Source organism: Mchenga conophoros, linkage group LG17, assembly GCF_057382185.1.
Source record: "Mchenga conophoros isolate Kocher_MC1m ecotype Shallow Benthic linkage group LG17, M_conophoros_male_GT1.1, whole genome shotgun sequence".
NCBI lineage: Eukaryota > Metazoa > Chordata > Actinopteri > Cichliformes > Cichlidae > Mchenga > Mchenga conophoros.
This window is the reverse complement of record NC_140542.1, coordinates 34,575,004-34,647,092: the sequence shown is the minus strand read 5'-3', so window position 1 is coordinate 34,647,092 and position 72,089 is coordinate 34,575,004.

Here is a 72,089-nt window from a genome sequence, read left to right as displayed (position 1 = left end):
TGATTCTCCTTATGCTGCTGAGAATATAGCCCAGAAGAAGCGGATAGTATAGCTTTTATTTTGGAAAGAGACATTTCTCTGTAATAAACTCTCTTTTCCAAAGATGAGTGATTCCTCAATCAGATACAGGGCTTGCAATATCGCTAGCCCGATGTCCTGGGGCTAGCGATTTTTTTCAGTCGGGCTACCAAAATCTATCTCTTCCCTGCCCGTCGGGCTATTGTAGGAAGAAAAAATATATGTCAATGCTTTTGCATTCTTTCAGAAATGTAGCTGGGTAATTATGTCATTGGCATCGGTGAGCCACTGTCAATATGTGACATATTGAAATCGCGTTTGAATTTGCGCTTGTTTTTTTGCTTTCACTTTGCAATCGCGCGAACTGTGTATAGAGAGCAACAGCACTGATCTGTGAGTGATGATAATTTGTGCACCAATTCCTCTGACATCGTCTTATTAATCGTTAGCTCACTATGCAAACATGACAAGTGAAATCTCCCGCAGCAAGCTTAAACATGTGAGAGGTTGATCGCGCAGAAAATCACTGAGCTTATGTGAGTGTGTAAAAGCAGGAGGATATATATTTCATTTCTTCTGAGCCAAATAAGACAGGTCAGGGTGAAGAAGTGACAGCCAAAGAAAAGCTTACCACAAAACGGAGAAGTTATGACAAATCAGACTATAAGGCAAAAAGAAAGTGCAGCTTCATGGTTTCATGGACAAAAGAATTTCTGTGGCTGCAATATGACGAGCTAAATAACCAGGGCTGCACATAAGTGGTCCGCAGGTGCGCATTCGCTGTCAAAATAAAAAACACGCACAAGGGTTAGGGTTAAATTTAAAAACTGTACTTTTGAGTTAAAATATATATTTATAATTTTAATAAATGACAAATTAAAAAGGCATGAACATTTATTTTGTATCGAAAAAATATCGAACCGTGACACCAAAGTATCGAACCGAACCGAACCGTGAATTTTGTGTATCGTTGCACCCCTAATATAAACCCAGCACGCCCCTGCGGGCGGTTTATCCTTCAAGCTCGGGTCCTCTACCAGAGGCCTGGGAGCTTGAGGGTCCTGCGCAGTATCTTAGCTGTTCCCAGGACTGCGCTCTTCTGGACAGAGATCTCCGATGTTATTCCCGGGATCTGCTGGAGCCACTCGCCTAGCTTGGGAGTCACCGCACCTAGTGCTCCGATTACCACGGGGACCACCGTTACCTTCACCCTCCACATCCTCTCGAGCTCTTCTCTGAGCCCTTGGTATTTCTCCAGCTTCTCGTGTTCCTTCTTCCTGATATTGCTGTCATTCGGAACCGCTACATCGATCACTACGGCCGTCTTCTTCTGTTTGTCTACCACCACTATGTCCGGTTGGTTAGCCACCACCATTTTGTCCGTCTGTATCTGGAAGTCCCACAGGATCTTAGCTCGATCATTCTCCACCACCCTTGGGGGCATCTCCCATTTATCCCCATACCGGCCTCCAATAGCATAGTGGTTAGACTACACGCCTTTGGAACAGAGGATCGCAAGTTCGATTCCTGCCTGGGGCGTCTGTATCCAGTAAGGGTCCTAAGGCTAGACCCCCTATGCTAAACAAGCCTACCGCAGACATGAGCGAGACAGATAAATATGAAGGCATGCGGACGTGGCCTGATGACTTAAGTGCACAGAAAAAGCCTGTTCAGTGGCATCACATCAACATGGCGATTTGTGCTGATCAAGCATTAGCCATAGAAATAGGTCTGAAATGTGGATGAAACTCAAAAGTGTTTTAAACCTGAATTATTTTAATTATTTTATTGGCCCACACGCCTGTAAAGACAGCCGTCTCATGACACTTTGTGATATATTCTATTCAAATGTACACTTTTATATATCTAGCGCCAATAACAACAGTCGCCTCAAGGCACTACATATGGTAATGTATTACAAAGAAACCACAATGATCTCAAATCCCCTATGAACATGCACTTGGTGACAGTGGGAAAGAAAAACTCAATTTTAACAGGAAGAAACTGCCAGCTAAATCAGGCTCATGGAGGGGCAGCCACCCACCACACCTGCTTGGGAGTGAATGGGAAATAATCACCAGTCCACACGTACTTTGGTATTTGTAGGAGTTTTAGAAAACAGGGAATCTTTGACTTCTTTTTTGATGTCAGACTGTGTGCCTTGTTATTGTTGAATGTCTATTAATTGGCCGACATTTCTTTATGGTTAGGGTTATAACGCCACATGTTGCTTTACCATGCTCTCTCCAAACCCCCAGTAGCACATACCCCTAGCTGTTGCTTCTCATTTTTGTGTTCCTTGGCTCAATATTACAACTTTTTATTCCAACTTTTCATCAGTCTGCTCTCATATTTACTGATTAAAAGACAAAAAACGTCTGCATTTGGAGGTCAGAAGTGTAACGGAGGCATAAGTAGTGTTCCTATCAGGGACCCATGTCATAGACACCAGTTTTTCACACATCAGATAAAGTGCAAATATTCCAAATTTATAAATTTGTGCTCAGTGACACAAAATAACATTACAATTTGTGTTTATAAACACAAAAATAATCGATTCAGTTCTCATAGCTTTTTCACAGACCTCTGAAAGGCTGAGCTGATATAGAGGAAAAATGACCCTCAGGCTCTCTTGGTCTGTGACCTGAGTAAAAACTTTCTTGTCGACTTTCTGGGCTCAAGCATTTGTTTCAGGCCATGCTGAATAAAACATGAACATTTTGTAAATTTAATTCATACACTAACTGTGATTTCACTATTCGCTGTATATCATCTAATTAAAAACACATAAAAGTTGAACGAACTTGCCAGAAATTAGGGCTTAAAAATCTTTTTTTCATAACCGGCAGGTTATACTATACTTTGCATGCGAAAGGATTAATCACATTACAGTTCAATAATGGCCCAGTCAAGAGTTCTGACACAATCAACATCATCTTTCACCTCAACAGAAGCCCTAAGTAATTCTCTAAAAGGTCGATGCAACAGGGCCAGAGCTCCAAACATTTGAACTTTCTCTGTTTGTCTGTGGGGGGCAAACTCTTGCAGCATGTGAAAAACTACTTCATTCACAATAGGAGAGGAGGCTAAAAATGTTTTTGTACAACATTGTTGGCACTCCTGTTTTATGGTATGTCTTATATCTATCACCTGTAATGTTTATTGCAACCACTGCTCTCCTCTTAATGCAACTTAAAGTGATATAGTGCTATTTTTTTTTGTATAAAAATGGCTTCCAGTCCTGCAGAGAACTCAATAAAAAGGATGAATTAATTGGAACATGTTCCATGTCTCATAACTCTGCAAGCTCCTCTTATTTGGATAATATCCAGCACCTTCAGTGTCTTGCCGTTACTGCATAAAAAAAAAGCCAGAGAACCAGGGAGATTAAAAGTCAATAATTTTGGGCGTAATCAGCCAATGCCACAACCCCAATCCAAAACGTACCCCCTTTATACCTACCGCCAAAGACAAACACTCACTGTCAAAGTGCTTACAGTCAGGTGGTTCAGTCGTAAAGTCTCATAATTGTTTAATGGTGCGTTTTATGAGGCCACACTGTGAGTCAGTGCAGCCTGAGGGCCCCGAATTCCAGATGATAACACGTTGGGTTAGGTAATGCAGGGTTAATCACAGGTGGATATTAGTTCACTGTGGGCTTTGCACAGCTGCTCAAAGTGTGTGCAGCCTTGGGGGAAGAGGTGCATCTAAAGCTTTCTGCCTGTCTGTCTAAGCCAGGCCGACCTTGCCGTCTGAGCACAAACAGACATCAGAGAAGATGGGGACACGCTGTTCCCCTGCAAATACAGCACACAGCGGCTCACGAGCGCCTGAAAACCCACACCTTTTTGTGCGTGCACACCGAGACACTGAAATGTAACGTGCAAACACACACACACAAAAGATTTGCTGAGGTAGGAATCCACAAGCTTTGTTCCGTGATCAAAAATAACTGTTCCACAGCTGTCTGAGTGCAGTGATGCAGGGTAACCTGATACTGTCCCACAGTGCTGTTCCGCACGAGCTGAACAGGCCCCTGTAGACTGTCCCCATAACGCATGCCAAGTAACACATACACAGACACATCACTACATAAAATGAAGGACTGCATACACACTTGTGTACACACCCACACACACCCACACCCACACAAACCCATAAGCAGTGAAAAAAGTAATACATTTCCACACCAATATGCATACAAAGGTGTTTTCGGAGAGGAAAGTTCTCATAACTTTTGAAAGAAGTACCCCCGTTTTTTGCATGTTCACCCTACTGGAAATAGGAAGTTTCTTCAAAAGTTCAAAGTTCTTTGAATCCTTTTTTCAGAGGTCGTTTTTAACCCCTACCTCAGGTTAGGCACTCTCACAGACTGTATAACAAATGGTGGCAGCCACCTGGAAGTCAAGCCTAGACGTAAGCAGCAGCATATTAGAGAAAACGAGTGAAACGTGAGCAGAGACATTACAGCAGGTCTTTAACACTAGTAGCAAATTTTGACACGTCACAGTTAGGTGTGTGAAGAATTTCTGCTCATTTTGCTTCCAGCATCCACACAATGGGAAGCACTGCAGAGAGAGAAAATGATGACGATGAAATTGTATTAAAAGAAAATAAAAGGCCACAAAAACCTTAGTACAGACCTGCAATTGGTGGTTGTGTGGGTACAAAGGATTCAATAGCTTTTGAAGGCTATCGTTAGCGATAGCCTTCAAAAGCTTTCCTCTGGCAGACTGGCAGCTCCCAGTCTGCCAGAGGAAGCCTCTCTCTAAGGTTTGTGGCTCCTTGTATTCTAAACTACATTAAAGAAAAGGATCACTTATAGTTTTACGTAATATGACTTTAAAGAGTAAAATATGGGTGCTTCTAACACTACATCTTTTTTCTGATCCTAGCATCCTCCAGCTTAGTGTGCTGGTTGTAGCCTACTTGCTGATATGCTACTTTCAGTTCAATTCAATTTTATTTATATAGCGCCAAATCACAACAAAAGTCACCTCAAGGCGCTTCATAGGTACAGAGAAAAACCCAACAATCATATGACCCCCTATGAGCAAGCACTTTGGCGACAGTGGGAAGGAAAAACTCCCTTTTAACAGGAAGAAACCTCCAGCAGAACCAGGCTCAGGGAGGGGCGGCCATCTGCTGCGACCAGTTGGGGTGAGAGAAGGAAAACAGGATGAAAGACATGCTGTGGAAGAGAGACAGAGATTAATAACAGATATGATTCAATGCAGAGAGGTCTGTTAACACATATTGAGTGAGAAAGGTGACTGGAAAGGAAAAACTCAATGCATCATGGGAATCCCCGGCAGCCTACGTCTATTGCAGCATAACTAAGGGAGGTTTCAGGGTCACCTGGTTCAGCCCTAACTATATGCTTTAGCAAAAAGGAAAGTTTTAAGCCTAATCTTGAAGGTAGAGAAAGTGTCTGTCTCCCGAATCCAAACTGGAAGCTGGTTCCACAGAAGAGGGGCCTGATAACTGAAGGCTCTGCCTCCCATTCTACTTTTAAATACTCTAGGAACAACAAGTAGGCCTGCAGTGCGAGAGCGAAGTGCTCTAATAGGGTGATATGGTACTACAAATCATGCTTTTTATTTGTTCTTGTTTCTAATGTCTCTGTAAAGCACTTTGAATCACCTTGTTGTTGAATTGTGCTATACAAATAAACTTGCCTTGCCTTGCCTTGCCTACAAGGTCATTAAGATAAGATGGGGCCTGATTATTTAAGACCTTGTATGTGAGGAGCAGGATTTTGAATTCTGGATTTAACAGGAAGCCAATGAAGGGAAGCCAAAACAGGAGAAATCTGCTCTCTCTTTCTAGTCCCTGTCAGGACTCTTGCTGTAGCATTTTGGATTAGCTGAAGGCTTTTCAGGGAGTTTTTAGGACTTCCTGATAGGGCTGCTCAATTAATCGAATTTTAATCACGATTACGATCTGGGCTTTCAACGATCATTAAAAATGACTGAGCCGATTATTAGCCCCTCCCTCGTTTATCCGCGACACCTTAAAGGCCGGTCCATGAAAATATTGTCGGGCATAAACCGGTCCGTGGTGCAAAAAAGGGTGGAGACCGCTGATTAAGAGGACCCGAGGGAAGCTCGGAAAGCTAAGCAGAAGTTATTTGGAGAGGAGAGTGACTGCCGTTGGTTGAAAAGAGAGGTAAAAAAAAAAAAAAAAAAACTTCAGTGGTGTTGCACACTATTTTATATTATTTTTTAAAGTCATTGTTAACCCTTTAAAGCCGTCAGAGCAGCACGCTCCGTTTTGTGTAACTATTTTTAAATCCCTGTAGAACCTGAACCGTGTAAGCTAGCGCAATAATTTGTTTTGCATGTGAAACCGGAGGAGTTGTACTTACATCTCATACCATCAGCTTGTCCTCGGTCACGGTTTCCTTCCACATAAAGCTTTGCAAAAATTGCATAAAAAGCGCTTGCAGGAACAAAAACATAATATTCCAGAAACACGCTTCGCTGATCCGATCAGCTGTTCGTAACACTTCCCACAGTGAAACAGGCGTCAGCGCGAACTATCACATATCCGCCATTTCCTGGCCGAAACCGGAAGTGACGTCATTTTCGCGGAAATGTAGTTTTTTTTACTTGTAGGCCTTAAAGGCCTATACTGGTCATGTTTGACTTTTCTGAATAGTTTCTGGGATGCTTAGAACTCGAATTGCACTGCTGGAAATAGTTTATTTTGATGCACATGCTGTTTTCTTTGAAAATTTGCATCATAGGATTGTTTTTTTGTTTTTCCTGCAGTATATAAAAATTGGTGTATCTCCAAAATAAAACTATGAACACACTCAAAATAAGTTTCCTGTTGTTGTAAACTATTTTTTGCAACTTTTTTGTATTTAAAGTTTTGAAGGATAAGCCTCTTAAATTTCTCCAAGTAGAAATATATGTAAAAAAACAAACAAAAACGATTTTCAATTTTTTTTTGTAGTTTATTGCACTTTTTTGCAATTAATGTAGTTACTATGGACTTAATTCATACATATTATTAAAATATGGGCTATAACAGTTGTATAGCAACTTGAAATGCTCCCATAAATGGCACTACAACATGTAAAAAAATAATATAAGCTCTGGCGGACTTGGTTCTATAGTAGGTCTTAAAGGGTTAAATAAATATCGTCAAATAATCGAGATCTCAATTTCAGTGAAAATAATCGTGATTATCATTTTTGCCATAATCGAGCAGCCCTACTTCCTGATAATAATGAATTACAGTCGTCCAGCCTCAAAGTAATAAATACATGAACTAGTTTTTCAGCGTCACTCTGAGGATATTTCTAATTTTAGAGATGTTGCGCAAATGGAAGAACGCAGTCTTACATATTTGTTTAATATGTGTGTTGAAGGACATGTCCTGGTGAAAAATGACTCCAAGGTTCCTCACAGTGTTACTGGAGGCCAAGGTAATGCCATCCAGAGTAAGAATCTGGTTAGACACCATATTTCTAAGATTTTCAGGGCCGAGTACAATAACCTCAGTTTGATCTGAATTAAGAAGCAGAAAGTTAGCAGCCATCCAGGTCTTTATGTCTTTAAGACATTCCTGCAGTTTAACTCATTGGTGTGTGTTATCTGGCTTCATGGACAGATAGAGCTGGGTGTCATCTGCATAGCAGTGTAAATGTATGCTATGTCTTCTAATGATGCTGCCTAAGGGAAGCATGTATAATGTAAACAGAATTGGTCCTAGCACTGAACCCTGTGGAACTCTATAATTAACCTTAGTGTGTGAAGGCGATGCAGCACAGTACCTGTAATACCTACAGCATCTTCTAGTCGCTCTAATAGGATATTATGGTCGACAGTATCGAACGCTGCACTGAGGTCTAGCAGGACAAGCACAGAGATGAGTCCACTGTCAGAGGCCATAAGAAGATTGATTGATTGGTAATTTATTTCAACATGTGAACAATATACAAGTACATTTAGAAAAGAAATAAGAGAGAAAAAAAATACTATACAAATTACATATCAAGATCACTTATAACCTTCACTAAAGCTGTTTCTGTGCTGTGATGAGCTCTGAAACCTGACTGAAACTCTTCCAATAAGCCATTCCTCTGCAGATGATCTGTTAGCTGTTTGACAACTACTCTTTCAAGGATTTTTGATATGAAATGAAGGTTGGAGATTGGCCTGTAATTAGCTAAGACTGCTGGGTCTAGAGATGGCTTTTTGAGTAAAGGTTTAACTACAGCCAGCTTGAAGGCCTGTGGTACATAGCCGATTATTAGAGATAGGTTGATCATATTTAAGATCGAAGAATTAATTAATGGCAGGACTTCTTTGAGCAGTTTTGTAGGAATGGGGTCTAAAAGACACGTTGATGGTTTGGAGGGAGTAATTATTAAAGTTAACTCTTTTAGCATTCTCCTGTTGGTGGAATGCTAAAAGAAGGGCCTTTAAAGGTGTGCGGTTTTCAGGTGATCACCCTAAATACTGCACCAGACTGCTTTCTTTACATTTTTTACACTATCAAAAGCGAGCATTCAGTCTCTTCCACATCCACTCTGAACATGCTGATTAAATGTTCAATCAAAGTGGAAGCCTGTATGATGTATGTAACCACACACGTATTTTCGAGCACTACAAATAGCCTTTAACCATCACTTCAGATTATGCTGCAGGGGTTCGGGAGTTCAAAGGAAAATGAAATGGTAACACTCCTCAGAAGGCTCTTACACCACTTTAAAGATTTAGATGTACTGACATCAATCAGTTTCCCAACATCACTTTCTTTATTTACTAGATGAGAAATCTAAATATGCACTGAAGCACACATTTAAATATGCATCAAAGAGTCACTCATCAGAGTATTCTTTTGTGAAACCTCTAATAAATATTCATAAATTCTGTTTCTTTTGCTTAATATCCTCAATGACCTCTTTAGAATGAATTCACTAATCTACAGACTGTGACTGTACTGAGTACTTCGCAAACTTTTCTATCATTTCAGATGCTAAAACTCTACCCAATGCGTGTACTGATTGAGCCACTTAGTGAAATTGTCAAAGGTGTGCTTTTTATGTTGGTTTCTGCTTAACTGCCTTTTACAGAAAAGAAAAGAAAAACAATCTTTGAGTGACACAGCACAAGATAAGCTTCCTTATATTCCAATATTTTGCTAATTTAGGGCTCAGTCACACAAGCCTGGAGTCTGGTTGGAGAACGCCAGTTCTTAGGGAAAGGGTGTATTCTCGGCCTGGTTAGCGTGCAGTTGGCTTTTGCCGGGTGAAATAGGATGCGAAGCTCCCTGCCGGTAACTGATGCCCTCAGGGGTCAGTGCATTGGTTGTTCTTGGTGTCCGGGGCTGGGCGCTCAGGTATGTACCAGCTCACTCCCGGTGACTACTTGGTGGGGCCTGGTGCCTGTTGCTCGGTCAAGCCTCTTCCGAGGCAAAGGGGGCCCTCGGGCTGCACAGCTGAAGCGCGTTGATCCACACAGGTGTTCACTGTTCATAGACATAAACTACACCTTTATTGGCTGCTATTTCCAAGCACATTGTGCGCTGTCGGTCCTGCTTGCTACACAACAACATTCAATATTTAGTATTTACTGCTGTTTACACTTAGCTAGATTAACGTGATGGTGTTGTGTTTAGTATGTTGCTCTGTTTTTTTTTTTGCTTGTTTTCTCTTCTTTTTCTCTCAACAGGAGCATCCAGGAGATTTGTTTCTTTTTAAGTGCTCTTTCTCACTGTCCCTCTGCCCTTCTGTTTTTCTTTTCCTTCATCTTTCTTTCTCCCTTTCCTATCCCTCAGTCATGTCTGTCCCGTCTGTAACAACTGAAAATAAAATAAAATAAAGTAAAATAAAATAGAATAAAATAAAGAGTTGTAATATTTTCATATTCCAGGTATTCCTCATAAAACATGTTTGTGACATGAGGCCACAAAAGAAGAAGAAGAAAAAAAAAAAGAAATAGGATGCGAAGACAGTGCTGTGCTAGAAGAATACCGTGGTCGCGATAGCTTGTGTAGAAGACACTGACTTGTCTGCAAACATTCTCTAACCAACAACAGAGGAGCAGCTATGTTTAAAAAAGATGAGTGATCCCAGTTTCTAGCTTGCATTGCATTCTTTATGATCTCACTGCTGCCTAGCATTTGGTGTTTGCATATTTTCTTTGTGACTAGTTTTACCTAGAGACAGAAAACAACCTCCAGTAACCACTTGCCAACCACTTGAGGAATACTAATTTTTCCTAACGACTGGTTGGTTATCAGAGGGGTCACTAAGCAGTCTCTAAGTGTATGTGACTGAGGCTTTAGCGAACACTTTCACAATGAGTGCTAGTAACCCTCTAGCAACTCAGCTGCTTGGTGGAATACGTATTTTTCCTTAGCAACCGGCCAGGTGGTTGCCAGCTGGTCTCTGTGCTTGAGTGCTAGTCAGTGCTCTGGCTTTAAATGTGGTAGCTAAATAAAACAAAAAACTGCTAGGAAGTACATACCAAAGTAAAGTGAAGTAAAGGTTTAACAGTGACATAATCTGTAAACGTGTTTTATTTCAATAGCTCTATATAAGCATGTTATTAATTTTTTTTTAATCACAGTGTAACACAAATTGTTGTTTTTTTTTTTTTTACCACCACAACACTCTTATTGCATTTATCACCAAATGAATCAGATGTTTTTAGCTCCATATGTTTGTTCTCCCTGTATTTTCTAGCACATCAGTTAGTTTGTGGGAGTCCATGTTTCCTTTCCAAGAAACATGAAAATGTTTAATTACAAATGAAAAGAAAAAACATAAAAGTAATTTCATGGTTCCAGAGCAAACTGCAGGATTATATGTGCATACATTAAGTGGGCTGCCGACGCATGAATACATGACAGGTTAAATTAAAAGCCTGCTTCAAGTCTCCACACATATACTGACTGTATATACCGTACCTTCCACCTACACAGGCTTGCTGTCCATGTATCCGAGGGAAGGTGTTAAGCCTCCTAATCAGATGACAGAGTCGCTGCAATCTCTGTGGTAAACCTTGAGGCCTGCATCTTTGATCCCGTACATACGTGCTATTAAACAAATCCTGACTATGTGGTGCGTTTGATGGGAAGTCTGACGTGTCCTTAGGTGTGATGGCACTTTAAGGCCTCCCAGCTTGCCTCTGCAATGATTTTTTAGTAGAGTGAAAGAGCATCAATGATCTCCCCATGGCTTCAGTCAATGTGTGTGTTGCCGCACATCATCAGTGAATGCTCACGGATGAAGCAGCGGAGAGGCAAGAAGTGTGAGTTTATTTTAGAAACTCTAAATTTGAGTTGGGCGCACATGTAACTGAGCAGAGTAACACAGCTCGGTTATTTGTTTGGACTTACTCGGAGAAGAAAACGTGGCATGAATTAGGTTATGGAAATGAGGCACAGTAATAATATTATTTAACACCCCTTCTCCCCATCCATACCTTAATTTTAATTTGATTGGATTTACATAACGATTTCCCATTAACCGGCTCCCCGGTGACCTCTCACTGATGGCGCCAACTGGTTACCCTACCCCCACGAAAACACGCTCACACACACACACATACACACACACACTTTCATCTTTCACGCCATTACTTAAAAGTCTGTGGGTGGTGCGACTACTTAGCGATGCCATGACCGTGCCATTTACATGCAGAACAAGTCTGATAATATCTCTGTGTACAAAAACGAAGAAGAAGAAAAAACAAAACACCTTGTCAGGAAGTGTTAAGTCATCAAGTGGAGATGACTGTTCAGAGCAAAAGCTGCATGTATAAATTTTAATGCCCATGTTATAAGTTTTTTTGTTGTTGCTTTTTTTTTTTCTTTGAAGATTTCGTTCTGTGTGGTGGCTCCTTCAAAATAAAGCTGTGTTTTAAAGGTGCAGTCAGTGGCTACATTTGCATATTTTCCTGGAAAATTATTACCTCCGGCAAGGAGGTTTAGTGATTACTTCAGTTTTCAGAAAGTTCAAGTGGATTTGCATAAACATTTTACCAGTTGGGGCTTGGCCTAACTTCGAAGTGACTGACTTCTGTTAGTTAAGTTAATCTGGGTCTGGATGCAGAAATATTTTTAAAGGATTCTTTACAGGGTTTCAGGATCTTTGGTCAGTGTTTTCATTTGTTTTCTCTTAAATCCAAATCACAAACTTGAGTCATCTCAGGGTTATCTCCACTCTCCTGCTCTATCTCAGAAGGTGGCTCATTGTTTAACACGGATGAAAGCCCTGAATCGGTTGTGTACCCTGCGGGAGGAAAGCGAGAGGCAGGGGGCCTCCTCCGCTATCTTTTGACACACAGACACACAGACACACACACAAAACACAGATGTCTTTTTCTCTGAACTGGGGCAAATTTCAAACAAATCTCCTCCGCCTATCACATCCTGTCCTTTGCAGCGTTCACCACGATTGAACAAGGAGGGAGAAGAAGAAGACGAAGAAGAAGAGGAGCAGTCCTGGAGATGACCTAAAAAAACAACTCCTTACGGACGTTCTCCATGTCTCAAAGACACACGGCCAGACTATCAAATATTTACCAAAAAGCTGTACCCGATCACTGTGGAGAGGGGGTGTGTTTGGTAAGAAAAGGTCTTTGAAAAAGACTCAAAAGCATCTGCGCTGCAGTACATCGGAGATCTTTCTCTCCTCTCTGGTCTCCGAATGATGATAGGAAGAGCAGGAAAAACGCTTCCTTTCTTTCCCACTTGCCCTCAATTCAGCTGAGTGATTATATGGGCCAGTATGGAGTCTTTCAGCGTGATGGATGCTCACCGCAATTCTTTCAATGCTCTGGGATCATGAAGGAGAATTTGCATATGTATGATCGAGCTGCACAATAAGTAATCTTACCGACACACGCCTGGATTCACTATACACCAGTGACTTAAACCCTCAAACCCAATTTCGCTATGCTTTGCAATTAAGGTGCCTTTTCGGATGTTTTGATATTTTCGGATTGCCGTTGCTCAGCGTGTGCTCAACAAAGTTGAGAAATAGGGAACTCCAAAGCCATGTCATTCATATAAATAGGATTCAAAGCACTCAGTGGTGCACAACCAAGTTTTTTTTCCAGTTACAGTAATCTCTCAGCTGCATTGCTCTTCCTAGCCACTAGGGGGTAGAGGTCCTCTGTTATGAGGGGCTCCGCAGGCACTGCAGGGAGAAGAGGAAAACCGATGCCATGATTTCAAATGAGCGGCCTTGTAAACATGCCACAGACAGTTGTTAAGATTATAATGAAAATGGAGGAGGGGTGCCACAGTGCACCCTACAGTGTATCCATTGTCCAATATGCAAAGGAAGCAGAAGGAGTTCTTTTAACTATAGGAGAGGTGAAAATTTTGATTTTTACATCGTCACCTGGGAGCATTTACAATGCCGCTGTCTTAAATCCTTCAACCACCCTGGCAACATAATAGCCTCATTCTCTCCATGCAGGCAATTATTCTAGCTTTTAATTGCGTTGTTGTGGAAAGTGACATCACTGTCACTCAGCCGTGTTCGTACAGTGTATGCTGCTGTCGCTCAGACCTGCCAGGTGTTCGTTTTGGGACAGTGTGTGTTTGTGTGTGCATGCTTTGTAAGCCTGTGTGTGCCAATGTGAGCCAGAGTGGCAGCGACACATCTGATCAACTTGAGCGCGTGGGTGACGGTGTCTGGGAGGTGACAAGGGCTTGGCGATGGAGGTGGATTTGCCTTTCTTCAGGTGACAGAGTGTTGGCATCCACACCGTCTGCGTTACCTGCAGAGGGACAGTTCAGAAGTGAGTCTTCTCTTCTTTTTTCCTCTTTTCTTCTCTTGTTCTCTGTTCTGATAAGATCGTGTGTATACTGTCAAAGGCATTGAAGGGAGGCGATCTCGGGTAGAGGTCGCTGATGGCTGCCTCGAAGCACCGAGGGAGGTCACTCTCAGTGTCAGCTAGGATAGCCATCAAGGGTCTTCTGACCTGTGGAGAACCCCCGTCTCTCTGTTGTGGCTCCTTTTTGCAGGGAACCTACACAAAGATATATAAAGCATGCATACAGACTGCCTCGAGGCAAGAGATGAGGAGATAGTGGATGGAAAAGCACGTGGATGGCTGGAGGAAAAAGCAAGGAAGGATGAGTTGAGGACAATGAGAAAGAGAGAGGGATCTGAGAGGGTCTAGGGAACCTGCATGAAGAAATAGTGAAAGTAGGTGAAAAGAGATGGAGCTAAGATGGGCAGCGAGGGAAAAGGATGTATTGGATCAAAGAAGATAATTCTATATGGCATCATAAGGAGGAGAAAGGTCTTATGGACCCTGGATGATGGAGTGGAGGCAGGAGGGCACAGAGGAATGAGTGTATATATGAAATATTGAGACAGAAAGCTTCAGAGTCATGCCCATTGTGGAAGATGGAGCATACTGACAAACAGTAAGTATGAAAGGGGCTCATTAGAAGTTACAAAGGTTTTCTCAAAGGATCTTTCTGAATGCTTAAATTCCAACAAAAACAGCATACTGAGAGTTTTTTAAAGGTTGGGTGTCTGAAAAAGATGTATACACTTTAAAGGAAGAACTAACTGTCTGTGGTGTATATTAAAAATCCATAAATCACAAACCGGAGGTGTTGCAAGCAACGCAGATGAATGATTTTATGCTTTTTATACTCTAAAACGACACCCTAATATTTTTAGAAGTCTACATCTACCAGCTCGCTCTTAATGATTAATGCTGCTGAGTGGAAGCCAGCTAAAGAAAGTGAACTTTGTTCGAGATGCTACGCTGATAAGCGCTGTCCCCTGCTGTTTCTGGTGTACAAAGCTGAAAGTCATTAAAATCAAGCATGAAATTGACTTTTTGAAAAGGATTGGTGCTTTCAAACAAATGACCTGTGTTCTATGGTTCCCAAGATCTGTGTTCATGAAGGTACAGTCCTTATAATGTATAGATGATGACAACGTGAATTAAAAGCGGTCGGTCATCTTATAATGCTCTCTGCAGCCTAGGAGGGGGTCATCTTAAGCTACGACCATTTTGAAGAGCTTCTTCATATGATACTTTGACCAAGTACTTGGGAACAGTGGGAAGGAAAAACTCTCTTTTAACAGAAAGAAACCTTCGGCAGAAATAGGCTCAGTGAGCGGTAGTCATCTACCGTGACTGGTTGAGGGTGATGGGATGATGACGGGACAAATGACACACTGTGTAATAGAGCTCAAGACGCTTTAAGAAAATGTGGTCCTGATAAACAAGAACATTTTGTTAAATACTTCAAACACTACATGAATATTCCTATTCTTGCTAAGAGTTAGGAGTGTTGACTGACCTTGCTGTGATTTGTTTGTAGGTGGAACTAGAAGCTGGTTAGCTCAGTGCAGCTTAGCTCAAGGCAAAAACTGAAACCTTTGTAAATTAGAACTAGTTCAACAAAGGTCACAACACTTCTTTATAGAGCAATTAGTCAGGTTTGCTGCATTATCACGCCTATATTTTGTTTACTCTGGTCTAATAGTAAATGGACTGGTTCTTGTATAGAGATTTTCTACTCTATCTGAACACACATAAGTTTCTATGCAGAAGGGCTTTCAGTCTACCACTCAGACAGTGATAGACTGAACAACAGGGGGTTGGACATTTAGAACATTTTCATCTTTGGAATTTTCATCTGGAACATCCCCTCAACTTCTGAATTTCCAACTCGGAAAGTCACAGCAGCCTCACCAACTCTGAGTTAACAATCCAGGATGGCAGGAGTGAATGTAAAATTGAAAGCTTTTATCTGCACTGCCACTGCTGCATATTTATGACTTGCTTAATAAGCCACACACAGACCACTGACCAGGCTCTAGCCATGAATGTGCTGCAGCAATATTTTTAAGTGCAAGAAAACAAGTGTTTCTATGTTGCTACTGATGCACAAAGTGCTCTATCTTGCTAAGAAGCAAAATAAATTCTGTTTTTTCCTTCCTTTTCTGACTTTACTGTGTTTTACTTGCATCTATTTGAAAGAGCGAAACACAAAACATTTTATTTTATATGCTGGAATATGCAGAAAATAGGTTTAAATGTTAAAGAATTTCTTCAAGTCAAAGACATTTGTATTCATTTAATTTTTGCTTAATGCAATGTGCATAAAATTAAAAGATTAAAAGTCCTAAAACAATTTTTAAAAAAAGGCTTTGATTCAATTTTATATGATGGATTATGCATAAAAAATAGAATTGGGCTGAAAGGTCTATTGCTTTATTATTCAGGTTGTGTATCGTGTATCTAAAAAGTAACTAAGTAAATAATTACTTTTGAAAATAAGTAACCAGTAAAGTAATGGCATTACTTTTTTGGAGAAGTAATCAGTAATTAGTTAGTAATTACTGCTCATAACCAGAAGCGAGCGATAAAATGAATTTTTTCTCTTATTAGAGTACATTTATGATTTAGTCACTACGCTCCAAAACCAGAAATCATTAAAACTGTAAAGAACTTTTAAGAACAGCACAAGGGAAAAAGAGCCAACCAGCGGTTTGGGGGTTTGTGAGTCAGCCTGAAACTCCCAAACAACCTGTAACTTCTAAAAATTCCTGCAGACTTTTCTGCAGAGTCACATTGATTCACAATAATAGTGAGTTGTTTTGGGAATTTTTTTTTTTTTACCACACTCTGAACCTCAGTGACCTCACTAACTGGTTATGGTTTTCGACTAAGCTAAGCTAGTTTGCGATCTGCAGCATGGGACAAGACCACAAGAAAAAAAAGCAGCAAAATACTATTTTTACACAGTACACATCATACAAGATATTCATTCATTAAATTTATCAAACCTTATTACTGGCTAAATTAGCTATTAAATATCTTTTATAGAACTTACTTTAAGCTAACTCAAACTGCTTACTGTTCAGGTGTAAGAGCTCTTTCAATCTCTTCTTCTATTGTCAGTGGCATTAAATGAAATAAGCAGTATTCCTTTAAGCATACGTCTGTTTGGAAACTGTGCCGATGCAAAATACATATTTGAAATTACCACAAAGTGTCATTGGGGAACAAGGCACGAGGTGTGAGCTAATTAACTTATAACCCTGAATAAATTGCTTTCTGTCTGCTCCAGATCCACCAGATTAAAAAGCAGTTTTGTTGAAACCACCCCCCCCCCCAAAAAAAACAACAACTCCATAATGGGGTTATTGGTATAAGAGCATCGATACTAACGATGAGCCTTATCAATCCAAGCACCCATAGTCCATTAGCAGGCGCAAAGACTTTGAGCTGATTAATTGATTTTTAATTTGCTGAGGTGATGTGGCCGCCACAGGCACAGCATGATGGCTTTATGGGGGGAAAATCAGTTTGACAACCCTTAGCCATTGTTATCCCCTTCATACACACACACGTGCACACACACACATTAGTGGTGTGCACTTGCAAAGCCCCTGAGTGTGGTTGTGATGATATTAATTGAGAGGTAGCAGCTCTACGCTACTCATGCCATGTGGCTTGCCTGGAACAGGCTAATCATCGTCACTATGCGCAGACTTTTGCTCCCTGGCCCACAATCCTTTGCTGCCGGGAGTTCTCAGGGGCTTAGCTGGTGTCAGGAACCCTTTTCATCCCTCAGCTCTGCTTTGACAGAAGAGCCTATTAAACGTGCCTTTATTATACAGGGTCTCAATACACTCTTAAATAAAGTACAAGAAGACCATCACAGGCGCTGTCAGTTTTATTTCCACATTTATTCTCTGCAGCCTGCATATAAGAGTTATTTAGACTACATTTTTTTTGTTGCCATTTTAATGTTGCATACATTCAAAAACACACATGCAAATGCAAAAGCAATATGGGTTTCCACAATATTTTCCTTGCACTTTATATTCTGAGTCCACAAGTGAGATTTGGATACATAAAACCTTGCCCCAAATATAAGGTAAGGCGTGTTTGAATGAGGCGCAAAATGAAACACGATTACAGAATTATGGTACAGCTCGCGATTTAATACCCCCAAAACCTCTTCACGTATCAGAGAGAACGCTTGAGGAGGGGCTCGCGACTGTTTTGATGCAATCTCCGAGGTAAACGCGACTCCGAGACATGTCGGTAAAAAGGGATGATTCACCATCAGCGTGGGACATACTGTAAAGGCAATTATCAGCATATAAAGCAGACACAGTTGATACATGAGGTGCACGGGGATTGCTTACAAGCATTAGTCAGTGCACCAAAAGCAAATGGGCTCATATACCGGAAATTGGATGGTAACGAAGAAAAAATAAACTTGTTTTGTTCAGGAATCTATTCTAATAGTAGTTTCATTACTGCAAGGACATCATGCTGCAGAATATTGCAGTACTTTGTTCAGTGGTAGTTTGTGTGTTTTGGTATACTGGGCCTTATTTATACTGTACATGCCATTTAACAGGGCGAACAGTATCATATTATTCATGGCCAGTCTTATCTGTTTGGGTATTTTTCTGAGATTGGGAATACTGCCTGAACAGTAATTACACTTCCACTCAGCTGCTTAGCTGAATGGTCGCTACGAAGGAGCAGCAGCAGCAGAGAAAAAGAGAGAGCGAGGGGCCGGATGCCTCTCAGCATTAACTATCTCTCTGTGAAATTGTGCAAATGAAGAGGATTTCAGCCTTGCCAGAAACTAAACGGGTTGAAGTAAATCACCGTGGTCAATAATCCTGACCTAATGCAGTGACTACTGTATCTTCCACTGACGTACCTGTTTCCACCACATGCTGGTTTTCCTCTGATTTAGGCTCTTGCAGATTTGGTATTAGATCCTGTTACAGTTTTTCTCTGTAGGTTTTTCTCCCGACTCCACTGGGAGCCTTTTCTCCCTCCTCCTCCAGATCGTAGCAGAACCAGCTTTCTAATCCCTAAGGAAGGATGAATTTAGGACACATTCTCATTCGCTGGATTTCTTATCACCCCAGTTGGAACTTAATGCGAAAGTTACATTGAAGCATAACACTGTGCTGATCAGGAATACCAATAAAGTGTTATCTCATACTCGTGTTTCTTTGTCCATGTAATTGTTGCCAGCATCTAACTCCAAACAGAGCTGAGGGATCACAGCACTCAAAAGGGCTTTGAAAAGCTTCAGTTTCAACCTTTTCTCTCCCTCCATTGGTAAACGGCCTGTATTTGTATAGCGCTTTTCTCCATTGCAATCAGTATCTTTAGAGCTGCCCTGATTTCCATCTTTTCTCCCTGAGTGGGTTCAACATTTTTATTTTTTTTTTTGTAGTGAATACGTATCGGCATTAATCACAGATGATAGAAATTTGCAAGTTTAATTCTGTCCTCTGAAATCTCAGCTGCACACTGGCTGCTTATGAATAGTATTTTTTTCCCTCCCCACAAACATTTGCAATAAAAAAATAATTACAGCTGGATAAAAAGCCTTGATGATAACTCAGTGATTTTGAGTGCACTTAATGGTCTATTGTCTAAATTTGTCAAGCTCTGAGAGTTGTTTTGTTGTCTCTCAGAACAGTAATTAGCCAAGTGCAGTCTGCCCTCAAACACCATATCTATATGACTCAGCTATTTCAGCCACTTTATCTTCAGATTGTCACAACAAATCCAAGCTAATGACAAAAACGGGTATCTCAAACATCCCTTTTAAAACCCCACAATGCTTCTAACCCTTTGATACAGCTGTGCAAACTGTACTTTATGACAGCTTTCTTTAGCTTCACTGTAACTCTTTTGACTATCTTTCATGTATTGTCTGAGATACCACAAGCCCCCTATATCCTTTTGTAGGCAGCATTTTACATTTGTAGCTGTTTCTTAAATGTTTTCATTTTAACAAACGTGTATAAAACATTGATGTAGGTTACGGTTCTAAAAAGAATAGTCAATGCAGAAGTGCTTTAAATTTGGATTATGTTTGATAGCAAAGTGTGGGGCAGTGATTCTGGTTGAAAAGAAAAAGGCTTTTGCATTAAAGTCTATGGGAAGATGACTCTTTGCTCAGTTGCTCTGTGACCTTAGTGACCCTACGCAAGGCTTAACATTATCAGTGCTGACATTCCTGCTGCACAGAACAAAAATTGTTGTGCTTCCCCAGTGACAAACCTGACAAAGGGATCCCTTCCTGTTTAAATGTAGCAACTCAAGATGTAGCTATCCTTTGCTGCACAAAATGGAAAATGCAAAATGGGAGTGTGCAAGTCATCCATTGTTACCATGGGAGGGCTGATCTTACTTTGATGTATTAGTAAAAAAACCAAAGAGCCAATACAGGGTTTTAATGATCAATTGATAGCAACGTCTGAGTTTAATATTATCCACATTTTTGATAATCTGTTCAGGGGTGCTGACTCCTCAACATCACAGACAGACTCTGTCATTTCTTTGCTGAGCATCTGAATTTTAATTATTTGAATTTTTTCCCCTTCATTATACAATATTCAATGAAAACTGTGGGCCTGCATCAAAAGGAACAGGTTTTACAACTGAATAGCGCTACACCAAGAAAATGCACATGCTTGTTTCCGTTAATAGCTGCAGTAGCATCCTGTAGTTTTTCCGCTAAAATTCAAAAGCTATGTCAGGTTGAATAGCTGGACAATTTGGTCAGGATTTATAAAGGCAGTTGTTAACCTCAGCATGAACACAACAGTTAACAAGAGCAGCACTACTGAGGTATGGTTTCATATCGACAGACTCAAAACAGCTGCTTGTTGCATTGTTCGCTGCTGCTGCTGTCATAATTAACTTAAGCTGATCCACTGCTTTTATATATTTTGTGGCTGTGAGGGTAGCTCACTCAGTGCTGTGTAGACAGCTGTAATGGAGTACAGCAGGATGCTTTTTACAGCTGCCATTCACTGCGCATATGGATTTACGGCAGATACCCATTAATCAAAATGCCTGGATTTGGCATGGCTTGAAACAGTAATTACTCCCCCCCCCCATGGTGCGTCATAGATAATTATTTGTCATTATGGAATTTTGTTTGTTAACAGCTACATAGCTGGAGTTGAGCATGTACCTGCACACATATAATTTGGATCCTGGTTAGTGTAATCCCACATGCATACATGAAAAATAAGTAGCCCGGTTAATACAGAGGCTTACTCAGCAGTGTGGGCAAATTAACAGCGGGGTTGCATAATAATCAGCAGCCAGCAAATTAATGATATTACAGTGAGTGCATGCTTTTATTGCATAGAGCACATGTAAATCTGTGTTGCTTCCACAGCATCGTTTGCTTGACACAAGCAAAAAAAACCAAAACAAAACCCCGAATTGATAAGAATTTACTGTAGTGATTCCAAATCCATCACAGATTCCTTATTGATTCTTTTATCTTATCTCACTGGCACTGCTGTGAGAGTCACCATAATTTTAAAGACATATGTACAAACTGACAGCATGCTATATGGTCAAATATGTGTGCATATTGAAGATATTTCTCCTCTTTGATGTAGCCAGTGTTAGGGTTGTTACTCAAAAAAGGCTCTGGATGTTGTGGGGCTGTCCTAGTTTACACTTGTTGGTAAAACTGTGTGGCACACGATCTGTGGTTGTGCCTCTGGATTGGCAGACTGCTCTGGTGGTTCCCCTGTTCATAACAAGAGTCTTTGTCCAGGATCAACATTGCAACTGACCAGTTGTGGAACATTGGACCTCCTCTCGAAGATATTTGAAGGTGTGTATTTTGTGGACTGGGAGAAGTCATTTGAGTGCATCCCTTGGGGTATCCTGCAGGGGTGTCTGGCACATTGTTATGGACCACTCAGCAGGGATGTGTACCGGTATCCGATGCCATGATGGCACCGGTTCTGACACGGTGGGCGACCGTGGCTCAGGGGGTTGGGAAGCGCATCTGTAACCGGAAGGTCGCCGGTTTGATCCCCGGCCTCTCTGTCCTGGTCGTTGTGTCCTTGGGCAAGACACTTTACCCTACCGCCTACTGGTGTTGGCCAGAGGGGCCAATAGCACGATATGGCAGCCTCGCTTCTGTCAGTCTGCCCCAGGGCAGCTGTGGCTACAACTGTAGCTTGCCTCCACCAGTGTGTGAATGTGAGAGTATATGGATAGTGGCATTGTAAAGCGCTTTGGGTGCCTTGAAAAGCACTATATAAATCCAATCCATTATTATAAATGGTAGTAACCAGACCTAAAAACAGTGCACATTTATTTCGGTGCTTTTTTAAATTTTACGTTTCCGAGGATAGTAGGCGGGCCCAGGTACGTATGTTCTTTTAGTGCAGAGTTACAGATTAAAAATGCCCAAGGCGAAGCGGTCAAAAGTCTGGCTTTACTTCATAGCAAAATATACAAACTCAGCAGCCTGCAACAAGTGCTTTAAGGTGATACTGTGCAAAGGAAGTAACACCTCGAATCTGATGAAACACCTGGCGACGCATAGCATTTTGTTAAAAGCCGAGAAATGCACCGTATTTGATAGCTTGCTGCGAGACCTCACACCGTACACATCTACTGCGACACCCGCAGTAGATGTGCACGATAACGTGTTAGATAACAGGCACCAGCACCACACCGGTGCCTGTTATCGGACCTGGAGTTAGCAACATCCCCCAAAAACCCGAAGAGGAGCGTCCTGGCCCCTAGCCCTGCCAGTGTAGCAGAAATGATGACGGATGATGATGGCAGCAGCAGCCGTTTGTGTGTAATTTAGGTTGAGTACGTTAACCACGTTATTAAATTAATGCACATAAGGTGAACTAGCAAACACCGTTGTAGTTACATGCGGCTGTCTTGTTGTTTGATGGCAGATACTCCCTTCACCCTGGCCAAAAAGGCTAAAATGACCAAAGAAAAAGTGGAAAACAGTTAAATGTGAGAGGTTTTTGGACAAAGTTTGTGTTTTTCCCATTGTTTAAGCACTGCTTCCAGCCAAGAGTGATACCATATATGCCCTATAGCTGCAGAAAAGGCTAACATTGTTATCTTTTTACAAAAAACAGCTGAACATGAGAGGTTTTTGGACCAACTTTGTGTTCTCCATTCTTTAAGCACCAGTTTGAGCACCAGTTTGAGCACCGTTTAAGCACCGACACCGTTTCAAAAGTACCGGTTTGGTACTGGTATCGGATAAAACCTGAACGATACCCATCCCTACCACTCAGTCTTTGTGCAACCACGCTGCGGACTTGGTCTGAATTGCTGGCAGTAAGTCAGACTCATTTCAGGTGAGTGTTGGACCATGCCTTTTGTCACTAATGAATGGATGCAAATAAATTTTCATTATACAAAGTGCAATCACATTGCCCTAACCCATTTACCTCATCTGAATTTGGTCAACGTGTTATTCTTAAAGTCATCTTCTTGGGCATCTCTGCACCAAGAAAGCAAGAGAGTAGCAGGAGTGGTAGAAGTGGTGCAGAAATAAAGAAAAAGAGAAAAACAAGCAGCAGGGGTGATTAGGTAAATCTCTTCCTTTTTATGCATGGAGTTATGGAACTTACTCATCACACCTCACTTTATGTGAAAAAAAAACAACAATGTTAATTGGTTATTTCCACCTATTGGTGTCTTTGAGATCTGTTAGATGATGTGGGACAAGCGCTAAAACTGAGATATTTATTGTTTTCTCATTTTGAAAGCTCTGTAACATCCCATCTCGGTGAAACGCTACAAAAAGTGAGCATTACAGTAGGTTCGTCATCTCTCCTGCTGTCTTCATTCTTCTTGTTAGATGTCTTTGCTCTTGTTCGCTGGTGTATGCGCCACAGAATGATAATAGAGTGCCATCATTGTAAGGAGATTGTGTCCTGAAATGGGAAGCAGCGGCAGCTGAGTCTTTTGGATCATCTCGCCGCAGATTAAAAGCTTATTCAAATTATATTTCTCCCTCTCTTATAAACAAGGCAAGCTTTGCATTCCCTGCAGAGAAGTGCTGGTAAGTAGCTTTGCAAACATTTGGGTCTAGAAGCGCACAAATTAAAGCTTGAATGAGCTACTTCTTGTTTGTGAAATGAATACCCAAAGGTAAATGGATATTAAGTCGTTTAACAATATTGTGGAAAACAAATGTGGTAATTGTTTTTGTAATCTGAAATTAACTCGAGTAAACTGCTTCGTTATTGTTAGAGAAAGGGAAAGAAATTCCTCCTGAATCTGTGATCGACCATAAAATTTATTCTGTCAAATCTGCTTTGATCATTTCTAAACATGGTTTAAAAAAAAAAATGTTAACGTGTTAAACCATTTTTGCTAAAAAACAAACAAACAAAAAACAAACAAACAGAATATGGTCCTCGTTAGCAAATGGGTTGTCAAAGTTGAAGACAGATGAAAATCACAGCAGTGTAGGAGCAGTAAATAGAAGACTTTCTTTGATTGCTCCATTTGTAGGCTGCTGAGCACTCGCCTCTCTATAAAAAATAAATCACGTGTACTTTGCCTGAAAGAAGCTTAGATCTCCACAATAGCAAAGGGCTGCGCTGTACCAATTCTCCTCCTCTCCAGCTTTTTTTTTTTTTTGGCAGCTTGGCAGTCCCGACGCTTTGCATATTCATGCAAAACTACACCTGATGATGAAGCTACAAAGCCCTGACACCTCGCTGCAAACACAGTCCATAGTAGTAAGATGCTGGCCCACAATATGGGGCTGCAAAACATTCTCACTGTCAGCCACGTATCTGTCTCACTTCCTCAGGTCAAAAGATATTATTTCCAGGCATTTCATTTTCATGCTGGCTGGTGATGAAAATGAAATGCCACATCACCTCAGCACACCTGAGAGACAGGAATTGCTTTAATGAGGTGGAGTTCCCCCTCCCTGTTTTAAAGACAAAAACAAACCCATTGAATATTAATGGTGCCGAGAAATCACAGGAGTCTTTTGAGGATTTTCACCTGTTTTTGCAACCAAAGTAAAGATAAAGTTTTATGCATGATTCATTGTGGGTTTTTTTTTTTCCACAGATGCTAACTTTAGCTGAACCCCCAATGTTTCATATCCTCATACAATAAATCCATTCACCCAGATAATGGCTCACTCAGGCCCAAAGTACACAACTGTCGTGCTCTGGCCTAAAAAACAAAAACAAAAACAACAACCCCCCCCACAAATATCTAAGCACGTTTACCCTGATAATATGGGGGTAACTTTTCAGTAAGCGCTCACATTACAGTCATGTCGCATTCTGATCTGTCCACATGAACGATGTGCAATTACTGGGCCTGGCCCCGTAACCCCGTGCTATGTGCGTGCACGGGCTCTGCGACAGCACACTGCCTCGGCGACTCGGGCTGCAATGTCATATCACATTATGAAGAATGACCTTTGTCATTGCTGCTTCACAAGCCTGAAGTCTTTACTTAATTAAAGATGATTAGTTCAATTTTCTAAGTCTGCTTGGTAATGGCTGCACAGAGGACCGGTGGCACTGCAGAGAGGTCAGACTGTGTGGAATTTTCCCCCTCTGTCATTAGAATGGCATCTGTGTGTAAACATTGATGGTGGCTCTGCACATTTTTATTTTTTACTTTATGCTGATAATAAGCATGGGTAAGTCTTCTAGAAAGTCTGTTCGGCACTTTGAGATGATGTTAGTAAAGATGAGAGCTGAAACAGCCCACTCCCTTATCACACTTAGGTCTCTGTGTGATATGTGACTGCATGCAGATAAACTGAGCTGTGTGTCAGATGTGACAGCTCCTGATAAAAATGCTCACAAATGACTTGTCTCCATGAAACTGTCAACAATGAAAATGTACGTTTTACCCACCCTCAGCACATCTCCTTTCACCACCGGGTGCCGGTTTTGCTCAGCTTCTGGTGTGCAGACTGTTACATGGCCTTCATCAGAGCTATGCCTCAGTCTAATTTGTTAATTGATAGAAAGTTGTTCAACTCTGGGATGAAAGAGCCTTGCCCAAGGCTCCAGCTTCCACTGCCAATTAAATGAAAGCCAATTAAAGCCATTTAGGTGAAATGAAACAATTCAACAAAGGTTGCTTGCCACAGGTTATAAAAGTCAGTGCTAAGATATACATATCCAGTGGGGAGAGTGCTCAGGGGACAGCAAACAAATAAATCCACCCAGTGACACATGGACCTTCACTTTACATGATAATATACTGTTATGATTATTGCATAAAACTCAAATAAACAAAAACTGTGTGGCATACTAAAGCCACAATAAAGGTTTTATTAGACCCAAACAGACTAACCGTAATGAAATCTATCAAACATTTTAATATCACCTGTACAGCATCCAGAACAGTGTTGTTATGAATACGTACAATGCAGCCAACATCTTTTAGCTCAAAAGCTAGCACTGGCCAAAAAGTTAATGAGATTGTCATGCACTGTTATATTGCAATATTGTTGCATTTCTCACCAGCCTTTTTATACGGAATATCTTAATATTACCAGGGTGGACACTCCTTTGCCTTCACAACTGCCTTGATTCTTAATGGCACAGATTCAGCAAGGTCATGGAAACCATGGGAGATTTTGGTCCATATTAACATGATAGTTTCATGTAGTTGGACATCCATGATGTGAATCTCCCGTTTCACCTTATTCCAAAGGTACCCTGTTGGATTGAGATCTGGTGAGTGTTGAGGCCATTTGAGCACAGCTGTATTGAAAAAAACAAAACAAAAACAGTTCCAGCATAATATTGCTGGAAGCAGCAGTCAGAGGGTGGCTACTCCATGGTCATAAAGGAAGGGACATGGCCATTCTCTTCTGACCTCTGCCATCAAAAAGGCATTTTCACCGCTCACTGGACATTTTCTCTTTTTTTTTGGACCATGCTCTGTAAACCCTAGAGGTGGTTCTGTGGAAAACCTCAGCCGATCAGCAGTTTATGAGATACTCAGACCACTTAGTCTGGTACCAACAATGATGCAATGCTTAAAGTCACTTATATCACCTTTCTTCCCCATTCTAATACATGCCTAAATGTACTGAGTTGCTGCCATGTGATTGGCTGAGTTGAACAGGTGCACCTAATAAAGTGGATGGTGAGTGTGCATGCTGTTAGAGAAAGCCAAAAGAACCAGTGAAGGGTTACTTTATGTATGTTCACACAAAACAAAACAAATAAACATGAAAAAGCTAGAAACAGAACATTTATCTCATGTAGTAATTACTATTAGACAATGATCAGTTACTAAATTACTACAAGTTTAAAGATTTTAGTGACTTTGGTGCTGGTGGTGAAAAATACCTCATGCTAGACCCTGCGGGTATGTGAAGGAATTGTTCACTTGGAATGGGACCAGGACCAACACTTTCAGGCATTTCACTGAAGCTATTTGTTGCCACTGTGGTTTGAATGGCATTATATATCCCTGCCAAAACAAATCAACCCGAGGTAAGTAAAATGTGCCAGTGTGTTTGAAATGAACTGCTCTAAAAACCCCAAACAGCCCAAAGACAGAGTCTGCAAAGTTTTATTTGTTTGCTTAAGCACCCCATATCAGTAGCTGTAGGGTATGTTGTAATGCTCACACAGGAAACAGCATTGGCAATTCGATTCCCTATAGAAGCCACCTGGACTCAGACTCAGACTTTGCACTCCTAAACACTCAGTACAATCCAAAGGTCAAGAGTGACGCGGCCTCCTTAAAACCAGAAAACCCCATGGGGTCTACCCAATCTTAAATCTTCACTCTAATCAAAAACAAAAGAAAGTGATGTATTTCCTTCAAAACCTATAGTTTAAAAACCCATAAGCCTCACAGACTGTTGGCTGTAAATTCCTAATGTTACCCAGTCATATGCAAAGTCTTGAAGCCAATATGTGACCCACCTGCCACTGGGACACAAACTTCAATAAGATAGCAGTAGATTTACATCAGAGTAATGAGTATTATTAAAAAACTAACCATCTGCCATAAACTGAAATCACAGTTTCAGTTTACGTTTTCTATAAATATATTTGAACAAATATGTAACTGTAGATACTTGAGTGAGTAATTTCAAACTGAATTTCTGTTATTACTGCGGCCCACCTGCAGTACCTTCACTTTCACCAGTGGGCCCTGATCCATATTTTGGGAATCACTATTGTAAGGTAAAGACCCTACAATAATAGAAAGAAAAACAGTCACTTTGGCGACAGTGAGAAGGAAAAGCTCCTTCTTAACAGAAAGAAACCACCAACAGAACCAGGGGGTTCAGGGAGGGCCAGCATGTTGGGGGTAAGGGGAAGGAGATTGGACAAGAGCGTGGAGCATAACTAAGGCAGGGTCACATGATCCAGCCCTAACCATAGCCTTCCAAAAGGAAAGTGTTAAGCCTAAAAAAAAAGTAGAGAGTCTCTCAAATCCAGACTGGAAAGCTGAAGGCTTGGCCTCCCATTCTACTTTTCAGATACCACAAGTAAGCAGTCTGGGCAAAGTGCTCCATTTGGATGATGACTTTGTATGTGAGGAGAAACATTTTAAATTTGATTCTGACTTTAACAGGGAGCCAATGACGAGAAGGTAATGTGGGAGAAATACTGTATGCTCTCTTTCGAGTCCCCATCAGTACTCTGGCTGCAATGTTCTGGATCAACCGTTGGATTTTCAGGGAGCTTGTAGATCATAAAAGCTAATATGATAATAATGAATTACAACAGTCCAGCTTAGAAGTAATAAAAGCATGAACTAGTTTCTCAGCATCACACTGACTGCTGTATATCTAGATAAATTAAACAACTTGCTACTGAACGACCATCAAATGAGAGGCATTAGACTTGAAAATCTGCGTCTGTGTCTGCTTTAGCATTCACGATGTTGTGGTGTTTGGTATAAATGATAATGTATCACAAAGCAAACAGTTTCCACACTTTGAAAGAAGCTCTAGGTGATGGGAATTGTAATATTTCTTTTATATGTGACAATAAAGGACTTGTATGCACTGAAAGCTCCTGTTTAAGAACCTAATTTCTGATGGTCCGGGATTAGTATGCGGACAAAGAGCAAAGCTTTTCTTTTTTTAATGGGGGAAGGCAAATGACAAATGTCAAAAGTAGAAGAAAGGAGCAAGATAGAGGAAGAGACAGCCTACTAGTTCCAGCACAGCGTATTTGCCTGCCTGCTATCAAATCTGTGCAGTGAGAGACTGCAAAACGCATTAATGCCTATTGAAAATATCTGTGCTGCAGGATGAAATCCCATCGGAGATATGAACAGTCTTAGCTCAATATCAGCTTCTGATCTAATTTGACAAATGGATACCTATTATACAATTTCCTATGATAGGTGTGCCAGGCAGTGGAGTGCGGGTGCTGCCACTTTGAATTTGGAAATAAAACATCCACCTCTAAATTCCTCCTCTCCTGTACTTGAGCCTCTAGATCTGCCTGGATTTGTGCGTTATCTATTCTGATTGAATTCAAAGGACTGGCGGCTATGCTAAAAACAAATTAACCACATCTCCAATATATCTTCATCAAGCTGTGCAGCAGAGGTAAAATGAGAGTTGGTGTTTGACATGTGGTTCACTTTCGCCTTTGAACATGGTGTTTGACCTTTCTCTGAACTAAGAGTGATTAGCACTATGCAAACACATAACTCATACAGTGTGGACAGACATGACTCACATTAATCATTTGCACTGCAGCTACCAACGACAAAGCACACAGTCCCCCTGAATATCTTCACATTTTTCTCTTCAAAATGTAATTATTAATTCCGAGTCCACAGCAGTGTTATGCATGTGTGACTTATAGAGAGAGTATTTCCTTTTCATCACATGTAAATTTACCTGAAGGTAATGAGTCTTCTGCTTTCCAGTATGTAATTGGCCTTCCCCTCTCAGTGACATCACTAAAGCACTTGCTGTGACACTTGAGGAGTCGACAGTGGTTTGAGTTTCAGGTCACGCTAACGACCTTTCTCTGCAAAACCAGTAAAAACAGAAGCTCAGGTAAAACAATTAGCACACTCAGATTTGGTCTACTTCATTTTGTGTTAAGAAGCTAAATTAATTTTTAGCATCATGCGTATGTGGCTTTCTGAAAACATAATGAACAGCAGCCACTGTTGTCACCAATAGGAATCAGAAGATACCGTTTTTTTCAGATTCTGCTGTTACTGCAGGGATATGCTCAAGGTGACATGATAAAGTGACTCGGGCAATATTAGCAGAGTCTTAGACACCCAGAGCTGCGTTGCTGTACATTTTACTCACTTCGCTTTAATTTTTAGGCTGCTGAGAAAAGATTATGGTCTAGATAAAAATTAGTTTGACCCTGCATGCTGACAAATGATATTCACTGCATGTAAATGTGGTGCCAAGGAGATGTTTTAAGTATCTGAAGGCCCCTATTGTCATAAACCTGCCACCAGATGGATAATTTAAAAAAGACAAAAACCTTTTTGTACCAGGCTGTGCATGGGCTTTTTATTGCTGTAAAGTTGGGGGCATTTTAATATGGGTGTCTGTGGGGACTGACTCACTTCTGCAGGCCACTTAAGGCTGAGGACTTCAGCATTGGCTTGAATTTTTAGCTCTGACTGTTTCCACTGAATTACAGTGAGCCAACCTATAAAATGCAGGTTATAATTTCTTACAAAGTCATGACACAATGTAACAAGTCTTGAATGTTTTTTGGTTACAAATATTTCCTCAGAATGTTGCAAAGAAACACAAATACATCATTGGCAGCTCTTTGATGTGATGAGGAGGAACAGTTTGAATGTGAAAAGATTTGACATTTTGAGGTTTGTGCTTTATCACAAAGTAAAACTCAGACTTCACTCGTCTCTCCAAATGAACTGCTGATTACATGCAGACATTTTTGGTTCTGGTGGAACATCTTGCTTAGTTATTATAGTTTTCTGTGTAATTTCCGGCAGTAAGTCTAGTTTGCTGGGTTTCATTATAAATAAAGTCTCATGATGAACGGATCGGCAAATCTCTTTAAAACAAGTTTCTTGTCATAATGAGCGCAGATTCTTGTTTAACAATGCCGGTCCTTCTGTTCTGACACAGAAAGCGCCATAACAAGATCCTGTGTGAATTATTGTGAAAAATGTACGTTTTCATACATAAAAAGGGGTTCTCTTGATGCATTGTTAGCAATCTCAAGAAAGCACATTCCAAAAATAGGCAGTGTAAATGTTACATAAACCAAATATTGAAGCTTGTACGTAAATTGCTGTAAAGAAGCATCAATATATTGGTGGCCTGGGCTCTTGTAGTTGCAAACCCGGATTTTAAAGAAACCTTATGAGTCCCGGCAGTGGATCTGTGGTCGGCACCAGCTCACAGGAGGTAAAAGAGTGTGTAGCTCAGTAAAAGAGTGTACACTCGGTACATTTACATTAAGCAGAAAAGATGTGTATTTGAAATATTTTTCTGTCTACTTGAAATTATAGCTGCTGCATAATATGAAATACTGTGCGGTAGTTTAAACACCGAAGGACATGAGTTTGACTGACTTCCTCCAGATTACTAAACGGTAAAGTGGCCATACCGCTCTCTGATAAAGTCAAATTCTGCTTCTTTCCGAGAAACTAATCAGAATCATCCGCACTTAAACTGATAAATGTCTTGCGTATTCCCAAACTGATACGTTTCTCATTTTTCAGCATGATAAGGGATTAGATGAGAGAATGGCATGGGTCTGGTTGATGGATTTACACCTTTCAAAGCCATTCTGAAGATAGCTTTTCTCTCACAGCAACCACTTCATTTTGCAGAGTGTTTCCTTGCCAGAAGCTCTGACTAATGCCGGAGTTGTCAGAAAGATTATCATTGCCTTAATGTAAGGAAGTGAACCAACACTAAATCTTGATAACAGTGGCAAGCAAAAAATAAAACTTCAGCTTCTGCCCTCCCCTGCTGTTGTGATGTTTCACATTGTGCAGCGGAGAGAGGCGATTGTTTTTCCCTTCTCATCCCCATCCCCCCCCTCCCCCCCCCCAATTCACAAACGCCTCCTCCCTTTCGTTATTCATAACTTCACACCTTATCAGAGGAGGCAAAAGTGACTGTTTATTTCCTTAACACTTATGGTCTTTTAATTTTTAATTTAGATTTCAATCAGCTTGCTTTACTCATCTGTACAGAGGAAATTGCCAATGCTAATGAGCAGCACAGGACAAATATTCTGTTCGAGTCTAAGCCAGAATAAATAGCGTTTAATTTCTCGGATAAATTAAGAGCCTGTATCTGCTGCTTCATCTCCTCTGTGACCCGTAGAAGGTGAGTAACTGTGACTAAAGAACTGAGTCAAGTGAACATAGATAACTGGTTAATGTTAGTGTCCCACTCATGGTGTACACACTTGTTTAAAGCAACAAGACAAGAAGATTAAAAAACCCCCATATCTTTTGTTTTTAAAACAATATATGTTTAATTGAGCAATTGTACTATGTTCCATTTCAGACCATTAAATTATAATAAACCGACTCATATAAAACCAGCTTTTATCACTGAACAACATTTTCTGTAATGTCTAAAGTTTAATTTGGCACACCAATCAGCCACAACATTAAAATCTCCCTGCCAGCAAAATGGTTCTAAACCAACTGGACATGGTGCCTCTGGGGGTGCCTTGTGGTATTGGGAGACTGGCAAGGGGATGCTTTGGATACGGGATAGGGCCTCTGTGGCTCACATGGATGCGTGCTCAGATTGGCAATTTAGGGAATTTGGAGGTCCAGTTAAGGTCTCTGTCTCCTTATCTTGTTTCTGAGCCATTTTTGTGGTAGAGAACATTATGGCCTCTGCTATTAGGGAGTGTAATTGGTCTGCAGGAATGGTTAGTCGAGTGGTGCATTTCACAGCAACCTCCACGCGCAAGTAGGGAACCAAGATTTCCCGGAATATTGCATTGTAATGAGATGATCAATATTATTCACCTCACATGTGAGTGGTCATATGTTGTGGCAGACTGTTGTATATGCTTTCTCCCTTTATTTCATATTTATTTTTTTCCAGATAACTAAACTTGTTCTCACTTGAGGCTGCAATAATTGATGTTTTGCTATTAACAGAGGCTTAGATGCCTGTTCAATTTGAAAGGTTACACACTTAGAAACAAACCCACAGACAGTTCTTGCTTAATGTGGACGTTTTCTAGTTTTTTTGTGTCCTTAAGCTCATTGTTTTGGTTTATGGTCCACATATTCAACCTCAACACCCCATAAATCTTGTCTTTGCCCTTAGCAGGAAGCTCATTGATAAACTGAAAAACAATTGAAACTAGTATCAGCAGTACCTGGTACACTTGTACACTTGAAAATATCTTGAATTAATGAACTTGAATGAACTCTGAGCTTGTATCAAGAAAGCCTGGAACAAAACACCTCAAAGGAGCGCAGATAATCAGCTCCATCATTTAAACCTTCACTGACTTTAAGCAGTTGCCTGAACCAAAGTCACTCTAGGGAAAACAGTGGTTGGAGACTACAGGACGACCACTGCAATCTTGTGCAACCTCTTGGCCTTTGGTTACTTCGATGACAGGGACCATCCTGCAACCATTTACAGTCAGTTCCCGTGTTCAGAACAGCTTTGGTGGATCAAGATGGTGATAAAATGATAATGAGTCTATTGGTTTGCGATTGAGGTAAAGTTGTCAATTACATGAATTTTTTTTGTGATAATTCAGCAATCCACTGAGATGAATTGGTGAAAATTACAAACCTGTTGCCGTCTACATCCATACAAATTCACAATAACTGCTTACATTCAGTCCATGCAGACTGTTGTAGATTACAGCATTGTAAAGACTGTTGTTGCTGACTGGCTCTATGTAAATAAAACTGAACTGAAATGAAATTTAGAAATTTGTCTACAAATACTGATTTAGTTGCTGATTGTAATGCAAAATGATGAAGCTTCTCAGTAACCTTGATTTCATATGTGAATATTATAAGAATACACACAGCTGGCAAACAGGTGAGTTGCATCCCCTAATCCCCAAAGAGAGACGTTGTCGTTGGATTGCAATCACTGGTGCAGACTAACTCAGACTGCACCTAGTTGGCAATCAGTCTATTTACATTTATAAAATAGATTTCGATAGCACTTATTGGTAAGCGCAGTTTGTGTTGGGTCACGTCTGTTTGGAGAAAGGTTGCCTCCCACCAGGCAACCTTGTGATCAAAGTGGTTGCCAAGCAGTTGAGGTTGTTGCATGGTCAAAAAAAAGTTGCCTCTTTACTTTTATTCTAGTGTGACTAAGTCATTAAAAATCAGTTGGCTTTGTAGAATTTTATAATAATATCCAACATTATCTGCTTTAAATTGTGTTTATGTTTTTAAGCTTAACCCCAAACCAAAAGCTTCACTGCTGTCCATTTCAGCTACTGTATATATTAGAAGCTTCTGGGCTGTGCAGTTATTTTCCTGGGTGATTTTGCACCTAGTGCCCGACAGCAATACATAGTGAAAACAAGACTTATAAGCAACAAAAATTATGGGTGTCATTATCATGTAAGGACTATGCTGTGCCATCAGTATTTACATCTATATTATTAATTGAAACCAAAAACATATTGTGTTGTTATACACAGCCAAACGCTGCTAGTAGAAGTAACAAGTCAGAAACGTCTGTGACCGTAGCACATTTCAAATTCAAATTCAAATGTTATTTGTCACATACACAGTCATACACAGTACGATATGCAGTGAAATGCTTACACAACTGCTCGCGACCTAAAGAAAAAAAGAAAAGGCTATGAATAAGATAGGAAATAAATATGAAAATTAAAAAGGGTAAAATTAACTAGGAAGGAATAAAATAAAATAAAATATAAAAATTAAAATTAAAAATGAAATAACTGTACAACACAAATTAGAATGAAGGGTAAATTTAACTGGGAAAGAATAAGATAAAATATATAAATTAAAGTTGAAAATAAAATAACTGTACAACAAAATACACAATACACAGTATAGAAATATATAAGAATGGGTGTTATTATTATATATATATATATATATATATATATATATATATATATATATATATATATATAATATATATAATAATAACACCCAGCACGCCCCTGCGGGCGGTTTATCCTTCAAGCTCGGGTCCTCTACCAGAGGCCTGGGAGCTTGAGGGTCCTGCGCAGTATCTTAGCTGTTCCCAGGACTGCGCTCTTCTGGACAGAGATCTCCGATGTTATTCCCGGGATCTGCTGGAGCCACTCGCCTAGCTTGGGAGTCACCGCACCTAGTGCTCCGATTACCACGGGGACCACCGTTACCTTCACCCTCCACATCCTCTCGAGCTCTTCTCTGAGCCCTTGGTATTTCTCCAGCTTCTCGTGTTCCTTCTTCCTGATATTGCTGTCATTCGGAACCGCTACATCGATCACTACGGCCGTCTTCTTCTGTTTGTCTACCACCACTATGTCCGGTTGGTTAGCCACCACCATTTTGTCCGTCTGTATCTGGAAGTCCCACAGGATCTTAGCTCGGTCATTCTCCACCACCCTTGGGGCATCTCCCATTTTGACCTCGGGACTTCCAGGTTATACTCGGCACAGATGTTCCTGTACACTATGCCAGCCACCTGGTTATGGCGTTCGATGTATGCCTTGCCTGCTAGCATCTTGCACCCTGCTGTTATATGCTGGATTGTCTCTGGGGCATCTTTAAACAGCCTGCACCTGGGGTCTTGCCTGGTGTGATAGACCCCAGCCTCTATGGATCTTGTACTCAGAGCTTGTTCTTGTGCTGCCATGATTAGTGCCTCTGTGCTGTCTTTCAGTCCAGCTTTGTCCAGCCACTGGTAGGATTTCTGGATATCAGCCACCTCCTCTATCTGCCGGTGGTACATACCGTGCAGGGGCCTGTCCTTCCATGATGGTTCCTCGTCTCCCTCCTCTTTCTTGGGTTTCTGCTGCCTGAGGTATTCACTGAGCACTCGGTCAGTTGCGGCCATCTTCCCAATGTATTCTTGGATGTTCGTTGTCTCATCCTGGACTGTGGTGCTGACACTCACCAGTCCCCGGCCCCCTTCCTTCCGCTTAGCGTACAGCCTCAGGGTGCTGGACTTGGGGTGAAACCCTCCATGCATGGTAAGGAGCTTTCTTGTCTTTATGTCAGTGGCTTCTATCTCCTCCTTTGGCCAGCCTATTACCCCAGCAGGGTACCTGATCACGGGCAGGGCGTACGTGTTGATGGCCTGGATCTTGTTCTTACCATTCAGCTGACTCCTCAGGACTTGCCTGACCCTCTGCAGGTACTTGGTGGTTGCAGCCTTTCTAGCGGCCTCTTCATGGTTCCCATTTGCCTGCGGGATCCCCAGGTACTTGTAACTGTCCTCTATGTCTGCAATGTTGCCTTCTGGTAGTTCAATCCCCTCAGTTCTGACTACCTTCCCTCTCTTTGTTACCATCCGACTACACTTCTCCAGTCCGAACGTCATTGCTGTATAGCCTGGTAGTGTGGATCAGTGAATCGATGTCTCGTTCACTCTTGGCATACAGCTTGATGTCATCCATGTACAGGAGGTGGCTGACAACTGCTCCGTTCCGTAGTCGGTATCCGTAGCCAGTCTTGTTAATGATCTCACTGAGGGGGTTCAGGCCTATGCAGAACAGCAGTGGGGACAGAGCATCTCCTTGGTAGATCCCGCACTTGATGGTGACTTGTGCTATGGGCTTGGAGTTGGCCTCTAGTGTTGTACACCACATCCCCATTGAGTTCCTGATGAAGGCTCTTAGGGTCCCATTGATCTTGTACAATTCTAGGCATTCCAGTATCCAGCTGTGGGGCATTGAGTCATAGGCCTTCTTGTAATCAATCCAGGCAGTGCACAGGTTGGTCAGTCTGGTCTTGCAGTCTCGGCTGACTGTTCTGTCTACCAGTAGCTGGTGTTTTGCGCCTCTGGTATTTTTGCCAATTCCTTTCTGTGTCCCGCTCATGTATTGACCCATGTGCCTGTTCATCTTAGCCGATATGATGCCTGACAGGAGCTTCCATGTAGTACTGAGGCAGGTTATTGGTCGGTAGTTGGAGGGAACCGGTCCCTTCTTGGGGTCCTTGGGGATCAGGACCGTCCGACCTTCGGTTAGCCATTCTGGGTGTCTCTCGTTAACTAGCAGCTGGTTCATTTGTGCTGCCAGACGCTCGTGGAGTGCAGTCAGCTTCTTTAGCCAGTAGGCGTGAACCATGTCGGGCCCTGGTGCTGTCCAACTCTTCATACTGGAGACCCTTTCTTGGATATCTGCCACTGTGATGGTTACTGGACCCTGTTCAGGGAGGTCGCTGTGGTCTGCCCTCAGATCCACTAGCCACTGAGCATTGCCGTTATGGGTTGCGTCCTTCTCCCATATGCTCTTCCAGTATTGCTCCGTCTCCAGCCTTGGTGGTGCTGTTTTCTCCAGCCTTGGTGGTGCTGTTTTCTGAGAGATGAAAACAGGGCGTTGTTGGAATGCTACTACGCAAGTAACCCCGGCGGAAAGGGCTACATGAATAGGATGACGGACCTATGGATTCTTCGATACCCAACATCCACAATGACGGCGAAACAACTAGTAGCTCAGTGTTCCAACATTCGAAAGAAGGGACTGCTCTCACAGCTAGAGATTGACGAGGTACAACACAAATGCTACGGCAAGGAGGAGTCAGGACGCCAGGTCAGGGGGGAGATATCATCACCCCCACCCGAGATTGGGTACATAGCCCCAAGTGCGATAGGAGAAGGATCGTTGAGTGCGAGAGGAACTGACCTGAAAAATAGGATCATGGCCAAGCTTGAAACCTGGATCCCCCGTAGCCGGTTACCAAGATTACGTGAAGTACCCTCAGAAGGTCTGCTAGATGATGTTAATGCAGCATTACGGACAATACCTACAACCACGATTACCGACACTAACAAGCTGATCTACAATACGGCAGCAGTGATCAGTGAGATGCTTGGCTACAAGTTGAACAGCCACAAGGGGCAGTACCCTCCATGGAGAAGGAGGCTAGAGGGCAAGATCAAAGTAGCACGGAGGGAGGTTAGCCAACTAACGGAGTTGCAGAAAGGTGTGACAAAGAAGGTGCATAAGAAATACAGCAAGCTGTCCATTCCTGAGGCCTTGGAAACTGCCAAGCAAAGACTCACAGCCTTGGCCAGCCGCTTGAGGAGGTACACCAGAGAGATAGAAGGCAGGAGAATAAACCAGCTGTTCTCCACAGAACCAGCGAAGGTGTACTCTCAGTGGCAAGGGAACTATATATATATATATATATATATATATATATATATATATATATATATACACACACAATAACAGCAGCTGTACAAGTATTAAATGGAAATGAAGAAATATAATGTCCAGTGTTGTGCAATCCACGTTTGTAAGTGACTTGTGCAGTGCAAATATGCTTAAAATGATATAAGTGATGAAGTGAAAACAATGTCCAGAATGTTCAGTGTGTGTGTAAGAACCATATGTGTGGGTCAGTACTATGCGGTGGTGTGATTGAGAGACCGTATCGCCTGCGGGAAGAAGCTCCTCCTCAGTCTCTCTGTGTTGGTCTTCAGGGAGTGGAATCGCTTTCCTGACCTCAACAGAGAGAACAGTCTGTTGTTGGGATGGCTGAGGTCCTTCACGATTTAATTGTTTGAAGGATACCTTTTAATCCTGCTCGTTGATAAAGTTAAAGATTTATTAGTATCGACGCCACATAGAATAATTGGACTGTTAGCTGGTATCAAAGCCTACTGGGGAAGAAAGTGGTTATTCACCCTCCATACTGTTAAATAATCTAAATGAAATGTATCATCCCTGTTTCCCTTCATTGCTTGCACAGTGAAGAGATGACAGTTGGCAGCCAGGCAAGCGTGACACGACAAGACTCATTTCTCACTTCAAACTGGGCTAATCAGTAAATTAGCTTTCAAACGAGACATTAGCAGATCCACAGGATGCTACCATCATTGGCTATATGGCATTTTAAACAACTTTAAACAAAGTCTGCCTGATACACACTGATATTAAGCACTATTTTCAGCCAGTGTATTATAGTGGACACTAGCTGCACTTATTGGGATATGTTGTGTATTCCAAATTTTCATCTATCGCTACACTCTGTAGTCACATTGTATTGGGATCATCACTCCAAACTCATTCTCACACTCAAGTTCAAGTAAGTTTTATGCACATAAGCCCAAAGTCTCACACTCTGATCCAGTGTTTTGCCGAGCCATTGAGTAGTCAAAAAGTACAACCCCCTGAATACTCAGCTTAATCTACCCTGGGGTGCCTCCTTCTGTGGCAATGTCATTGCCAAGGTTTTAAATATTTATCAGAGGTATTGGTTAATTAAAACAGAGAGGGGCTTGAGATATCCTGCATTCTAATCAATTTTAACGAACATCTGCCAGCATTGCATATGAGAACATGTCATTAAATTCACCAGTAAAACTATGCTTGCCTACTTTATAATCTCCTCCCAACCGAAACAGTCAAGCTTTCTAAATGATTGAATTCATTATTTTAAACATGCTTCGGCTCTAAAAAGTAAATCTAGTGAATAATTGTTGCCCAGGGTGCCGAATCATTTTGTACTAATCAGTCAACCAAGTGTTACTTTTAATGCCAAGTGTTTTTCATTAAACACATCATGGCACAAAATGTTGTTTTGAAAAAGTTATGTTCTGAAAGTGCAATCACTTTCTGAATGAAAGCAGCAGAACACCAGACGAGCAGAGAACGCTTCAACAAATTTGTTCAAACGTCCACTATCAATCTAATGCCTTCTTCTCGGTTTAGCTGATAATTTAGCACAGAGTGAAGCAACTGCAAGATTTAGCAAGCTAACCTTTCGCTACAAAATTCATGAAAAGAAGCAATTATAGTTTGGAACAATACATGAATGAGGGCCATTGCCACATTGCGAGACTCGCTTCTTTCTCAATAATGGAGGCGATAATCCTATCAAAAGTGAAACGCTCTAACATTTCTGAGGTCATGCCCTCAAACTGGCAACAAGCAAACTGCCTTTTCTCTGCTGCATTCACGGCAGACAGAAGACATGTTAAGTCAAGTACCAGCCATGCATTTTTATTATCTCTAAATGAATTTGCAGTTGTTAAATCAATGCAGTTGCTTTAGCCAGAGATGTTTAGTTTGAAGCTCTTGATATCTTCTGTTGACATTTCTTTGACAACCTCATCTCGGCCACAGACTATATACAAAGCGTAGCCACTATCTAATGAGGCCACCAATTGATTTGTAAAGTTCTGTTTTAAAGCTGACAATTGAAATCCTTTAAATGAGAATGAATGGAGGTTTAGGGTATAAACAGTCTGTGCATAAATATGCAGAATCTGTGGGCATGGGACAAGATTTGTGGTACTAGAAGCTTTCAGGTTTCCATCTGTAGTTCACCTTTAATATGAATGCTGTTGACTAATGTTTGAGGTCCGTCTTATAACCATTGGTTATTGTTTTTATGACAATTAAGATAAAGATAAGATGTATTATAGTTAAACCCAATCGATTAAAAAACATGAAAAACAACAGAGTTCAAAAAATTAAGTAAATATCACTGAACAAAATAGCTCACAAAGGCATAAAACACATTAAAGAAGATCCTCAATTAATTCATTTCTAATAAATGCATACATTTATTGTGGTATAAGGCAGGAAAGATTTCTGCACAAGTGAAGCTGAAACAAATTTTAGAGAAACTTTCTCTGGTACCTGTTCATTAGGTAGTGCGGAGGTGGTCCAGAGCAATTTACTATTCCTAGCCATTCCCCATATACACAGCCGTTTGGTCATCTGATGGATTAGAGTCTGGAGTCCTTCATCAGCTGACGCAGAGATCATCCAAATTATTGCGTGTCAGCTGATGGAGGAATCTAAACTGAGGTTTTCTCAAGCAACAGAAATGACGGATGAGAATTTGCTCGGATGCATTGTTAAGCTAGCAATTCAATATCTGGGCCACAGATATGTTCCATTACAGTATTGTTTTATTTTATAATGAATGCAATCCCTCCTCATTTTCACTTATTGCTCAGATTAATAGCCATCTGCCCAAAAAGTCCGGTACAATCACCATGTTTTCTGGTTGGAAGTGGCAAAGTCTCCAAGAAACACATCCAACACAACTCACAGTATTCCCTCTGGGTCATAATTAACACTCCAGGCTCACTCGTCTTATTGTCCAAGAATTTTACATTCCACACGATGATAGATGGAACAGAAGATTTATATTGGCTCCCCTTAGCTTTCCTCTTAGCTTCAGCACTAAAACTTTGTCCTCTTCTCCCTACCTCATCTAAAATTACAGGTTTCACTGCAGAAAAAATATATAGTTATTGACGTTATTGAGCTGATGTAACTAGCTTCTACTCAGCCTGGCACCAAGGAAGAGAAAATACCATTTTACTAATTTCTAAAAAATAATGATCTGCCTTTCTAAACAGTGACTGCTGGACAGAACAGGACATTTCCTCCAGTATCTGCTACCTTCAAAAAAAAAAAAAACTTTTCAAGTTTTCAGTGTAGGTAGCAGATATCCATTCAAGTTGTAAGAGCAAGCAATAGTGAATAGACTAGATTGTTTTCTGCACGGGCTTCACTTTTCAGATCTGAGGCTACATTCATCTTTTACATACAGTCTATTGTCTCAGCGCAGTGCTCAGGCCAAACTCACTCACAATCCATTTTCAGTTTTCTATCAACACTGTGTAATGCGAAGACAATAAAATATCAACTAAGCGTGCAGTATGGGATTGCATTGTGTTTTTCACGTAATTTATGAAGCTGCTGATTGTGCAGCGCCAACTAACGATAAAAGAAGCAAGGTTTAACAAACGAGTTGTAGAGAAAAAGATAGGAAGACAAAAATTTTTTTTAACTTTGATTTACAACTGGAATGGAGAGCAAAATGAATGTGAGGCTGTGAAGCTGAGACCTCCCATCTGCTGTGCTGTAGGACAGAGGCAGAGCAGCCATCTGTGCTGAAATCTGTTTTAAAATTTACATTTAGTGGGGAAAAATAGACAATCTAGATAACAAGCCGAAGATTATACAATCTGCTATCACAGGCATACTATAACTTAATACACAACTTACAGTACCTACTCTAGGCATGGGAAAACCTGTCAGAGGGAAGAAGTAATTTCATTTTTCATTCTCAGTGCTCAACTTACTCTCTATGTGACATTATTTCACAATAAATGTAGTGCAGGCTATTTCACCATGATGACCATGTTCACAATACCAGCCCATTTATTTCAAATATTAACATTATTAGCCTTTTTTATTTGCAAAAGTCAGTGCCATTTCAGATTTGAAATCATTTCCTGAGAATCAAATGTCAGGATGCTGCTTAAAAAAAAGAAAATCTAATCACATCTTTTCAGTCTCCTCCACTGGACCTTGGCTCTATGACAAAGGTCTCATATTTGAACACCTGCCAGACATCACTCTTAGATTCTGTCTTGAATTTCATAAGGACAAAGAAGCACTGAGGCAGATGGATAAGACAGATAGAAAAGTTTAACAGAAAAGTTCTATTTTGGTTTTTCTTTGATCCCTTATAAGCGTACTGAGTAAATATTTAATAAAGGGAATCTAACCTTTCGTGTAAAGTGTGAGAAAATGCACAAATATTGCAGAATAGGCAGATGGTAAAAGAGATACACTAGATGTTTTTTGGTTGTGTGTGTGGAATATTATTTTGTGTGGCACAACACAGAAGAGCTACCTGGTCAGGCCAGGACTTTGCAGTCTATTTACACCTACAGGCCAGTGGAGACTCGCATTCCTCGCTGCACTAAACACAAACTTAACAATGTGGTGTATGCTGTACAGTGCAGCGAGGAATGCTCAGACCTCTACATTGGAGAGACCAAACAGCCACTTCACAAGCGCATGGCACAACACAGAAGAGCCACCTCCACAGGACAAGACTCAGCAGTCCATCTGCATCTTAAGGATAAAGGACACTCTTTCGAGGATGCCAATGTTCACATTTTGGACAGAGAGGACAGATGGTTTGAAAGAGGAGTGAAAGAAGCCATCTATGTCCACTGTGAGCGACCATCTTTGAACAGAGGCGGTGGTTTACGACACCAACTCTCTGCCATCTATAATCCAGTTTTGAGATCCCTTCCCAGACGCCTTAACGCCCACTCACATCCTGGGCCATCTGACCTCAGGAATTCGCATGATAAGGTGGGGCCAGGTTTCACAATGAACACACCCGAAACTCTGGCTGATTGAGACCCACGCCCAGTTTCACACCTTGGCTCAGGCGATTAGAGGATCATCAGGGGGTCCTTTTGTCCCTCTGTGGGGGGAAACTCCCACTAGGTTTATATCTGGGACTCTCCACCATTTGACTTTAGAACTGAAGAAGCTTCTCGGATGAGAGGTGAAACGTCTTCAAGCAACTTAAAGAAGACAGACGCTTTTCTTTGCAAGCTCCTTTGACTACGATGACCTGGATGACTGAGAACCTTCACAGACATAAAATTCCACACAGTTAGCCTATGGCAAGCTCATCCCTGGCTCTGGTACAACAATACACGTTTGATGTAGATGTCAAGATACTGGAGATTTATCATAGTTCATTTTTTTAATATTGTAAACAGATTGTACATATATGCTGACTTCAACAAGACCAACTGTTTTTCCCTATTTTTATCATTGTCTTTATGTACCAAAATCGCTATGAAGACAACAACTGACTGTGAGTTGTCTCAGACGTGGTCCCCATCTTTGAAGCAAACATTTCAAAAGGTATGGAGATAGTTTTTGCAGATGGGTGTAAAAGAAATGTAAAAGAAATGTAAAAGAAAGATTCCTCGCTACGATGTTAAACAACCAATAACTTCAAATAGGATGGGAAAAAAATAGAAATGCGTAGATCAAAAGAGTGCGTGAGAAGGAGGACATGAAAGGACAGAGACTTCAATGCCACATGCTGTATCACCCCGTCATTGGATTCAGTGCAATGCACCATGTGTGGATGATTCACATTGTAAGATGCAATTACCAGCATGACATTTCCTTTTAATTGGTTTACCAATGACTCCTTTCTGAGGCGAAGGTCATTTTCTGGTTCAAGGCAACTTCAACCACCTGATGGATGCTGAGATTAGAGAATACACTAGTTAGATAACTCTACATTAGTGCACTTCCTTTTCTATTTGTAATATATGTTATCAAATCTAAACTTTGGTGTCTGATCAAAGTGACACTATCCTGTCCCATTTAGATCAGGTATTTAGAGCAGGTATATTACGAGAACTTTTCCATTTTATCTTGACTGCTGTCAGCTTGGTACGTTGAAGGTACTGTGCAACGGCAGACAATTTATTTACCTGTCTTAATGGGTTAAAACATGCAAACAAAGCAGGTGATTTTATAGGGCAATCTCCTACTAAACACTGGAGAGCTACAGCCTGAGTGAGTCAATGACAGTCGGAGCAATTTTGCAACTTGCTCACTTTTTGCAATTAACTAATCAGGTCAGATACTAAGGGAGCTGGCCCCAAGGTGTTTCCTAGCAACCATGCCGCTGCGATCGGTCCGCAGTGTTAGTGTGTGTGTTTTCCGTGGAGAAGGAGAGTTACTGCCGCAGTAAAACTGTCTCTCGGCCACAAGTGATTTGTGACTTCCCTCTCTTTTGCTATGTCAACGTAGAGGAAAGGCACGCGCCGTCTTTTGTTTGAGCAAACACACTTTTATTACCGAGAAGAGATTGGCAGGTGGTGCAGGATCTAACTTACAGTATAACCGTGCTTATCCAAAGGACAGTGCAGTTCTCACTCACTCTGAAAAAAACTTGTTTAATGCATTCCAAGAAACTCTGTATTTTCTGTATGTATATATTTTTTCTTTTTCCAGAATGAATGTAAGTTGAGCAGTTTACAGGGGTGTTATATCACCACAAAATCCCCCCCGAGCTGTGCATATTTACATTCACATCCTGTTATGTTGTTGTCTAATATCCACATTTTCCTCTCATCAGTTTGCATGAGTAAGTTGTAAGTTACAAACCAGAAATATTATTTGGAGTCATTTGCAGCTGTCCTTTGGTCGGCCTGAACTATCTCAACTTTGAAGCTGATGGCAGTTAAATATCACATAAGCAGACAAGATAATAATCAGTTTGATAAAATTAAAGCAAATTAATGAAAAGTATCTCAGTAAAGTAATAAAACCCACAAGAAAGCTCAGCATATATGAAAGAAAATAAGCACAAGAAGGATCTGCATTACATTAATTACATTGTAGCCCTCTTTTTCCTCTGAGCAGTGCCATGTCCAAACTGGTGGCCCTGCAATATAATACTATATTATGATGAATCCCCAATATTTTTTCCTGCCCATATTACAGTATATATATTACAGTAATACACATTGTGAAGAAATTCTCATCACCCCAACATTCTTATGGTACAATCACACTAGAAAGACTAGAAAAACTGTGGTTGGAGACGACAGCATGATCAAAAAACCGACCTTTGTGTACTTGTTGCCTTTGGAATATTTGTATTTTTTATTTTATTTTTTTACCAGGTCCTCCACATCGTTGCTTCTCCCATGTTACTCAAGCTCCACCCAAGCCTCCATCTTTATCTTCACTACCAGCATCTAGACTCTGCGAGGTGCTACCATAATTTCTATCACTGCTGGGGTTGGGTTTTGCTCTGATGGGCTATGAGAGTCTCCAGACTCGCCAGATAACTTAACTGTATTCTGTCTATCAATAAATCATGTTCAGTTCCTTCTAATGATCTCTGCTTATTGAAACAGTGACATACGTAGTTATTGTAGGACTACGATCAAACCACAAAATGACACAGGCTCTCAGCAACCTTGCTTTTATCTGGGAATATGATCAGTATACAACCAGTTGGCAAACTGGCTCAGATTGATTGCCAACATGTTGGCAATCTGTCTGCATTTATAAATTAGATGACAATTATTTGCGAAGCTTTGCCAACCTGCCTGAGAATGATTGTCGTCAGAGTCGGACCATGATTTTTTGACAAAGTAAAAGTATGCTACACTGAGACCTTACTGAAAAAAGCTTGCAAGCTCACAGATGCAGTGAAAGTGTGCCAGTGTATTTGTTTTTCCTTGTGCAAGCGGTGAGTGTTGCTTCCTACATTTACTGAGAACTTAAATTGAAATGTAAAAGAACATAGTCTGATCATGTGACCTAAACACTGAAAGGCAACCTTAATTTAGACTTTCTTGATAGGCATCCTAACACATATTGTAGACCCTGAAAATGAACAGAGTCCACTGAATGAAAGCCACAAAATGCACTTCTAATATTTAAATAGATTTCTGATTTTATTCATGTGCAGCATATAACAGCTTTCTCATACGTACCATATTTTCTTAGTCTTGAAGCTAATTTTCAAACAGACTGGAAAATTATTCACTCTCCCTGAACAAGAATTACACCAACATTATAGATGCAGGATTCTTATAAACCAAGCAATCAAGCTTCTGTGTAAAATGATGTAATATAATGCATGCAGTGATTCAATGGCCCCTCTTACATGCACTGTAATGAATGCTGATCAATGTTAGATTAATGGACAATTACAGTTGTATTTTTATAGCACATCAACAATATGGCCAAGTGGACTGCTGGGGGTGGTAGGTTGGCAGTTTCGATGCTCAGCCGCAGCATGTGGGCGACAGATTTTCTGTACAGTTCTACAGCTGACGTATCTCACAACTAATAGGCATATGGGAGAAATAAAATGATCCAAAAATATGCGAGCATTGATTATCCTCGACATGCTTGTTCTTGTAGTGGGATGGGAAATAGACTGTAAAATCATCTTCCTGTTTTTTTTTTTTTTTTACTTCTTGCTGCTTCAGGTTTGTACAGCAGCGCTTTAACAATGTTATTCTTAGAATGTGCTGTGAACAACACAAAAACACTGTCGTCCTTATTAGCCACTGATGGCTTCATTAGCCAGTATAAACTGTTCATTAGCTTAAGAAGTTGAAAAGTGATCCTGACTTGGAACAAAGCTTTGCTTTGATCAAATTCAGTCTTCCTGGTGGGAGCTGGCTCTTTGTCTTTATGATATTTTGACAACAAACCCCACTGGTCTGTACTCTGTAGTTTGCCTGCGTATATGTGAAGGCACACATTTGTGCCTGAAAAGTGATGTCTTTGTGTGTGTGTGTGTGTGTGTGTGAGCGCCTCACTGTTTGTGAAAATGTTTCTTAGGAGGATTGGGAGAGTAGGAGTGAGTGCCTATTTGTGTGTGAACCGACAATCTGAAGTTGCCTTGGATCTCCCCTTGGCACTGGCTCCCGCTAGCAACTCTCTGTCTCTGTTGTGTTTGTAGATTACAGGGGCTGTTGATTTTCGGATGTTTCTTTTCCAACTTCAAAGTTTGACTGATCTTGCTTGCAGTAAGGGACTGAGCCACTTAAAACTTTTATTATTACTTTCTTTCCCCCCTCCCCCATCTTCCCTTTACCTCTGTCCACACATGCGCAGTACATATGGCAGCTTCCAGTATACTGGGGTTTTAACATATGACTGCATGAAAAATCACGAGCTGTGCTCATCTGAATATCCCTTGCCGGCATGAACTAAGCCTGGAATATGCTGAAGAAGTTGTAACAAGATGGACTGCTCAATCACATCAGCTTTAGAGCGAACGTTAATGCGAGGCAGCGGGGGCTAAAGGCATTTGCGAGTTGCCACTGGAAAGAAGACACATTAAAAGTTCTGTTGAAATCAAATACAGCAACTTGAAAGCCTTTTAAAGCCCAAGAGAGATGAGCGTTAGAGTGCATTACAGTGCGTACATTAGTAAGTAAGGGTGGTTAGCAGTAAATGACATTAATCATGCACCCACTCAGTGTGTTGTGGAAGCTTTGAAGTGTTGCTGAATAAATGCTTAGGAGATCTGGAAAGGGCATGAATACCACCTCATGTCAATCATAGGCTAAATCCATACTTATAGATAGTTTTACTTTGTATTAAAGGGGATTTCGCCCCAAAATCATCCTTGTGAGTGGATGTAAACATTAATGGCATCCTACCTGGGTTAGCGGTAATGTGAGCTAACCTGCTATACAGTGCAGCTTAGTGGAAAGAACATACTTCCTATATGAAACTGCTGACAAACAGGTTTACGGATTTCATTTTTTTGTTTGTTTGGAGTAACTGGGCCATGATTTACAGAACAAGACATTACTGAGTTTCTCTAATGTGCCGTTGCACATTAGAGAAACTCACTATATTCTATAGAAAGTCACTATATTCTTCATTTCCGGTTAATACTTGTACAGCTGCTGTTATTGTGTATATATTTATTTATATTTAGATTTCTTCATACATTCTTATATAGTTCTATATTGTGTATTTTGTTGTACAGTTATTTTATTTTCAACTTTAATTTATATATTTTATCTTATTCTTCCCAGTTAAATTTACCCTTCATTCTAATTTGTGTTGTACAGTTATTTCATTTTTAACCTTAATTTATATTTTACTCCTTCCTAGTTAAATTTACCCTTTTTAATTTTTCATATTTATTTCCTATCTTATTCATAGCCTTTTCCTTTTTTGTTTTCTTTAGGTCACGAGCAGTTGTCCAAGCATTTCACTACATATCGTACTGTGTATGACTGTGTACGTGACAAATACAAATTTGAATTTGAATTTGCATTCAAGAGAAGCAAACATCTACAGCCAGAAGTTTAGAGACTGAGGAGCTCACTAGAATAACAGCATCACAGGCCAGATAAAAAGATAAATTTGACTTTAAATTGAACTGATCTTTGAAATATTTTGTACTCTTTTACAAATACAAAAGTTCCAAGTCATCACTCATTTCTTTAAATTTTGCCTCAAAAATCAGAAATAGGTGCAGCGATTTACTGAAGTTCATATGTACTATGACTAAAATACAGTATATAAAATGAGAATAGAGGTTCTACAACTCTAACAAGCTTGCAAGTAAATATTTGCTATGACCTCCTTTATTCTTCAACACAGCCTGAACTCTCATAAGAAACCTTTCTTGTAATTTCTTTAATGGTAGCCGTAGTAGTAGTAGTAGTAGTAGTAGTAAATTCAAATTTCAAATTCAAATTCAAATTCAAATTTTATTTGTCACACACACACAACCATACACAGTATGACATGGGGGTGAAATGCTTGTAGCTGTAGTAGTAGTAACAGTAGTAGCAGGATTGGCTCAGCAAGATTTCTCCTTTAGTTAACTAAAACTAAACAATGATTTTGAAATACAAAATAAAGAGGAGTTATCCCTAGTTTTAGTGTTTGTTAATTTGAATTTTTTTTATGAAAACATGACTTATGAGGCTTTTGATATATAAATGGTAAATGGACTGATTCTTATATAGTGCTTTTCTACTCTCCTGGAGTACTCAAAGTGCTGTATACAACATGCCACATTCACCATTCTCACAAGCACTTTCTCTATATGTAGTGCTTTCTAACTACATTCACACATATTCATACTCTTATGAATGCATCAGAGAGCGCAACTTGGGGTTAGTATCATCTCCAACCGGGGTTCACAGTGACTGTTTTGTTTTCTGTCAAGACAATCCCAAAATAGTTCAGTAATGTTGAGATCTGTGCTTCGGGGAGACCAATCCATGACTGACAGTGTTTCACTGTGTGTTTCTCTGTCCTCTCTTCTGACCTCCTCTATATGTATTCATGGCAATTAAACAAAGGATTCAATTTTAGATTCATCATGATAAAGCAGCCACTGTCAAACAAAAAAATTTGAAAGAGCTTCTGAGAGCCTGGAGAACTATTGCTCAAGACCACTTTAAAAACAGCGAGAAAGTCTGGCTCCTTGGAAGCAAATGTGAAGAAACAAGGGGTGGCTCAAGACTTTTGCCCAGCTTTATATGATGTCTTTTGCAAATCTTTTTTTAAATGTGCAGTTTCTTCATTCATAGTGGGAACTCTGCAAGAGCTTGGTAATATTACAGACAAATTATGTCATCAGTACAACATGAGTGCCGTTATCTGGCTCTGTGGTTTAATTATGTAGCCTGAAACAATAAAAGCATCACAATTTTAGGCATAGTAGTATCATTTTATGCAAAACTCTTCACAATGTTGAATTAAAATCTTTACTGAGGGAAAATATTTCAGGTTTTACATGTAATGATTCAATTAAGTAACAGTAAGAGTTTAGTGTTGATGTGTAATCATGCTCATTATTTAAGTAATCCTATTGGACCACAAGATTAGAATCATGTTCCTCTGATCAGTCAAAAAATCAAAGTGGGATTCCTTTAGCCGTATCATGGATTTCTAAGAAGATTAGGGGCTGAAACAGTCATTCTAATCTAAGAATAATTCATTTCCTGATTGATTTTTGATAAAAATGTACTTTGCTGGGTGAAAAATGTCTCGGAGTCAAGAGTCAGAGCAGTTATCTGAAATCAAGCCGTAGGCCTGTGTCAGGATTTATGACACCAGTGCTCTTTATAGAAGCTGTGTCCATAGCAACAAAACCGTACATGTGATATACTTGAACTCTGACAGCTGATTGGTGTGAACATTTTGATTTCACAGTCTGAGAATGTCTGTCTATTATGCATCTCTGGGGAACAATCAGCTTAGAGATGATCAGATTTAGAGCCATCATGTCGATTTGTCAAGACGGAGGTCGGAAAGGGAGAAATGAAACAGCCACGCCGCATTATGTGAACAAGGCATCTGTGTTCGCATTTATCTTGTGTAACACATGGACGTCTCATTACGTTTATTATTTAAACCAGTTCCCCTGTGTTATTTCATCAAATTAGCTCAAGGAATAAACATAGAACATCTGAAATGACTTGTAAAACACGTTGCACAAAAATAACTCAGGGTGTGTAATTAATCATGTGGAAATTAAAGTAAAAGGAGAGGGTTTGACCTTGTCCTGTGAGAGTTAACCCATGTCCGCAGCACAGGACTATTTTTACATTATTTTCAATTATCATCTGAAATGGACAGGGACCCTTGAGGAAGGTAGCCTCATTTTTGCCAAGTCGCTGTCATTGAGTCACATTACCACATTCTTTATATAGCTGAGCTGTGGAAACACGGTCAGCTGGCTCACAATGTCCCTCAATTCCATCTCCCTAAAGATTAAAGACTTGGTTTGATAAAAATGTTGAATACTAATTGTTCCCTACAAACTCTTTGACAAAGTAAAAAAGTATGCTACACAACGACAAATTTATATAAAAGAAAATGATTTTACTACAGCCTTGTACATATACAACAGCACACAGACTAGTGTTGACAGGTACACTTGCAGTGCATCATTTCTTAAAACTATCCTGCATATAAATGTCACCGAAGAATTATGCGAAAAAAATGTCACTTGAATAATGTCATGAAAGCAGTCAGCTGTGCACATAGTGCCTGGATAATGACTTTAGAGATACTGTCTTGTTGTGCACGAAATACTTCTTCGTTTAGTGTGACAGCATCTTAATTAATACACACTCTGGGGGTGTTGGACTGGACTGGGTGCCTGTGGTGATTGGCAGATAGATTAATACTGTCAGACCCTGGAGATACATGTCACATCCCACTTGAAGCCATTGTTTCTTGTTTCAAGGACAGTTCACCCACCCCCATCGATGCCACCCCTCCTTCACTCTTCTGCTGTTCCTGTGGTGGTGGTGGTGGTGGTGGTGGTGGTGGTGGGGGGGGGGGGGTCACTATCATTTAAACAGAAGTCTCAGAACACAAACGCTAGAGTGGATCCCATAGGAGAAGGAGCAGTAAACACTGTGACACCGTTCTGTCACTACGCCTTCTCTAATTGTATAAAATGCAGTTAAGACCTTTACCAGATGTTCTGCTAACTACTCTTATATTCTTTATTATTAAATGACACATTACTAAACACCTTCTCGTAATGCTGGTTGCCCATTCATAGCTGAGTTATTGTGACAAGGTGCTGCAGAACTACACATCCCAAAGAGGGCCGCGTAGGATATAATGCTCTCTATACTAAAAAAACCCGGGAGGTTTGTGTCCTGCTTTCTTAGCTTTCCAAAGTAAGGAAAAAAACTGGATTAAATGATCCAGTCGTGTGAAGAAAAAAAAAGTTTTCACACGACTCTATTCAGTCCTGTGGAAAACTACGTACACCTTTACTGCTTCCACAGGAATTAAGAGGCTAAGTAGCAGCCAGCTGCTGCTAATAAAATGCATTTGATTAAATGATCATCAGCAAATGTAAGCACCTCTATAAATGCTGAAGCTTTGGCAGTTTGCTGTTCTGGAGCATTTATGTCAAGGAGGAAAGACATTAGCAGTTATCTTAGAGATGCAATAGTTGCTGTTCATCTGAGGGTTATAAGGATATTTCCAAATAATATGAAGTCCATCATTTTTCACGAGTGAGAAACATTCAACAAAGCAGATTCAATTTTCCTCATATTGAAACTTTAAAATGGGACTTCAAAAACCCCCCACAAAACAATGGGTGACATCATGGTAGCTCCACCGTCTGTTTTTAAACCAGAGATATTGGTTAAGCCTAAGAGGATGGATGGATGGATGGATGGATGGATGGATAGGCAGATGAGGTAGAAAGAATGCAGGTTTAAGTTGCTTTCGCACTTCCTTTATCTTTTTATATTGTCTGTAGCTGTAAACCAAAGGCATGATTACCTTCTCTGCCACATGATATGAATGTGGCATAAGCCAATTTCTTTTCAAGTGTTTCAAGTGTCAGTGCCAATGCCAAAGCATTTGTGTAGTTTTTCAAATGCAGTGCTAACAGAGTGTGTGTGTGTGCGTAAATTTGATTCTACTTGAAAGATTTTAACTCGATTAATTCCTTTTTATTGTGCTGAACCTTGTAAGAAAAAAATGGTGATTTCACACGTGCCTTGACATTCTTGGAGCATCCTTCATGTACTCATTTGTTCCTACTATGTTTTTAAGGTCAACAAATAAATCAAAGACGGTGAAAGCCAGAGGTATTTTACACACAGCTTTAACTTCATCAGGGGCTGTATTTCATTTCCCGGAATCAACATTTTATTTCTCTGTTTTTATGCCCTTCGTTTCTTTCCCATATGGGTTCCTGTTTGTACTCTGCTTCAACCCCGCCTTGGGCTCAACTTTGGAATGAGTCTGTCTCTGCGAGATGATTGGCGGTTGGGCTCCAGCCAGGGACAGCTGGTCTCTAAGAAACTGTCTTGGTGTTTGGAATACATTAATGGCCACCACACTCAAGGTACCTCGATGTAGTTGAACGAGTCAGGCTGCTTTTGACACCCCATCTTCTTTCAATATCATGTTTGACATTTTTGCGATGTAGATATTTTTCTTTTAGCATTCCCTGAAATGAATTCATTCCATCTAGTTATTTTTTCTTTGTCTCTGCAGTGCATTAGAATCACATTAACACATGGCTCTGTCAGTCACAGGCAGTGGCATTTTTCTTGTCGAAATTGCCTGTTTATGCTTTTGTTGAAAACACAGTCACTAAGCATCCCCTTCAGTCAATCTAAATATATTATTTATCAGGGACTGACAGAATATGCCCCAGAGTTTTAATGCCGCATTTGTTATCATCGCTTAATTGCAAACTACATGTTTAACACTCCACTGGGCCATGGATGATTCAGAATTGCTCAATTTAAAATGACTGCAGTGCCAGTCAATGAGGGAAGGCAGATTCTCTTCCAAGGCTGCCGTAACAATTCAAAATGACAAAAGAGTGAAGTGTGAGAATATTTTAGCTAACTTTACATTGTTCCTTATATCATGCTATAGTCACTTAACATGTATTATTTTGCATAATGAAAATTCTTTTAAATGTTTTTTTTTTATATTTAAAGTCGCTGTGATATCCTCTTTAAATACAAAACACAGTGAATACTGTGTTGGAGCAGTTTCAGCAACGCGTTGTTCCTTAATATTCAGTGATGGCCTGTAGACTAGAGACTGGTTGGCCAACCCTGGCAACCTCAGGTCATTAGTAAAAAAATATGTACTCAAAACCTGTTGGTGAGTGGTTTCTGGAAGTTGCTGGCCATCAACAGGTAAAACTGATGAAAAAGAAGATGCTGCACTGAAAACCTCCTTCTGATTGCTATGGTCACAAACAGACTAACTTAATGTTTGCATGATCTACTCTGTGGCTTCCCTCCAGTAGGACACCTTATCCAGGAGGCACCCAAGAGTCCTTCTTGCATGACTTAAGCTACCCTCTGGAGAAACCTCGTTGCTTGTGTCTAATTTTCTGGGTCACTACTCAGAGCTCGTGACCATAGGTGAGGATATGGATGTAGATCAGCTGTTAAATAAACAGCTTTACTTTTACAATCAGCCCTCTCTTAACCACAACAAGAGAGATGGAGGTTATCACCTGATGAAGCCAACAGAACTACATCATCTCCAAAAAAAAAGAAAAAAGAAAAAAAAAGAGATGAATAGAATCAGTGACACAGGGCACCCCTGGCAGAGTCCAACATGCACTGGGAACATGTCTAATTGCTGGGAATACTGATCAACCTCTCGCTGTGGTTGGACAGGAAACCCTATAGTTGAAGATGGGAACCACAATCCCAGACTGCCAATCCAGAAGCACAGTCCAGTCCCTGATATTCATGCAGTGTTGGTGGGTCAACCAAGACAACCTCATAACATCAAGAGCCTTAAGGAACTCAGGATGAATCTTAGCCACTCCAGGGGTCTTGCCACTTATTTAAGTGATTTTGCAGTAAGTTATTTACCCCAGTGAACAATACTCCAGCATTTCTCTCCTAGTGATTGGCGAGTTGTCTACCTCATCTGCTTGTGGCATGTTGACATGGCAGTGGAATTGAGGAGATCCTCAGTGACCTGAACCCACCACCACCCCTGGTCTATATCATCATTGAAATCAGCATCACTATATAACCTGTGAGTAGAGCACTGCTTTCCCCTCCTGAGTCATCTTTGCCAGAGTCGTTTTGTGGCTGACCAAACGTCTTGTTTTGTTAATGACTTCACTAAACTCCCCCAATCCCAACATTTTGCTTCAGCTACAGTAAGAGCTACATTCCAGTTGGCCACCTGGTACTCGTGAGCTGCCAGTCTTATGGGCAACCAAGTCCGTGGGACTCCAGCTTGATGATCCCCTTCACCGCAGGTGTCTACCATCTGGTTTGGAGATTACTATAATGACACATACCAACCACCTTGCAACCAAAGCTCTGGACAGCTTTACAATGACTAAGTCTTGTGTATGATAAAGCAATGATATGGTGATTAACTGTGATAAATCTGCAAAAATCGCAAATTTGCTACTGTCTGCAGCAGATGTTACTATACAGGAAAATAACCAGAATACAATCAGTTTATACCCAATTCAGTTAATTAAAATTCAGTTTTATTTATACAGAAGCACATGACAGTATTCACCTCAAAGTGCTTAGTGGTCTCTATGCAATTGAAAGGCTTTGCAGCAACTACTTGCAATCAGGAAAAAAAAATCTGGGCAAGCAACCATTTCCCCCCCTTTTTTGTAGCCACAGGAAGGTTGACATTCAACTTTTACTCTAGTGTGATTGAACTATTAAGCAGTCTAACAAAGGATTTGTTAGACTGATTGTGACCCAGAAGACTAGCACATGCTGGCAATGAGTCTTACAATAAATAAAAAATTTATTTTTTTATTTATTTAAGGATGATAACAAAGCAGAAACAAAATGGCAATAAAAATGAGAAAGACCAGGACACAGGACAACAATTGTCCCAGCTGGCAAGTTACTAAGAATTTTGAACCTTTTCTGCTAGCATGCAAACCTTCATAACAGGTAGCTTACCTTTCAAAAAACAAACAAACAAAAAACTTCAAAGCACACGTGTTTTTACTTCAAGAGCAATTTCTATCATTAAAAAGATAGAAATGGTCGAAGGCTCTTCATACTTTCTGCAAGCTCCAAGCATTTAATACTCAGACAGCACAGAGAAGCAATTTGAAAGCATGGGCTAAAACCATACATAGCTCATCAATGGTGCTTCAGTTATGAGTAGAATAGTGAGACACTTGTAAACCTTTGCACACTTCGCATATGTGCTATATAGCCATCACTATGGCCACAAATGTATCATTTTCTCCACTTCAGTAGTCACCGCAGAAGCACTTCTGGAGTTCCTCCACTATTTCTTTTCCAAATCTCATGCCCACCATCATAAATAAGAAGAGCTCAAGAAGTAGGGAACTTGAAAAGCTGTTCAAGGTGGAAAGGTATGCTGGCATCTTACAGTCTATGAATGCCACTCCACAAGACTTTTGATCTAGACCTTAGCTAGAGATGCCAAATGCTCCCTCAGGGAATGGGAATGAAAATTCAGTACCATCTACATGCCCATCATGTTTCAGATGTTGCTCTCAGGATCTGCAAAAACGCTTCCGGAAAAGAACAATTGATTTTTTGCAGAAAACAGCAGTTGAGAGTACATCCCAAAGTTACTCACCCTTTAGATATAAGATATACTGGATCCATAATTTTATGCTTACAAGGCATACAAGAGTTTGTTTGTTTTTTTGAGGAGAATATGGTTCTTGTTGCTAATGGTTAACAGTGTACCCCTGTCCTTATCTGTCACAGAAGGTTGCCTTTTTATAATGTGGGCCTCTTTTCTAATTTCACACATTTTCCGAATATGTTGGGCTCAGCCTTTACCAGAGGAGAAATCAGAGCACAGCATTTAAAATGGCACACAATCGTCACACAAGAATAAAAACAGAACAGCAACCTTCTTGCAACTAGAAAAAATCTGCAGTTGCCAGATTTGTTCTTCCACTGTTGGAAAAAAAGTAATTGTTGCGTTGTGTAGCAATTGCAGCCACCACTTACTATCTGCACTGGTTGCTTTGTGGGAAGCAGCCTATCACCAAACAACAATGGTCCCACTCAGACTGCCTGCCAGTCAGATAACTGAAGGTTTGAAAATAATTGCAGTCTACTTTTTTAAGTATTTTGCATTGAAATCATTGTCTTAGTTTCTAAATTTCTGTTTAAAATCTCTAAGGTTCTGGCTGTTCTGGATGAAAGTATGAAAGTAGTTCATATGCATTTCTCTGTATGTAGACGGTAACAGATTTGCATCATGATAACAGATTTGCAACATACAACAACAGATTTGTGATCTTTTATGATTTACCACAGTTAATCACCATATTGTCACAAACTGATTGCACGTAATTGCCAACTTGACCTTTAGTCTTAAACTGATAGCAGACTGATTGCAGACTCCATCTTATTGACATGACATTGTGACCTACCAAGTTCCTGTAAAGACTGTAATGATAGTCAGGTCCTTGTCTTCAGAGCAACCAACTCAAAAGTAACAAAATCATAAGTCTGTTGAACACAGCCACAATAATATCGTTCATGCCATGGATTCAAATCCCTTTTTTCCCTAGTGTGGCTGAAGTATTAGGTAGTGAGTGATGGCAGTGGCTGCCAACAGAAGCTCCAGCAGAGACATGATTATACGTTTTTGCAACAGATTACTAACATGGTCAACATTTTTAACTTACTTCAAATCATCTTAATGGCATTTCCCTTTTTGGATGTTATTGGTTATCATACTGTAAATAGATATTTTTAGTTATAAAAATGTTAAGTACACCAATATTAGCAACCTTGTTAGGCATACACATTTGTGTTTCTGTGTGGCTGATGGCTGGTCACCTGAATGTGCTGCACCTCACACAATGAAATACCAGCGATTCTGTCCAAAGAAAAGAGGTTAAAATCTTCCCAGTGATTATAATGAGGTGTGTTTAATCTAACCTACTACTTTCACTGCTGAGTGTTTAATAAATGGGAACTAAATAATTGCCACTGGTCCACCATCAAGAAGAGCTAGTTAAATATGGCAGACTGGAGGTCGGCTGGCAGAATTTAGAATAACGCCCATGTTAGCAGGACTTCACAACTGCAGTCAGCATTGTTTGTATCTCTCTGTTGTGCAGATGACATTGCTGAATGCACCACAGCCAAGGACAGCCCTCCTCTTGCCTTTTGTAGCCGTGTTTCGCCCGCCTATTGAAGTTGCCTTTGCCTCTTGGCAGGTGAGAGTGTGTGTGTGTGTGGCCAAGTCCCACTGTGAATGACCTCCATGTCCTTAACCTGGCCAAAGCTGCCACCGCTATAATGGCCATCGTATCTCAGCCCCACTGTGCCTGCTCTCCAATTGTGCCTTACAATTTCCCTGTGCCCCTCTCTCTTTTTTCATTCCCTCCTCCTGAAATTACTGTATAATTAGTGACATTAAATGTCGGCCTGTTGAAGAAGGCGTATGATTTAACAGGTATTTTCCCCCCACGTCAGTAAACCATGTTCCAATTTACACAGCAATCCCAGTGAAATATATCTGCACTAAGAAGTGGACTCACTTAAAGAAACTTGATGGTATAAGCAATATTACTGTTGATCTTTTTATCTCTGTAAAATAACCACTTACTTTTTGCTGAAATTACTGTTGTGATAATGGAGTTAGTGTGCTGACAGATAGCCGCAGCTTCGCCAAACAGTGGAAGTACACAACTACCCGAGGCAGTCTCATCAAGTCAAATAATACATTTACAAAACAGTTTGTTCTCTACAGTACATTAGGCAATTCAGTTTTCCTACCCGCTATGTGAATATCCTAAAACAATATCAGTCACTGCAACCAACAGAAGCAAGAGCAAAAGAACGCTTTTGTAAAGTAAATAAGTGACATTAATGCAAATCGAATTACGTGACCACTGTGTTTAGGAAATAATCTGAGCTGAAACAGCAGGCTGTGGTCTACTATTTTTACTACAGTTCCTATTCCCTCCAGGAAATTAAAGTTCACTTCACATCCAGCATGATTTCGTCAATGATCTTGCCTTGCAGTGAGCTAAAAGTCTACAATGTGGGCTAACATTTAAGATTTTGTGCCTCTCGGTCGGCAACTGTGATACTGATCAGTTCTCATATCATGCAAACACTCTGTCCCTTTTCTTAGTTTAGACTTGTGTGAATGTAAAGCATAAAAAAACCCTATGATTTTTGTGTGTGCATGTGGGCGTTAATAGTAAGTGTCCCTGAATGTCCCGCAGGGGCCACATTTCATTTTAAAAAGACACACTGTTGAACTGACTGCACATAAAAAAGGCCAAAAGTCTGTTGATAAATTTCCAGGAACAGATGTTTGCAGCAGCCCTCCCTTGATTTCTTAACACTCAAGAGAATGTGAATGCAAACGCTGGATTGGGCTCCATTCCCAGACCAAAAAACCAAAACAACAACAAAAAAACAAAACAGAGGTGCTGGAGAACAGAACGCGGCTGACCTCATGAAACAACATGTTCAATTCACTGTTTGTGTCTGTTTTTTGAGTGATTCAACTACACTCGAGTTGACGCGGACAGATGGTATTATTAGTTCACTGGCTCCGAGCATTACAGAAACAGCTCCTGCATTGCAAGAAGCTCAGTGAATTTTGCTGGAGTTTGCTGTAGAGGAGGTCAGGAGTAATGCTCAGACTGGAGATGGGTGTTGCTTTCAGTTACAAATTATCTGGAGTGAAATGTAATTTCACGTAGCGATTTTACCTGTTATTAAGATCTAGATGTAATCCAAATATCTAAATGCTTGTATTGAATATATCAGTAGGATGTGGGAAGAAGTAATGCCAACTATCACCGGCAAACAACTGTGACTTGGGTCATCATTGACAATACAGCATTAAGATAATGATGCGACTAGATTTGGTGGTGGCTGATATAAAGATATTACAGAACATATAGAGTGGAATATAACAACCATGGCATAAACAGAGTGACAAATCAGTGGTGTTTTAGGCTGGCAGGCCATTTTAGGTTGTCAATATAGTGTGGAATCTAGAGGTGAGATTTATATAGTTATTTATAGACCTGAGAATGCTGCCAAGTGCTTTTCACAGCAGTGTAACTACAGTTCTGTGCTGTAACATGATATTCATTACAGTACATTTAAAGATCATGTTGCGCTTGTTTACCTGCAGTTAATACATTGTTTTTCGACCATTTTTGTTTACCTCTGAAATCAAGGACTCGCTTTTAAAAATAAACTAGAATTGTGTAACAGTGTGAACTACATATGAAAAGGAAAACTTAAAAAGGTTTAAGCCCTGAATGTGGATAACATCACATTGTAGGTTAGCTATTGTCACAACTGAAACGTCTGCATGATTTGGGTACACTACAATGCTCACCTATACTATACAGTCAAAGCGTTTTTATAAACAGAAAGCTTGAGGTCTGGAATACCCCTGAAAAACCAACGTCACACTGTCTATTCAGTATCTGCAACCTCTTAACAGTGACAGCAGGATCCAACACACTTCAAAATGTACAAATTACTGCCCCTGATATGCTTTTAAGAATAATTATTCTCAAAAATACGCAGGCAGAGTAAAAAAAAATAGAAAAAAGTGAGAGAGTGTCTGTGTGTCTCCGACCTCAGTCGTCAGTGGCATAATTGAATTTCAAACGATCAGGAGAGTATTGAGAAAAGAGAAGCCACTGAAAATGTGTAAATGGAGGCTGATGGACCTTCTAAATAAAGTATGTGAAAGACAGGCAAGAAGGAGGGTCAAAGGTTCATGTTGGTATTCTCCCTATATAAATCAGTTTGTAATGCAAGATCTGTAGCAATGTGAAAAAGTACGTTTTCACAGAACTCTACACAGTCCGGTGAAAAATACTTTGTAATTCTGTAACCTGTAGAACTGCAATAACTTCAGGTAATTGTTTTCTGAGTGACTTTATCATTATTCACATATTGATGAGGATTTTGGTCTACTCTTCTTTATAGAAGAGGTTTGTAGCCATTTATTTTTGAACAGTTCTTTCAAGGTCCCACCACAGCTTTTCAATCAAGTTGATTTTGTCTGGACCATTGCAACATCTCCAATCTCCTCTTTTTTAGCCAGTCTGTTGTAGATTGGGTGCTTGGCTTGTGCATTGTCCTGTTGCATGACTCAGCTTGAGCCAAGCTTTAACTGTTAGGCAGATGGTCTCATATTTGACTCTAGACTACTTTGGCATATAGAGGAGTTCATGGACCAGGTTGGCTGGAAAACGAGCCCAAAACATCAACTCTCCATTATCGTGCTTTATAGTTGGTTTGAGGTTTTTGTGCTGATATGCTGTCGTTGGCTTTCACCAAACTTTGCATTATTGCCTAACATCTCCACTTTGGTCTCAACTGTCCAAAGGACATTGTACCAGAAGTTTTGTGGTTTGTTCTGATACAACTTTGCAAACCTAAGCTGTGCTGCCATGTTCTTTTACGAGGGAAGAGACTGAATACTCTTCCATAAAAACCATATTTATTCAGTCTTATCTAATTGCCCCATGAAGACCATTTTTCATGCTAATTGAGGCCTGTAGAGTCTGATCTGAGACGTGTCTGTAGGATTTTTTGCAGTTTCCCCTGAACATTGCACGGTCTGGGCCTTGGGGAGAATTTCCTGCTAAGTCCACTCATGGGAAAATTGTGGCATAAGTTTTTTTAAATTTTTTTTATTGTCACCGAAATGCTTCAATTTCATATTAAGTCAGGCCTTTCAACAAGTGCTCCAAAACAACATATGCTGGAGTTCCAGTGACAAAGCCCTTCAGCTGCTGTAGTAATTATGAGGAACGGAGGAAAGAAGGTGACATAATATGGAGCAAATTTTTGTGAGCAAGGCAATTGTGCCAAACAGAATGCCAAACTTTGACCCACTTTCTGGTCAAATAATATTAGTGCTTAAACCTAACTGAGCCTCATCCACATTTGTCAGATCATAAAATAGAATATTTGACATTGATTTGTTACATTTTGCAACAATAAAAGAGTTTAGCTTGCTGATTGGGATTTTCTGTGTCACTTTAAAGGGAATTACAAGTGATTTGTTCTCTTTTTAAATAAGATGACATGCTGGGTATTCTGTTTGTACTTTGAAAGTAATTTTGTAATTTCGCTTTCACTTGCTTATCTTTCCTGCAGCTATCTTTAATTCTTGCAACCTGCCAGTTTGTGTCTGTCGACATGACATCTCCTTTATGTCCATGTCTCCAGGATGTGAGGACGTGGAGATATTCTTCCCTCTCGGTGTCATTATGATGAATGAGCATTGAGGTGTGGCAGTGGGTAGGGCAGGTTTCTCCTTGCGGAGCAGTGAGCTATCGCTCAAGTGGCGTCTCTGGAGTGGAGTTGTTCATAAACATGCAGATAAAATCAGATCCTTCAGCAGGTGGTACCCTGTCCTTGGCAGAGGAACCAAAAGTCAAATTGGCATACATTAGAATGATAGTAGCCATCCCCGAGGACAGACTGTTTTTAGTTGTCTCACTAGTTGGAAGTCAAAGGCGGCCCAGGAGCTGTCTGATAGGATTTGATTTCTGCCTCTGACCGAATATAATCCTGGTACTCAAAACACCTGCTGCCCACCTCATAATATGAGGCAAACAAATCACATGTCATCCATTAAGGAATGAAAAATCAAAAAACAAAACAAACCACCTGAAAGACAGCTGAAATTTCTCCAAAAGTGTTCAGTTCAACTAAATTTTCTATGGTCCAGCAACATGCCTCATACATACAAATAAGCAACTTGTCTTACTGATTAACCATTTCCTAACTGTGAATCCAAGACAATCCAGAAGTAGCTGTTCTTCTTTTAAAAAGCTCCAGAATAGCTCATAAACAACATATGTTCAAAACAATTATGTTTACCCTAGGGGGAAATGTAACCTTGAGTCTTCATAGCAGATGTTGGCAAAAATAACAGATTATAACAGCTTTGAAATCATGATTCATTGGCACCGATGAGCGCTTGTGCTGGTCACCAGTGTTTGCTGCAATGCAACTTAAAAAAAAAAAAAAAAGGATTAAAAGAAAAAGGAGAAAATGACAGCACCACATAAAAGAACATAACACATTTGCTTTTGCTTTTGTCCACCCACACTTTAAATTTGAAAAATGCAAATGGTCAGGTTTTGCAGTGTTTGTAGCTGCTCCAGGCATACTGGCGGAAGCTGAAACAGAGGTGGCAATGCATCAAGTTATGGCATGAGACTTTCAGGAAAGTCAGACACTTGATCCTTGACTGTCTCGCGGTGGGGTATGAATATTAATAGGAAGTATTAAAACATCGTAGCGTAGGCCCAACTTAGAATGCATTTCACCGTAGCTTTGTGCGTTTGTTTGGAATTTGCATATATCATTACAACAAATGGCATGAACTGGATGATGAAGGTTACTGAAGTCAGGTAGAGGAATCTACATTTTTTACATCAAGAGACCCCCTGCATTATTTTTTAAAATCTGGCTCACTCTAGCATATTAATTTTAAATGGGACTTGCGTTGCTCTGTGCCAGCCTTGGCTTTACTAAACTCTCTTGAGACTTAGTGTTATCTTTCAATACTTTTTTCCATTTGTTACAAAAGGTCTTGCGTCATGCAAACAAAAAATTCATACAAAATAGTGAGGCAATAAAGAATTGTTCCTTCATTAGTTTATGCACATTAAGATGGCAGAAAAATATAACGTGAAACAGTATGCCTATTTCTAATAACCTTTGAAATGAACACTGGCATATGGGCAGTTCACTAAAGTGTTTAGTGAGCATAATCCTTCATTGTTCCAATAGTCACATCAGAACACCTCATTATAAATGCATGTGAGCTTTCCTTGTCCTCTACAGTGAAAGATCAATGCCAAAAGAGGTTATAAAATGGTAATCACATCTCATTCTATTTTTATGAGCAAGTTAATTTAAGAACCTCTGGTGCATCAGGTATCATGAATATTGGATCAAGGGATAAGTGACTCAATATTGGTGTAACTTGGTCTGAACAGGTTGGACGTACAGTATTGTCACGGGGTGGAAATGGACAAGTTAACTAGTTTTTTTTTTTTTTTTTTATCTCGCATGAGATGCTGTGTTTTATTATTGTTAATATTTTTTATATTGTATGGTGTTTTATTTTTGTTTTATTGCGTGCTTTTATTGTATTTATTGTTGACTTGTCCTGGAGAGACTCCGCCCCTCCCTGATTACTAACTTGGCACACCTGGGAGGTCACAGAGGCCCAATAAGAGGGCCTTACTGTGTTCTGAGAAACCATCCTACTCTGACAAAACGTCCTACCCGTATTATAATTTGACGGTGAATTGCGACTAAACCTAACCATAACCTTAAGAAGTATTCCGGATGGGTGAGAGAAAAGGAAGTTAATATGGCGTTGTGCTCACCGCACACAGTTGCAGTAAGGCTGGTTGTGCTGCAGTCGCTAACTACAGTTTTCCCTAGCATGACTGTAGTATTTAGGGCTGGGTATCGTCACTGATTTCTACAATCTATTTGATTCCGATTCACAAGCTCCTGATTCAATTCACCATTGAATTCAATTTTGACTCAATTCAGAAATATTATAATTCTGATCATTTAGTTACTTATGAGACTTTGTCACAAAGGCATCTGCTGTGGTGCTTACACCTCTGATAAAGTAACTGAGGATAAAACACAGAAAAACATGAAGGAGATTTTCCTGGCCTGGCTTATTATAACAGATAACCTTAATAATATTCTACAGTAGATCAAAAATTTAAGAAAACCATGAATCAACATATGGACATTACCTGATTGTTCTGAAGTGAAGCAGAGCAAAGTTAGCTGTGTCTCTAATAAAACCTCTAAGCGTTTTGCAATTTGGCATCATTTTAAAAAGTTAAAATTTCTTCGGTCTTGAACAGCAGAAACAGGCTTTCTTGTTGGAAGTCATTTAGAAAAAACCAACCAACAAAAAAAAAAAAAAAAAAAAAAAAGTGGCCGACAGCACTGTACACAGTGGTATACTGGTGCATAATAACCAAGAAAATAATGCAGAAAACAGATTTGAGACGGGGAAACTATTCTTGAAGTACACTGAAACAGAGAGAGCTGTGCAGGGTGTGTTTTGTTTTTTTTAAATTGTGGTGGAAGCAAAACAGCCAAAGTAAGCGCGAATTAATGAGGATGTTTATCAAAAGAGAAGCAAAGTTTTGTTCGGCGAGTGACAGAACCTGCAGCATCAGAATCTTTGAGCTGATGTCTGTGTACATGCCATCAGGTGAGAAGCTGACATCTCACTGATTCTGAAGTGTCGGGTCTGCGCTTTGTTTACATTTTTGTGTGGAATCATTTACCTGCTCTCATTTACGGTTTTAGCTGTTTGGTGGCTGTAGAAATAGTTTTGTGAAGTTTAACTTGAGATTCTGGTGTTTCTGGCAAAATACATTCAAACTGAGAAATCGATTCAGGATTCGAAATGAACCCCTAGTAGTATTATAGCGGCACCAGTGAGTCAAAGTTCTTACTCTTTGAACAGTTGGTAGAACTATCAGGTATTTGCATTTACACCTGTTGAGTACATGGCAGAAAATCGTGTCCACTCTGGCCATAAACAGCTACCAGACAATGACGATTCGCTCACTTTTTACTGTAGCATAAGGAACAATTTGATCACTTTTTTGTAAAATAAATGTGAAAAGGTAAAACTCTCATCATGAATTCAAATAACTTTTGTGATCCCTCAGGTTTTTATCTAGTATCATTACGAGATCAGAACTCTTCATTCACAATCAGCATGTAGCTCAAATGACAGTCTTTTAGAAAACCTATGACTCCCAGGTTTTAAATTAAACAGGTGTTGACTGTGCACCCTCGGTAAACAACTAAATTCAACAAGCCAAATTCAGAATTCCCAGTGAAACATGTATTTTGAATGCCATCCAGGGGCGGAGCGGGGGGGTGGCTTACGGGGCTTAAGCCCGGGTTGTTTTGTCAGAAGCCCGGGGTATTTTGGAGTGTAATTTTTTCATAGTTAGATGCCTGGCTGACAACTGTATAAAACAAAAAGTACACACAATATTCGAAGCACATAGTGCACACTGTGGGAATTTACGACTGTGCGTGAATCCCCCCCTGATATTGGTATGATCCAAGCTCAGGCACTAAGCGACTGAGCGAGGGGGCGGGGCAGCTGCTGCCCGTCAGTGCACTGTTGGAGAGACGGAGCCAGCCATACTAAGGAGAGCTTAAGTTTGACCAGGTACCAAAGCAAATCATTCGTACCGTACAAATAATGTAAATATGACGGTGCATCACGAAAGATTGATATGAAACTGATCACTTGACCAATATTATTTTACTTGCTCTTCAAGTGAATCAACAAATGGCAAAATGAAAAGCCGAACAAATGCTATTTTTTTTAGAGTCTTAGCTTACGTGTGTTTATTTCATATTCTCAGTTCTTACCCTCCCGACTAAATCGGTTTCAGTTATGCACTGAAACATAAGAATGGACATTCGAGGGTTCTTTCAAAGAAAAAACTCAGGTAAATGTTATTTTATATATTATGCTTTGTATGTTGTTCAGTATATTTCTATGCAAAACAAGAGGGGTTTCAGTACACAGCAGGATATTCACATTTGTAACCAGATATTTACATACACTTTAGGGAGAAAACATAAAACATTTTTACTGTACAACATCAATTTAGAGTAAATTTTTGTTTTAGATAAATATTGAAATATATTTTGAATTAGTTAAATTTCAGAATAAAGAGAGACAGAGCTATTTTGATCACTTTCATCAAATTTAGGAGTACATGTACACTAAATTTATTGTTAATTAATAAGAAAACTGCAGACGATTCCATTCTGAGCTGAAGAAGCTTCTGATAGGTTAGTAGAGTCCATGTGAGTAAATTGGTGGCACAGCTGTGGATGCATATAAGGCAAAACACAGAGCCTGTTTCTTTGACATGGGAAAATCAAGAGATGTCAACCAAAACACCAGGAACAGAACTGTGGAGCTCCATAAGTGTGGCTCAAGTTTGAATACAATTTGGTGCCATTTGCAATTAAGAAATACAGATAGTTTCTCTCTTTACTCTTAAAGTTAACAAATATGTTTTTATATTTATCTAAAAAATAAACATTTAGTCTGATTTGATGTTACAATTAAAAAAGTGTTTTTATCTGAAGAGTAAATATCTGGTTTCAACTGTATATTTGATGATTGTCAGCACAAAGAGGGAGAGAGAGGAGAACGAGGACAGAACAGAGGTGGAACAAGAGCAGGTGAGACACACATGTTAGTCAAATGGTTGTTTACCAAAAGTATCACCGTATCATAGGTCCTCATGTATCTCGTACCTAGTGTTTCTTTTTAGGTTTGTTATTTTTCAAATTCTGTATTTATTAAGTTCTGCAGGCTTGTTTGCACAACAAGGCTGAATAATTATATAAACTTTTCTCAATCTAAATAGTGGACTTTGGTAGAATTAAAAAATAAGTGTAGTGCAGGTCTATGATGATTTTTAGTGCTATCATCTAGTTCTGATTCTGGTTCTGTCTTGGTTAAGTCCTCAGTAGTCCTGATTTTGAACTGTTGTAGTCCTGTTTTAATTCTGGATCAGTTCTGGGTCTGGTTGAATTGGGGTTTAGTCCTCGTGTCTTGATGCAGCCCTGACCTTGTTCTGCCTTGCTGCTTAATTAAAAAACTAGTTTAAGGCGTCCTGCACATGTGATATATATTTTTCCCTATATGAAGTCATTCTTTTTTGAACAGAGCCTATTAATCTTTCAGTCATTTCTACACCCCCCCCCCCCCCCCCCCAAAAAAAAAAAAAAAAAAAAATCCCACATGCATACTACTCTTTGGGCTAAGCCCCGGGTGTTTCAAATGTCTGGCTCCGCCTCTGATGCCATCTGTGCCAAATGGTAAAGGCTTAAGACTCCAAGCAAGAAACCAAAAATAGAATGAAGTGACAGCCCAAACCAACATACACACATGAAAAAGTATCCGCACACGCCACCGTAACTGGCAGCTGACAGACAGGTACAGACAAACAAATATGGGCACCTGTCCATCTGTCTGTCAACACGTACACAATCTCAGACAAGTGCACAGAAACTTCTCCTTTGGTAAAGCCTTCTTACAGAGGCCCAGAGAATTTCTTAGCATCTTATCCTTCCAGTGTACCTACAGCTAATGAAGGTGCTATACGTGAAGAACTTTCAGAGTTCTCCTGATACAGCATTCCCAAGACTGAGCCTCCACTTCTTTGCACACATATTTCACAAAATGGCATATTTTAGCCTCAGGAATTATACATTATTGATAGTAACTACTTTATGCTTCACTTGTCACCATTCCTGCTCTACAGCTGCTAACAGACTGTACAACATGCTAGGTGAACGTTGTTATACAACTTAAATTGTTCAGATATGACATACTTATGGACTACACTTACATCTGCTGCTTTGCTGCACAGAATTGTGGTATTTTGTCACCATGTAACTGGCAATAAAAGACATTTTTACTATAACATTTACTTATTTCTGTAAGCAAAAGAGGCAGACAGGGCCAATAAAGAGACACAGGCAGGGAGATGTCAGCAGAACACATCATTCATTTGTGCTGCTCCCATGTTTTGGTCTACATTTAAAATAGTTGGTCTATGGATGAAGTACAAAAATGCTTGATATGTTTATACTGTCAACATGCTAATGATTAGCATATAATGTTTACCAGGGTTTCCTTCTCAGTTTTGTGTTGCAGCTTGGAACATTTACACTCCCAGGTAGAGCAGGGCAATATGGTGCTTTGTTGTGTATCTGACGGACAAACACCAAACCAGTTCCACATCACGGAAGTTGCACCATTTTTACAAACCAATTCTGGTTCATCTGTTTCACTCAACAATCGGCCATGTGCGTATGAAAACAAAGGCACCGCGCATGCGCGTTTTACTCCCATTCTATCGCGATATTTCATTTTCCTATCGTTGCCTAACATTATACCGGTATTACTGTGAACGGTATAATATGGCCCAGCCCTACTCCCAGGCTACTTGAGGACAAAAATTCCCTCCATCCCATGCATCAACTGACTTCCTGCATCTGCATTAGTTCGAGATAGATCCTTCAGAACATCAAGACAATGTCTCATATTTTTTCTTATTTCAATTTCATATGCATTCGTGAAGATATACTGTGAAATGTCTAATTTACGGTCCCATGGCTCAGTTACACTGAGTAAAAATAAGAGCGCAGCCCCCTAAGAAAAAATAAAGTAAAATTAGCAGTTGCTCGGTGATTGCACTGAATCTTATCACATTCGATGACCAATTGCAAGCAGATGCAGTGACCAACTGGTTGCCCAGAGATTGTAGGCATTGCACACTCAATCTCTGGGTGGCAACTTTTTAATCACAAGGCAATTGCATTAGTGTCTTGGTGGGAGACGACTAGTCTCCAAATAACAGCAACCCAAACTGGACTGACTACAATCACTCTGACATTGGCGAAGGTTTGCAAATAATTATGGGTAATTTACAAATGCAAGGAAATTTCTAGGATATTGCAATCAATCTGATTCACTTTACACCGATAAGCACAATTCATCTGTGGCACACCTCTTTGCATGAGAGGACTTGACTCAGCTGATTGCCAAATTGTTCTGGTTATATTCCTGTACAAAAATGAGGCTGCTGAGCATCTATATCAGTTTGCATTTAAATCGCTGTCTTGCAACAACCAAGTCTCTATTTGTGGCGGACTGAAGGAATAAAAAAATTACTGTGCAGTCCCACATAAAATGGGACACATGGTCACCCTAGAGGGAGGTAGTAAACACAAAGCACAACCTAAACTGCTGGTCATTACCTTTAAGGCATCTGGCTATAAAGCAAAGTCCAAATTAGAGTGATGCAGAAAAAAAATCCTTACATTTATGCTATATGAAGGATTTAGTCAGAGGGGATTATTTCAATACCAAATTTAACAGAAAACTGTCCAAGAGAACAGGATCAGCGTAAAAACCCAGAGTTGCACAAACGTAATTAGAAGTCATATAAGAAGCACTACTATCTGAATGACAGTGGAAATACTGGGAATTCAATTGCAAGGCATTCAACTGTTGAGATATTTCAATTAAAAAGAAAAACTGTCAACCTCATAACAGTGCTTGAGAAACAGTCAAAATAGAGCTACTTTAGTACTTTAAATCCATCTGTTAGGCCTAAATAATGGATTTCTAAACACAAAGTTGGTAGTTCAAACCCAGGCCCTGCCATTAATCAGACCTGTGGCAAAAATAAGTTACAAAAAGGCAAGTTGCTCTAAATGGTACAGGAAAGACCAACTGAAAGAAAAAGCTTACTTTTGCAATGATGGCCTAATTATGACACATATACAAAAATTAAGAATACATGTCAAATATTTAACACATTTAAAGTAATTATACAAATGCCATGTCACAGAATGTTGTTACTTTAATATGAAGCTGGCAGTAATATATAGCTCATGTTTGAAAAGGGTATAAATATGGATTTGTGTTTCTTGTTTTCTCAAAATGTAAAGCAGGAACAATCACATTAGCACACTGATGGTCACATCCCCTCATGGGAATCAAAGTCTTTCATACAGCGGCTGACAAATCTACAGTAGTATTTCAAATCTCCTGATCCCAAAAATTAAACTCAGCTCTCAGATGGGTGCTTTTCTCTTTTAATCACTTTGTCTATGCCTAAAACGTTTGCCCACGCAGAAGTAAAGGTTTTCCGCTTCTGCGTGTTCCAAGTACAGTTTGATGGATGGAAGCTGGTTTGATCCCTGCTGCACCACAACGCCAAATTGCAGCTATCTGCTGATGTGTTTGAGAAATAACATTCTCCATCTCGCGCTGTCGAGTTGCCAGGCTGTTTGGCCTGGCGGCGATGTATTAAATGGTATATTGATAATTGAAATCTTTGCAGCCCTTGCGTTGCCTTTCTGCTGACTGTGATCTTTTAGGCAGATGGTCTCTATTACTCATGTGCAACTGGAGAGCGGAGAGGAAGTGGAGGGGAGTCTTATGCAAAAATTTGATTTTATTATGCAGCCATATGTGCCGAGATCCTATGAGACCTACAGAACTTGGCTAATTGTGAAAAACATACGAGCAAATTTGACTTAGCATTATCTGTATGACTGCTATGTGTCATTTCCCTTTCTTTCAAACATACTTAACAACTGATAAATGGGACACTCGCAGGTTTCCTCTATGTGCATCAGAGCCATAACCAGATCACTACAGCACAAATGAGAGACCTCTTTTCATTTCCATCGCCTCAGAAATATCATATCGAAGGGTAATAGCCCATTTTGTTTCGATTCCAGTGGACCTCGTAAGTGCATTTTCACCCATGGCGTTCAGCTAAAATAGAAATAGAACAGACTGTTGACAGTAACCAATGTCACATAATCTCCCCCTGAAGGACAAGCATCCAAGATCAATCTATTTTCCTAAATGCTATTCATATATCCATCTCTGCTGAGCGCCCAGGGATGTTGCATATCAGAGTTTAAATCTAATGTTGCATGAATGAATTCTACAGAGGGGCAAAAGACAATACACTGACACAGAAAATGGACGTGACAGAGGGAGAGAGGTGGCGAAATTCACCCAATGAAAACTGTCAAACCAAAAAGAATGAACTGTCAAAAAGAAATGTTTGTTATTTGCTGTTCATCCAAGATGGCAGCCTCGGTACTGCGCTCTCTCGCACTTTTCTTGTTTCTGTTTATTTTCTGCGCTTTTGAATAGAATAGAATAGAATAGAATTCAACTTTATTGTCATTGCACATGCACAGGTACAGGGCAACGAAATGCAGTTTGCATCCATCCAGAAGTGCTTTAGTGATATAGATATATTACGATATATATTAGCAATAGTATAGATATGTAAGTATATTACAGAAATGGGTCTATTATGGTATGTTATAATGTACACGGTATGAAGTATGTTGTGAATATGCTATAACTATAAGTATGTACAGGCTGTAGTGAGTACAAGCTATGTACAGGCTATGAACAGGATATAAATATGAAAAACTATACAGAATATGAAATAAGTAACTTTACAGAAATCTGAGATATACAGCTATACAGAAATGTGAACTATGGAAGTTGTAAACAGTTGTAGAATTAAAGATTATCGAATGTACAGAATGATTATTTACACAGAGCTATACAGTAGTGCAGTTAAGATAAGTGAGGGTGTAGATAGTTTCTACAGAGGCTATATAAAGTGCTAGTGGTTGTGAGTGGTGGTTCAGTCCATGTTATTATTGTGTGTTTGAGGGTACAGTTGTCCATT